The sequence below is a fragment of the Solanum dulcamara genome, chromosome 9, assembly GCF_947179165.1.
Source record: "Solanum dulcamara chromosome 9, daSolDulc1.2, whole genome shotgun sequence".
Classification (NCBI taxonomy): Eukaryota; Viridiplantae; Streptophyta; class Magnoliopsida; order Solanales; family Solanaceae; genus Solanum; species Solanum dulcamara.
This window is the reverse complement of record NC_077245.1, coordinates 75,934,024-76,004,404: the sequence shown is the minus strand read 5'-3', so window position 1 is coordinate 76,004,404 and position 70,381 is coordinate 75,934,024. Positions and strand designations below refer to the sequence as shown.

The 70,381-nt window shown below is 35.1% G+C and overlaps 6 protein-coding genes across 15 annotated transcripts; 5 read left to right on the top strand and 1 right to left on the bottom strand.

Annotated features, from left to right (window-relative positions):
• Nucleotides 1-4,917: 4,917 nt before the first annotated feature.
• LOC129903199 (flagellar radial spoke protein 5-like) lies at nt 4,918-9,548 on the top strand. 2 transcript variants are annotated; one of them, XM_055978702.1, is made up of 9 exons: nt 4,918-5,309; nt 6,712-6,796; nt 6,902-7,018; nt 7,644-7,708; nt 7,789-7,877; nt 7,955-8,034; nt 8,333-8,444; nt 8,699-8,818; nt 9,068-9,548. In XM_055978702.1, the coding sequence occupies exons 1-9, from the start codon at nt 4,964-4,966 to the stop codon at nt 9,251-9,253; spliced, it is 1,200 nt and encodes a 399-aa protein (XP_055834677.1). In that variant the 5' UTR covers nt 4,918-4,963; the 3' UTR covers nt 9,254-9,548. The 2 variants fall into 2 exon arrangements, with proteins under 2 accessions (XP_055834677.1, XP_055834678.1); XM_055978703.1 differs by lacking the exon at nt 4,918-5,309 and adding an exon at nt 5,985-6,474.
• Nucleotides 9,549-10,293: 745 nt separating this feature from the next.
• On the top strand, nt 10,294-15,149 carry LOC129902956 (uncharacterized). 8 transcript variants are annotated; one of them, XM_055978412.1, is made up of 8 exons: nt 10,294-10,459; nt 10,540-10,670; nt 11,443-11,635; nt 12,692-12,841; nt 12,923-12,996; nt 13,283-13,401; nt 13,925-14,008; nt 14,754-15,149. In XM_055978412.1, the coding sequence occupies exons 3-8, from the start codon at nt 11,629-11,631 to the stop codon at nt 14,848-14,850; spliced, it is 531 nt and encodes a 176-aa protein (XP_055834387.1). In that variant the 5' UTR covers nt 10,294-10,459; nt 10,540-10,670; nt 11,443-11,628; the 3' UTR covers nt 14,851-15,149. The 8 variants fall into 8 exon arrangements, with proteins under 8 accessions (XP_055834387.1, XP_055834393.1, XP_055834392.1 ...); XM_055978418.1 differs by lacking the exon at nt 10,540-10,670 and having other exon boundaries at nt 11,453-11,635; XM_055978417.1 differs by lacking the exon at nt 10,540-10,670 and having other exon boundaries at nt 11,448-11,635.
• A 1,470-nt stretch (nt 15,150-16,619) lies between these two features.
• Nucleotides 16,620-20,208, top strand: LOC129902955 (flagellar radial spoke protein 5-like). The gene is made up of 10 exons (XM_055978409.1): nt 16,620-16,849; nt 17,138-17,306; nt 17,544-17,628; nt 17,734-17,850; nt 18,257-18,321; nt 18,403-18,491; nt 18,569-18,648; nt 18,935-19,046; nt 19,301-19,420; nt 19,671-20,208. Exons 1-10 carry the CDS (start codon nt 16,682-16,684, stop codon nt 19,854-19,856), a joined length of 1,191 nt encoding a protein of 396 aa, XP_055834384.1. The 5' UTR covers nt 16,620-16,681; the 3' UTR covers nt 19,857-20,208.
• A 3,618-nt stretch (nt 20,209-23,826) lies between these two features.
• Nucleotides 23,827-28,565, top strand: LOC129902953 (uncharacterized). Its single transcript, XM_055978406.1, has 6 exons — nt 23,827-24,783; nt 25,429-25,830; nt 25,920-26,059; nt 27,101-27,247; nt 27,383-27,442; nt 28,074-28,565. Exons 2-6 carry the CDS (start codon nt 25,653-25,655, stop codon nt 28,248-28,250), a joined length of 702 nt encoding a protein of 233 aa, XP_055834381.1. The 5' UTR covers nt 23,827-24,783; nt 25,429-25,652; the 3' UTR covers nt 28,251-28,565.
• A 2,043-nt stretch (nt 28,566-30,608) lies between these two features.
• LOC129902954 (uncharacterized) lies at nt 30,609-32,595 on the top strand. 2 transcript variants are annotated; one of them, XM_055978407.1, is made up of 3 exons: nt 30,609-30,953; nt 31,414-31,497; nt 32,249-32,595. In XM_055978407.1, the coding sequence occupies exons 1-3, from the start codon at nt 30,820-30,822 to the stop codon at nt 32,331-32,333; spliced, it is 303 nt and encodes a 100-aa protein (XP_055834382.1). In that variant the 5' UTR covers nt 30,609-30,819; the 3' UTR covers nt 32,334-32,595. The 2 variants fall into 2 exon arrangements, with proteins under 2 accessions (XP_055834382.1, XP_055834383.1); XM_055978408.1 differs by having other exon boundaries at nt 30,621-30,890.
• A 217-nt stretch (nt 32,596-32,812) lies between these two features.
• On the bottom strand, nt 32,813-69,688 carry LOC129904723 (DNA polymerase epsilon catalytic subunit A-like). The gene is made up of 49 exons (XM_055980303.1): nt 69,424-69,688; nt 69,261-69,326; nt 68,776-68,835; nt 68,572-68,667; nt 67,104-67,264; nt 66,817-66,905; nt 66,503-66,720; nt 66,055-66,141; nt 65,698-65,832; nt 65,113-65,235; nt 64,171-64,254; nt 60,980-61,144; nt 60,592-60,768; nt 57,360-57,473; nt 56,984-57,088; nt 53,935-54,053; nt 53,706-53,847; nt 53,526-53,620; nt 53,289-53,394; nt 53,101-53,180; nt 52,827-53,003; nt 52,541-52,628; nt 52,310-52,390; nt 52,032-52,175; nt 50,009-50,104; nt 49,662-49,862; nt 47,722-47,776; nt 47,497-47,639; nt 46,980-47,419; nt 43,560-43,704; nt 43,278-43,475; nt 43,108-43,182; nt 41,150-41,340; nt 39,501-39,684; nt 39,351-39,415; nt 37,839-37,965; nt 37,635-37,736; nt 37,465-37,548; nt 37,135-37,209; nt 36,943-37,002; nt 36,554-36,816; nt 36,429-36,477; nt 35,997-36,157; nt 35,851-35,917; nt 35,111-35,257; nt 34,739-34,909; nt 34,426-34,638; nt 33,944-34,050; nt 32,813-33,817 (listed from the first exon to the last, which is right to left on the bottom strand). Exons 1-49 carry the CDS (start codon nt 69,586-69,588, stop codon nt 33,457-33,459), a joined length of 6,657 nt encoding a protein of 2,218 aa, XP_055836278.1. The 5' UTR covers nt 69,589-69,688; the 3' UTR covers nt 32,813-33,456.
• Nucleotides 69,689-70,381: the final 693 nt, after the last annotated feature.

Here is a 70,381-nt window from a genome sequence, read left to right as displayed (position 1 = left end):
CTTGTGGACGTAGGTCAGTTGACCGAACCACGTTAAATGTTTGTGTCTCTTATGGTATATTTCTCGTTTGTCTTCTTACTCATGGTCATTCAAGGTTTGCTTTGCTAGCTTCCGCATGACACCTAATTATTTTTCGGTCCTAACAAGTGGTATCAGAGCGAGGTTAAAAATGGGTGTTCATCTTGGCGGGTTCAGTTCTAGCTGTAACTTTTTTGACAGTAATGAAGATTTTCGTTGGAGAAATTTTTCAGAGAAGTTCTCTGTGCCGAGACATAGATTTTGCAGAGGAGATTATGAAGATGGAGATGCAACTCGTTGAAGATTATGTGAAGAAGATGGAGCAAATTTATTTTGTCAGAAATTCAGGCCAAGGGGGAGAATTGTTGGGTTTGCCCTGACTTTCCTTGTATAATTAGGTTTTCCTTTTCGGAAAAGGAAAACACAATGTCTCCATATTTGGCTAGTCCTTTTTCTTATAGGAAAAGGTTTATGACTTTATAAATAGAGGCTTATTCCTTCTAACTTGGTAGCATTCACAATGTAGTCCTAGGGGCTTTGAGAGTTTTGTGTAGGGGGAGAAACGATGAGACACAAGTGTTACGTTAGCACTTGTGTGAACCTCTTTTTATTCTGAGTGAATTGTGTGAGGTTATTTCTCCCGATTATTTGTACTCTCATATTTATAGTGGATTGCTCATCTCCTCTTGTGGACGTAGGTCAGTTGACCGAACCACGTTAAATGTTTGTGTCTCTTATGGTATATTTCTCGTTTGTCTTCTTACTCATGGTCATTCAAGGTTTGCTTTGCTAGCTTCCGCATGACACCTAATTATTTTTCGGTCCTAACAAGGAATTGTTAGGTGTTTGCCCTGACTTTCCAAGTATAATTAGGTTTTCCTTTTCCTAAAAGGAAAACACAATGTCTCCATATTTGGCTAGTCCTTTTTCTTATAGGAAAAGGTTAATGACTCTATAAATAAAGGCTTATTCCTTCTAACTTGGTAGCATTCACAATGTAGTCCTAGGGGCTTTGAGAGTTTTGTGTAGGGGGAGAAACGGTGAGACACAAGTGTTACGTTAGCACTTGTGTGAACCTCTTTTTATTCTGAGTGAATTGTGTGAGGTTATTTCTCCCGATTATTTGTACTCTCATATTTATAGTGGATTGCTCATCTCCTCTTGTGGACGTAGGTCAGTTGACCGAACCACGTTAAATGTTTGTGTCTCTTATGGTATATTTCTCGTTTGTCTTCTTACTCATGGTCATTCAAGGTTTGCTTTGCTAGCTTCCGCATGACACCTAATTATTTTCGGTCCTAACACTTACTTGGAGCATAGAGGTGATCAGTTGAGTGAATGAATTTTCCAAGTCATGTCCATCTAATCTCGCCTTCTCCTCAGGCCCAAGCAAGCTCCCGAAGAGTTGAACTGCCATAGAGAAATCGCTCAGAAGATCCACCCCTGCAGGAATGTCTACCACCACCCAGCGTGGTGCAGGGTTTGAAGGACCCGCTTCAGAATTTGGAACACAAGTGGCTCCACTTGATGAGTCAATCGCGATCATACTTGCCAACTCTGTCATCTCCTGGCCACTGCATTGTGTAGAGTCCGAAGGCTTGAAAACTGTTGTTGAGTCTACTAAGGCTGCCTCCACCGTTTCATATATGTTACTTGTGCTGATCACTTCTGTGCCAAGTTTGCTAAGATCTGGAACTCTTCCCTTTTTTGTTGAGACGAGTGTTGAAGAATGGGAAAGCCCGCGCTTTCGACTTTGTAAGACCCTCGCCATGATACTTTGAATGTTAGTAGCGGCGTCCCCACATGAAGGAGGCAACCTGACAATGGGATTTTCATTGGAAAAACTTGCAAGAATATTCAAAGTAAAAGAATAGGCATCGAAAATATAAAACAAAACGATAGAGAAGTGTTATTGTAGACACTTACCATGGTCTTTTCCCCTAGATTGAATTGTTCGTATAGACTCTTCCTCCGTATGTTCGTTTATAGGGGCTTTTCCCTTTTGACGTTGTGGCTGTACAATTTCTTTTTCACCCCTCTCTTCATCGGAAGGAGGCAGTTGTGGGCTGTTCGTCAAGGATGTGGAAGAGGAATGTTAGGAAGAAGACATATTTAGTAAAATATTTCATTGCTAATGAAAGAAGTCAAGTATTCACCTTGGTACACACATGGTCCCCTGTGACATATTCCTCATGTCATTTTCTTGTAATATGTTGTTGTGTGAAAACCAATTTCTTTGAACCTAATAGAATAAATGTACAAGAAATAGCTTTTAATTAAATTTATTAATTTAGATAAAATAATAAAATATTTGAAAAGGTAACAATTTATATGCATATATCAATGGTAAAAAGGAATGAATAAATTACCATAAAAGTTTGAAATTTGTAAGTTGATAAGCAACCAACGCTAAATTGATTTTGGCATTGTTGTTGCACAGGATCAGTGGATACGGTAGCACTTGATGACTTTGCTTCAAAAGTCGAGCTAACATTTCTTTCATTAGTCATAGCACTATGAGACAAAATCATTTTACTTGACGACATTCTTTCGAATAATTTTTTGTATAATAAATGTGGAGTTATAAAATAGATGTGTTAAAGTCTATAGAATATTAGAAAAGATTAATCAAGCAAAAAAAAAAAATCACACAAACAGACAAGTTTTTTATAGTTTATATTCTACACAAGATATAATATGAAAGTTCAGTACTTTTAGTATATATTTATGTTACTACATGTTGTTAATGCCACTAAAGGTTTGTGTCATGAAAATTTATGTTGGATTGTTGCAATTAGTTGAAAAATTCAGAACAATTACTAGATTTCAAATTTTCATTGATTAATATATTCATATATTTAACTGTTATTAATGGAAAATCATTAATTCTACCTCAGACATTCTATTATTGTAATTAATAGTAAATCTAAAAATATTATTGTCATCCAACTCTTGCTTACTCATAGAACAATTGTCAAATCTTAACCCAAATTTTTTTGTTTAATTGGTCAAATACAAAAAAAAAAATTAAAAAAAGAAAGATGAATGGAGGAAATGATAAAATTGAAAATCTTTCAGGTCTTTATAAGAAAAATAATTAAAGGGGTTCCTTTGTTTTTCATAATAACTCACCCTTGGTTTAGGTAATTGAATTGTCTCATCACTAATGATTTCAAAAAAGTTGTATATTTAAGGACTTGCTACAATAAAATATATCCAAGTAGAATTAATCTAAAATTTTAACACTATTATATGGATAAAATAATTTTATTTACAATTAATAAATAAATAAAAATGTATGAAACAAAATAAAGAAAATAACACTAATTCCTTTTAACTTATCTTTGAAAGTGATTAATTTTAACAGTGTTAACAATCCAAAATTTTTAATTATATGATATCTCAAATACTGATCTATGTCACAGGATATAGATCAAAGCAAGTAATTTAAATTTATTAATTTATATCATGTATGAAATTAAATGTTAATATTTTTTCCTTTTTCAGTATTTTATATGTTGCAAAACAGATCTTGAATTATATAATCTAAAGAAAAAAAATGAACACGGTTCCATAGACTAGTTAAGACTCACGGTATAATCTATAAAAAAAAATATCAAGAGATAAATACAAGAGAAGAAAAGTGATGACAAATAATTTAAAAAAAATAAAAAGTGCATCTATATATATATATATATATATAACAAATTAAAGAGTAATAATTTACTTACACAGTTAAATCTCGCAAAATCAAACACCTTAGGTAACAATCAACACAAACCTATATACAAAAAAATATGTTAGAACATATATTATATGTAAAAGATTGAAAATCTTTCTCTACTTCATTAGAATTGTTACAAATATACCAATATGATTTTTCTATCAAATTGAATGGTGAATTATACAAGAAAAAACGTGAAGAATTAAAAGAGAAAACTTTTGCTAGAGTATAAATGAGAAATGAAAGAGATGGGAAAGCACCTTTGAGTCTTGAGATACAGTAAAAAATCATGTTGTAGTTTATTGTATAATGCATTTCTAAAGTAATTTACCATAGGTTGAAGATGCTTAATGCATTTCTAAAAGCAACCAATATCGATTTCCTTCAGTTTTAGATGTGCACAAATAAACACTTAAATTTGTATAAAATTAAACAAATAGACACACATCCTACATGGTATAATATAAGCCAATTTAAGTGTATCTCATGTAAATAATTACGTAGAACGTGTATGTCTACTTGTTGAATTTTATACAAATTTAAATATCGCACTCAACTTTGAAGAGCATAAATGTCAATTAAGGCGAAACTATTACGAGAAACTACGTAATTACACAAATATTTCTACGATATTTACTAACTCTTCCTTTAGTTTGAAATAACTACATTTTATCTCACTAATTAATAATTTCATTCCATAATTTCAAGTCAGATACACCTAGATATATATTTTTTGTTACCAGATATACTAAAATAGAGAAAAAGACAAGCGAGAACAAGAGGAAGGTGCGCAAAATGTAATTTCAAATACATGTGAATCACACCTAAATATTTGTATCTATTGTGATTCACAAGTATCTGGAATATCATATACACGAGCAAGATTTTATCTATGTATCCACATACGTACGAATTCACTTAGATATAGTGTATTTAAAATAAATTACACTTAATTTTGACTTTATATATCTCGAGATACGTATATCTGACTACATCAAAATCTGGTACAATTCGTAGTATTGCAAACTAACATATATCTGGGTAATTAGCTTCTAAACTAGCGAAATTTCTCAAATTAAAACAAGTTTATAATATATCATACTTTTTGACATATTGTAGGGTCATAATCGTCATTACACAAATACACACATCCAGAACCTTCACCTGATAAACGAAAGGTTCAATTCAAAGCTAACAGAAACAACAATCGGAAATCAAAAAATGGGGTCGACTGCCATTTCTACACAACAAGCATTCTGCAATCTCCAAAAATTCACTCCTTTAAGCTACGCTAGCAGCGGTAGAAGTATAAGAAGTAGGCGAAAATTGACGGTGCCGATAAGGTGTTGCTCGCCGACCGCGGCGGCGGAGGTAGCGGCGGCGGCGGTGAAAGAAAACCGGCGGGAAGTGCTGAAGAATGGCGATGATAAGCTGGAAATATGCAGAGTACTGAATGGGATGTGGCAAACTAGTGGTGGATGGGGAAGAATCGATCGAAACGACGCCGTTGAAGCAATGCTTAATTATGCAGACGCTGGACTTTCTACTTTCGACATGGCTGACCACTGTATGAATTCAATTTTTACGCCAAAAATTACATCTTTTATATGTTTAAAATTATATTTTATACTTTTCGTTTCAATTGAGAATGTCTTTTTTTCGTTTTGCCAATTATTTAGTTGTAATTTTTAACGCGACATGTTTATGTTTATGATTATGAGAATCTAAACATCTTTGGATACATTTAATATATTTTTGTTAATTTTGATTCCCTCATTGCCTTCATATGTGGCAAGTAGTGATTGGGTTGACGTTTTTCTACTTATACGTGGCATGTTTTGATTGGGTGGTCAGGGCTGTTATCGCCACAGTCTGTGTTAGATGTTCTTGTGTGTTATGTTTGGACACGTCTGCATATGTGTTAGTTTTTTGGATTTTTTTTTTACCTATTTAGCCCTTTTTCTTTTGAGAATTTTCAATTTCTTACCATAGATGTTGTTTTATATGCACTTATGATCCTCTCATTTTGATAAGGGTATGTTAGTCAATTGCATTAATCTTATTCTTTTTTAATTCTATGTTTCAAAAAGAAAAAAAAAGTTATTTTAATGTAACTGAAAGGGAAAATTCAAAAGAAATAGAATAAAAGAACTTTTTTTAAAGGGGAAGTTACACATTTGTCAGCTCGGCTAAAAATATTAACAAAATTGCCAATATACATATATAATACGTCTGTCGGCTATTTAAGTTGATTTTCCTTTTTTTTGAAAAAGAGGGAATTTGGAAAAAAAATTCCAAATATTTCTGGGCAGTTGATGGATAAGGAGCTAAAAGATCAAAACAGATAAGAGAAGTCTTGTTTCAAAGTGGTGGAGCTCTTAAGTAAAGTGGTATAGTTCTTCAACTACCCTTTAAACTATTTTATTGATCAAGAATGGCAGAGCTCTTGAACAACAGTTTTAGTCAGTTTTCATTGAACTCGATCAAGATTAAGTCTTTTAGAGCAACTGAAGCAAGAACATTAACGCCAAGGCCATTCCGATGTTTGTTAGCTGAAGATAAGCAACGGGCTATAGTTAAGTATGGGAAAGATTCACTGGATATATGTAGAGTTGTCAATGGGATGTGGCAGACTAGTGGTGGTTGGGGAAGAATCGAACGAGACAGTGCAGTTGATGCTATGCTTCAATATGCTGATGCTGGACTTAACACTTTCGACTTGGCTGATATATGTAGACATTAATCTTTTTTTGTTTATTGTTGCAGCTATGCTCACATTTGCTTATGTCATAATTTCATGCTGGCGGACTGTTTCTATGTGACACGTGACTTGCATTGTATTAATCGATCTAGTTTTGTTGATACATGCTAACTGAACATATTTTGTAGGATTAGAGAAGTTTTTGAGTTGGATCTCAAAGACTCGATACTTGTACGTAAATGTTTTCTTATCATGGTTGGCTTTGCAGATGGACCTGCTGAAGATCTTTATGGCATCTTCATTAACAGAGTACGCAGAGAGCGCCCACCAGAACTTCTAGAAACTGTGAGAGGGTGAGTAACAAAAGGCATGTTTCTTTATTAACATAGAATGCTCTGTGTTAAGCTTGAGGGAAGTATTCAACCCATAAACTTATTCTTACTGATTTTCCTATGCAGTCTTACCAAATGGGTGCCACCACCGGTCAAGATGACCCGCAGTTTTGTCAGTGAGAGCATTGATGTTTCAAGAAGAAGGATGGATGTTGCATCCTTGGACATGCTTCAATTTCATTGGTAATAACCACCCGTATTTGTTAATATACAACTCAATGTCATTGTTCAAGTGCTGCGAAATAGCAGTGATAAATTAATAATAGACGGTTAATCTGATGTTGAGATATGAAATAACACCATGGAGTTATAGCTCTTCTTATTATCTCCAGATTTAATTTGGTTAAGTACAAAAAGATCATACTGTAAGTTGCACTAGCCAATAGGTCAAGGGGCAACTTATCTTGTTCAACGTTCACTGGAGTACAATATATAATTATTTTGTATGAAATTTCATTTCCTTGAGGTTTTCGATCTTCTGAGATAAAGTATCAGAGCAATATCTTGAGAAATGAGTTTTCATGTTTCCTTCTCAAATGCTATCCTTTATGTGGATACAATTGCTTCACCATGTAAAGTTCCACTTCTTAAACATGTAGTATATGGTGACCTTTACCTTTATGAACTTCAAGTTGAAGTGTCTCATAATTCATATCAGGCAAATTTTGGCACTTGGGACCCAAGAAGAAATCTTTTTCTTATTGCACTAGTCCAAGCTAAATAATAGTCTTTACGGTTTATCAACTGAATAATAAGGAAAGGAAGCTGTTAATTTCTCTTACTCTTTGCTACTCTGCTTGAACACCAGGTGGGACTACTCTAATCCTGGTTTCTTAGACGCACTAAAGCACCTCACAGATCTCAAAGGCGAAGGTTAGTTGTATATTTCTGTCTTGGGAGTTTTTATTCCGGAGTTGTCGATTAGGCTATATAGTGACACAGCTGACTTGCAGGCAAGATTAAGACCATTGCTTTGACTAATTTTGACACCGAGAGATTAAGGATAATTCTGGAAAATGGGATTCCGGTTGTTAGCAATCAGGTATCGAGTTCTAGGCAGTTCTCATTGTTCTGCTCTTCGTATTTTCAGCTCTGAAATAAAAGGATTTGTTTCTGTAGGTACAACATTCAATTGTTGATATGCGTCCTCAACAGAAAATGGCAGAGCTTTGTCAGCTTACAGGAGTCAAACTTATAACGTCTCTCTCTCTCTCTCTCTCTCTCTCTCTCTCTCAACTTGTTAGGGTGCAGCAAAATTGCTGCAACGATATATCATTTATTTAATTTGTTAATGTGATTGTCTAATAGGCATCCAGCTAGGCCTGCCGCATGCTTACATAACTGCCTGATATTAGATTGAGTCTATTTTTCTCTAATTCTGGGATTCCAAGAATGAGCATCTCCTTTATTACTTCTCAGTAATTCTGCAACCGGAAAAGTACCTTCATTTCTATGACCTAAATGACTGATGTATTACTAAATTTTCTTTGAATGCAGGTATGGAACAGTAATGGGAGGGTTATTATCTGAAAAGTTCCTCGATACCAACTTAACGATACCTTTTGCTGGTCCTGCATTGAACACTCCTTCACTACAGAAGTACAAAAGGGTAATTTCCCTGGAAAAACTACTATTTGCAGTAATGTTTGAATGTGTTATTCCAACATCGAAACTTAAGAACTCATAACCTTCAAATCCTGGATTCACCTATATTTGGGGAACCAGAGCACAACAAACTGTATTGTGTCCCTCCTGTTTCGTTAGCATTAGAAATGCTTCTTTTTTTAACAGCAAGATATAGTTTCTGGATTATATGAGGTATTTACATCAACAAATTTACCGTGTTTGAAAAACAAATTGCAGATGGTTGACGCTTGGGGAGGGTGGAGTCTCTTCCAAGAGTTGCTCAGGACACTGAAAACTGTGGCCAACAAACATGGAGTCTCTATTCCAACAGTTGCTGTGAGATTTATACTGGATCAGGTATTTTCCAGTTTTCATCATTTTGTTGCATACATAAAAAAAATATTGAGTTTACGTATATACACCATCAGGTCAACAAACAATGAGTCTCCTTAAAATGTGGAATTCTTAATCTCGAAGCAAGAGAAATTAGGATGACCTGATAGCGTAAAAGATACTTTACACTAACGGTGTATATAACTTAAACTCGAAAAAGATTCATGTCAACTCATCTGATTCATTTTGACAAAATCTGTTGCACAACTGCAGCCAGCCGTGGCAGGATCAATGATAGGTGTTAGGCTCGGTCTGTCACAACACATTAAAGATGCCAATGCTGTGTTTTCTCTTGTTCTTGATGAAGATGACATTAGCAACATCCTACAAGTTACAAACAAGGGTAGAGATCTTCAAAAAGTTATTGGCGACTGCGGGGATGAATACAGGCGTGCTTAGAGCAACAGGGTCGGATTCGTTGTGTTCAGAATTCACTTGATACGTATAAGCATTCTATCAAGAACCCGATAAGCAAAAAGGATTATGTTCTAGAATTCAAAAACTTCAAATCCTGAAAATGGCTCTGTAGAGCTATAAAAAGGGTCATTTTTTATCTTCTCTGCAAACTTGTATAGTAGTTGCATTTGAGTTGTAGATATTGCATTGCAACAACCCCTGTGTTACTTTTTCTACTGTATAAATAATGTACTGTAGAAGTTTAATTTATAGAAAGGTAAACATCTTTGTGTGATTATTCAACAGGAAACTAGAAATATGATCAATTTAGTTAAGTACGTTACATATTATACATATTTATTACGTCGATATATGCAATGTGGTTGGGTTTTATACATTGATTTTTCTTTTAAAATGTAACATACAATTATTCTTGTGAGAAATATATTGTTACATATACAACTCGATAATTAGAATTATTTATATCAATGCAAAATACAATATACAGTGAATGCGATTTTTGAAATGTTAGTGATCGTCAATTACTGATTAACTAACTTAACAAGAAACTCTTTTTTAATGCTATTGATCTTATTTATTAAGTAGTTTATATAGTATCATTTCCTTAATTTAAATCATAGTTTAATGTAATGGAAATTGCACATGCTTAATTGGACTTTCTATCTATAAATTATAAATCGAAAATTCTAAAATTAAAAACTGATGGTATCAAACAGTTTCGCTGAATAACTGTCTCTTCCTTCTCGATACCATCAGAGTATGTATATACTCTCATAGTATCAAATTTATTTTTACGCTAGTGCCCCTTCCCTTGTTCATTTTTGATATCATTATAGTATATTATATATACTCTCATGGTATTAAATGCGCGAGATAGTTAAAAATAAGGAATATGAAAGTAATGAATATCCAATAATAAATAATTTTCTTTTTTGGGTATAACAATAATTATCACTTTTAAAAATATTTTAATCCAAATTAGTTATCTCACCAACAAATATGTAATAAAAATAGGCAAAAAAAATAACATTACAATCCCACCGTAACTAATCAAGATAAGTCGTAAACTCATGATGAAATTAATCACGTATTAGTCCCTATTACTAAACGAGCCGGGGTTTAGTACATTCCCTATATTTTCATCAATTTGGTTCTGGGTTTTTTTGCATTTTCATTTTTCCGAAATTGGTAATTTATTTTTCTCTCTTCTCACCATTTTCAGTTTCTTGGTCAATGATAGAATAATATGAATCTTGAACTGAATGCAGAATTTGTATGGATTGAGAGAGCTTGTTAACACTAAATTCCATGAATGGTGTGGAAGTTTAACTTATTGAATGTTCATCTAAGGACGCCCACATAGTGTTTGACAATATGCTTCACTGAATAAAATGTAGGGGTAAGGTCTATATAACCCAGACCCAACTTGTGGGATTACGCTGGTATGTTGTTGTTGCTGACATCTCTGTGGGAGTTATCTAAAGTTTGAAAATGGTGTCAAATGTTTTTAATTTTATTTTTCTCTCTTCTCACCCTTTTGAGTTTCTTGGAATCTTGTACTGAATGCAGAATTATTATGGCTTAAAGTGTATTGAGAGAGCTTTTCAACATTAAATTCCATGAATTAGGGTAGTAGTTTAGCTCCTTGAATGATCATGCTTTGAATGACTTGGTTTCCACATATTGTTTGACAATGTGCTTCAGTGAACATTTTACTTGTTGATATCTCTATGGGAGTTATCTAATGTTTGACAATGGAATGAAAATCATGAGTGTTTTTTTCCACCCCTCCCCGAAAGTGCCCGTTTTGTGTTTGCTCCTTGGTGGCTCGAACCCATTGTTAATGGACATTTGTTTGGAGCTATCGCAAAGTGAATTCAAGTAGCTTTTTCATTTCAGTTACATATCTGTATGATAATGTTTTGATTGATTTGGATTTTGCTTCAGTGATTAATCTCTCTGTTGTTGGTTTCTTTACTCTGTAAATTTAGAATGCTAGTATAATTTTTGCTCAAATGAGAGTGAGTTCTGTGAACGAAAATTGGGTGGGAATTGAAGCTTGTTCGAATTTGCAGATAATGGTACCATATAGGAGATTTACACTTACACATTGGAAAAACAAAAGATCTTCCTTTTCTACTCTCATCACTTTCTTTTGGTTTGTTTTGTAGCGAAGTCCAGCATTCTGCAAAAACTTTTTTTTCCACCAAACACAAGAAATACAGTCGCCCCACCAAGTCCCCCGTACATCTGTATTGACTTGGGATCTTGAAGAAACTCATAGAGGGTCTGTGAAAAATCACTTCTTTGGTGCATAGAATCAAACATCTGTTGGGCTATAGCAAAAGGAAGACACCATGGATGGTAACTCAAAACTCTTTGCATATTATTTCTCTCTTCAACTTTTAATTTTCCCCTTTCCCATAGCTTTGATTTTAATTTTCTGGAGCCAAAAGAACGTATATTATCCAGTAAATTAGAAATATTACCATGGTTTTCTTATGTTAATTGTCACAGGTTGCAGATTATTCATTTCTTTAGAAATATTGGCTGAAATGGTATCATGGAAACTCGTTCTTGCATTCGGTGGTGTATATATTGTGTATTTTATTTGTACTAACATGAATTTATACAAAGTATCTGCTTGCTTAGAAGCAATGTTTTTAATAGCACATTAAGCCCTGAAGCTTGGTGCAACATGTTGAGATATAATATAATTAAGTAATTAAAAATTATATTCTCTCTTACATTGGCTCTAAGCTTTTAGATAGAGATGGTCACACACTTCTACATGGTATGAGTCTATGAGATGATCACACAATTCTACACAACATAAGTTGGTGCTTGATCTCAACTAAGCTTTGGTGCAAGAACCAAGGCATTAAGTGTGCGCCTCAATGCAAGGGACTATGTTTTAAAGAAGGAAGCACTAAAGATAACTATAATATAGTATGAATGAAGGTACTCGGGATTAGAATCAGAGCTATAGGAAATTAGAGATTTATAATTACAAAACTACACACTAATATTAATTAGAAGTGGGATTTTGTCTTTGTATTTGGGTTCATAATTTAAAATGGCGTTTAAATTTTAATTGAGACTATTTTTTTACCTTTTCACTTAGTTACAAATATGTCATTTTCTTTGTCCATATAGTTAAAAAAAAATTGCATTAAATATAGTTTTAAAATCTTTGCATTTTTTTCCTGCTTTTCACCTATGAGGCTATGAAAACACCATTTGAAGGGAAGAAAAGAACAGAGATAGAAAAGAATCTTCTTAAAGAATTGCAGCCTCAGCTTCTGAGACTCAACATTTCTTTCACTTTTGCATTTGGTTTATTATCTTGTGAAAGAGGCAGTGCAAAGGATTCAACAGTCTGACTTATACTTGATATTTGTTGTGTTTTTTGTCATTTAGTCGATTCACAGCAGACTATGGAGGAAACTATCCTGGTGGGTGATGATTTGATGATGGGCCCACCATCACCGGTCATTCCACCTGAGATAGCGTCTCATGTACTTGAAGGCGTTGATCTCTGTGACGGAATCTTGAGGAATCTGTTCCTCTGTATGTCTTCTTTTCCTCAATGATCCTTCTCTGATTCATGTTGTTTATAATACTCATCAAGTCAAGGTTTTCTTGATTTAGGTTTACAAATCAATGATATCGAGCCATTCTGTCAGGATGAGATTGCTTTGTATCGCCAATGTGCAGAGAGAAGGGTGAGAATGATATCAAAGGAGTTAATCTTTTAACATTTATGCTCATATAAAGTTGATTTTCATGTATTTTAATGAGGTTTGTGGTTGCTTGAAAAAATAATTTTATGTTGTTTAGTAATTCTTATGCCAGTAGGAAATATAGGGAATTTCTAGTTTATTTCCTTTGTATAATTTTCACTTGAGATGAATTTAAAAGGGGAACATGCTCTGTGAGTATTCATATAGCCAACTTCGATTTGTTTGGGATTGAAGCATAATTGTTTTAATTTGAAGTTCTCATCTGTAGGATAAGGAGCTCAGGCAACGCCTTCAAGCTAGTGAACAGAAATTAGGAATGTCAATGCCTCTAGATCAAGCAAAAGAAAGAGCCATTCAACTAGAATCAGAAATCACATCACTGGAGAGGTTTGTTAGAGTCAAAATTAGTAATGATGTTGCTGATTCTGTCTTTTCCTTGGCAATGACTCATTAAGTATTTAGTCAGCTGAAACTTACGCGCTATCTCTGAGCATCGATGCAGCTCCTTTGCATGAAAACAGTATAAGTAGTATGAATGTATTATTTTAGCTGAAAATAACCAATAATAGTAGTTGTTTTCTAGGAGTCCGACTTGAGAAATTATTATTATCAGTAAAACAAGAATAGCATACTTTTCTCATTCATTGTGTTATTTCAATGTTGGTTTGTCTTCATGTTCACTGATTAACAAATTAAAAAAGCTAGTTCTGTCATAAACAAATTGCTGACTGTGTATATTAGTGAAGCAGAGTTTTTGCCTCGTTTTCAGATAGCGCCACGATAATTGTAGTACCCACACGGTTTTAGTGAGTGCAAAGAGTGTTTTCCATCTTGTCTGCTTCCTTTCTCATTATCAGTCATGTTTATCTTTGCTTTTGATATGTACTCTTCTGATTGCAATTTGTTCTAGGCGCTTGATTTTGGCAAGTGGAGTTGAAGGTATGGAAGGTTTTCGGCAACGATGGAGTCTACATGGTCGCGTAACTGATACCAAGTATGATAACTGATTCTTCTGTTAGTTATATTTGTCTAGGCCCTACCTTTGCTATGGTACTCTTGGTTCTAGCATAATATTTATTGAGCAAGGGAAGAAATTGTGCTTAAGATTTTGTGGATCATTTAATGTAAATACAGTTCTATTTTCTTAAAGTAACTCCAAGCATGCCATTACTTGTGCTATATAACTATACTGTGGAGGAACCTTAAATTTGGCATTAGTATGCTTTCAATTTAGTGGATCATCTGTTTGTGTACTTTGCATGTGGTAAAATCAGTCATGTCAAATGGTTAGACATTCTATCTCAATTTTTCAATGGAGAATCCTATATGTGATGGATTATTTTGAGATCATAATATTTCCTTAAACCATGGTATAGTGTATCTTATTTTCCCTATTGAAGGTGCAGCTATAACTTTGATTAACAATGAAATATGCATAAACTGAACTTGTTTTGTAAGAGATGAATCTATCTTAAGCTTGAACTTAACAAAATCAAAGCTACTAGGTCCTGTCTAAGCAGAGTAAGCTGGAGTATTTGCAATCCAGTTCTTGAGATTTATGGTGTCCTTAAATCAATGCCATTTCTTTTTTATTATTATTCAACTAAAAGCGAAATCTTAGGAGAGAACTATCTGAAAGACCATTGTTGACAACGAAGCTATACGCAAATTGTGCTTCCATTGATGCATATCGTACTTCCTTGTGTCAAAGCTTTTGTTTGAATTTAATCCTCATGCAGGAGAAGGCTGGAGGCACTGAAGGGGGGAATGGAGAACAGAAAGAAGGATGAGACAGCAGAAAGTATCTCTACCAAGAAAAAATGGTCCTTCTGGTGAAAATAATGGTTACTACCTCACCATCCAACTAATTGTTACTTTTGTACTCTTTGGAGTTCCGTTTTACAGAGGCGAATTCAAGATTTGAAGTTTTAGGGGTCCCTACAGCGGCCTCAAGTTAAAATACAATGATATGTGAGTTCATAATCAAATATAAATACAATATTCAGTGAATATTGGATTCATGTGAACTCATGTTATATGATAGATCTACCTTTCTTGTTCATTGGCTTAAATATGTAAAACTCTAATCAGATAATGCAGGAGTGTAGTACTTGGTTCTAAAAGTTGTGTTCTTAGAGGAGTTGTATTTATCATACCACAAAACATTAGCGTCCTCTTTTCCTGATTTGATGACTCATTTTGTAAGTTAGAATTAAAGAATTGTCAAAAAGGAAAAATATATATTTTTTAAACAGACTAAAAAGAAAAGTATAAATATATTTCAAATCAACTAAAGCAATTATAGAAAACAACTCAATGTATTATCGTAAATTTAAATAGAATATACACTACACATTGAAATTACATTTGGATTGTTATAAGTTATCATTCTTGTGGGTTACAATATATATAACGTAGTTTTAATAATTAACGAAAATTAAAAGTGATGTCAACAATATATGCTCATGTAGTCTTGAGAAAATGATAATCTCTGATATCATTATTAATACAACTTCTTCACTTCAAGTTAGGCTTGGTCTTAAAATCAGCAATGATTCCTAGGCAAGCCAGTTTAAACTAGTATCATGTTGTAGTGTATTGTATAAATGCATTTATAAAGTAATTTACCATAGGTTGAAGATGCTTAATGCATTTCTAAAATCAACCGATATCTATGTTCAGTTTTAGATGTGAATAAATAGACATTTAAATTTATATAAAATTGAACAAGTAGACACACACATTCTACATGGCATAATACAAATCAATTTAAGTGTATCTCATGCAAATAGTTACGTAGAACGTGTATGTCTACTTGTTGAACTTTATACAAATTTAAGTGTCGCACTCAACTTTGAAGAGTATAAATGTCAATTAAGGCGAAACTAAAAGGAGAAACTACATAATTACACAAATATTTCTACCATATTTACTAACTCTCTCTTTAGTTTGAAATAAATATATTTTATCTCACTAAATAATAATTTTATACCATAATTTCAAATCAGATACACTTAGATATATATTTTTTGTTACCAGATACACTAAAATAGGAAAAAAGACGAGCGAGAACAGGAGGAAGGTGTTTGATATAACTACATTTTATCTCACTAATTAATAATTTTATACCATAATTTCAAGTCAGATACACCTAGATATATATTCTTTTGTTACCATATACATCAAATTAGGGAAAAAGACAAGCGAGAACAGGAGGAAGGTGCCGCGAAATGTAATTCCAAATACATGTGAATCACATTAGAGACACACTAAATATTTGTATATACTGTGATTCCCAAGTATCTGGAATACCATATACACGAGCAAGATTTTGTCTATGTATCTACATACGTACGAATTCACTTAGATATAGTGCATTTAAAACAAATTACACCTAATTTTAATCTTATATATCTCTAAATACGTGTATCTGGCTACATCAAAATCTAGTATAATTCGTAGTATTGCAAACTAACATATATCTAAGTAATTAACTTCTAAACTAGCGGAATTTCTCAAATTAAAACACCGCTTATAATATATCATACTTTTTGACATAATGTAGGGTCATAATCGTCATTACACAAATACACACATCCAGAACCTTCACCTGATAAACGAAAGGTTCAATTCAAAGCTAACAGAAACAACAATCGGAAATCAAAAAATGGGGTCGACTGCCATTTCTACACAACAAGCATTCTGCAATCTCCAAAAATTCACTCCTTTAAGCTACGCTAGCAGCGGTAGAAGTATAAGAAGTAGGAGAAAATTGACGGTGCCGATAAGGTGTTGCTCGCCGGCCGCGGCGGCGGCGAAAGAAAACCGGCGAGAAGTGCTGAAAGAATAGGGAATTTGGAAAAAAAAGTCCAAATATGGATAAGGAGCTAAAAGATCAAAACAGATAAGGTAAGTCTTATTTCAAAGCGGTGGAGCTCTTAAGTAAAGTGGTATAGTTCTTCAACTACCCCTTAAACTATTTTATTGATCAAGAATGGTAGAGCTCTTGAACAACAGTTTTAGTTAGTTTTCATTGAACTCGATCAAGATTAAGTCTTTTAGAGCAACTGAAGCAAGAACATTAACGCCAAGGCCATTCCGATGTTTGTTAGCTGAAGATAAGCAACGGGCAATAGTTAAGTATGGGAAAGATTCACTGGATATATGTAGAGTTGTCAATGGGATGTGGCAGGCTAGTGGTGGTTGGGGAAGAATCGAACGAGACGGTGCAGTTGATGCTATGCTTCAATATGCTGATGCTGGACTTAACACTTTCGACTTGGCTGATATATGTAGACATTAATCTTTTCTTGTCTATTGTTGCAGCTATGCTCACATTTGCTTATGTCATAATTTCATGCTGGTGGACTGTTTCTATGTGACACGTGACTTGCATTGTATTAATCGATCTAGTTTTGTTGATACGTGCTAACGGAACATATTTTGTAGGATTAGAGAAGTTTTTGAGTTGGATCTCAAAGACTCGATACTTGAACGTAAATGTTTTCGTATCATGGTTGGCTTTGCAGATGGACCTGCTGAAGATCTTTATGGCATCTTCATTAACAGAGTACGCAGAGAGCGCCCACCAGAACTTCTAGAAACTGTGAGAGGGTGAGTAACAAAAGGCATGTTTCTTTATTAACATAGAATGCTCTGTGTTAAGCTTGAGGGAAGTATTCAACCCATAAACTTATTCTTACTGATTTTCCTATGCAGTCTTACCAAATGGGTTCCACCACCGGTCAAGATGACCCGCAGTTTTGTCAGTGAGAGCATTGATGTTTCAAGAAGAAGGATGGATGTTGCATCCTTGGACATGCTTCAATTTCATTGGTAATAACCACCCGTATTTGTTAATATACAACTCAATGTCATTGTTCAAGTGCTGCGAAATAGCAGTGATAAATTAATAATAGACGGTTAATCTGATGTTGAGATATGAAATAACACCATGGAGTTATAGCTCTTCTTATTATCTCCAGATTTAATTTGGTTAAGTACAAAAAGATCATACTGTAAGTTGCACTAGCCAATAGGTCAAGGGGCAACTTATCTTGTTCAAGTTGAAGTGTCTCATAATTCATATCAGACAAATTTTGGCCCTTGGGACCCAAGAAGAAATCTTTTTCATATTGCACTAGTCCAATCTAAATAATAGTCTTTACGGTTTATCAACTGAATAATAAGGAAAGGAAGCTGTTAATTTCTCTTACTCTTTGCTACTCTGCTTGAACACCAGGTGGGATTACTCTAATCCTGGTTACTTAGACGCACTAAAGCACCTCACAGATCTCAAAGGCGAAGGTTAGTTGTATATTTCTGTCTTTGGAGTTTTTCATTCCGGAGTTGTCGATTAGGCTATATAGTGACACAGCTGACTTGCAGGCAAGATTAAGACCATTGCTTTGACTAATTTTGACACCGAGAGATTAAGGATAATTCTGGAAAATGGGATTCCGGTTGTTAGCAATCAGGTATCGAGTTCTAGGCAGTTCTCATTGTTCTGCTCTTCGTATTTTCAGCTCTGAAATAAAAGGATTTGTTTCTGTAGGTACAACATTCAATTGTTGATATGCGTCCTCAACAGAAAATGGCAGAGCTTTGTCAGCTTACGGGAGTCAAACTTATAACGTCTCTCTCTCTCTCTCTCTCTCAACTTGTTAGGGTGCAGCAAATTTGCTGCAACGATACATCATTTATTTAATTTGTTAATGTGATTGTCTAATAGGCATCCAGCTAGGCCTGCCGCATGCTTACATAACTGCCTGATATTAGATTGAGTCTAGTTTTCTCTAATTCTGGGATTCCAAGAATGAGCATCTCCTTTATTACTTCTCAGTAATTCTGCAACCGGAAAAGTACCTTCATTTCTATGACCTAAATGACTGATGTATTACTAAATTTTCTTTGAATGCAGGTATGGAACAGTAATGGGAGGGTTATTATCTGAAAAGTTCCTCGATACCAACTTAACGATACCTTTTGCTGGTCCTGCATTGAACACTCCTTCACTACAGAAGTACAAAAGGGTAATTTCCCTGAAAAAACTACTATTTGCAGTAATGTTTGAATGGGTTGTTCCAATATCGAAACTTCAGAACTCATAACCTTCAAATCCTGGATTCACCTATATTTGGGGAACCAGAGCACAACGAACTGTATTGTGTCCCTCCTGTTTCGTTAGCATTAGAAATGCTTCTTTTTTTAACAGCAAGATATAGTTTCTGAATTATATGAGGTATTTACATCAACAAATTTACCGTGTTTGAAAAACAAATTGCAGATGGTTGACGCTTGGGGAGGGTGGAGTCTCTTCCAAGAGTTGCTGAGGATACTGAAAACTGTGGCCAACAAACATGGAGTCTCTATTCCAACAGTTGCTGTGAGATTTATACTGGATCAGGTATTTTCCAGTTTTCATCATTTTGTTGCATACAGAAAAAAAAAATTGAGTTTACGTATATACACCATCAGGTCAACAAACAATGAGTCTCCTTAAAATGTGGAATTCTTAATCTCGAAGCAAGAGAAATTAGGATGACCTGATAGCGTAAAAGATACTTTACACTAACGGTGTATATAACTTAAACTCGAAAAAGATTCATGTCTAACTCATCTGATTCATTGTGACAAAATCTGTTGCACAACTGCAGCCAGCCGTGGCAGGATCAATGATAGGTGTTAGGCTCGGTCTGTCACAACACATTAAAGATGCCAATGCTGTGTTTTCTCTTGTTCTTGATGAAGAAGACATTAGCAACATCCTTCAAGTTACAAACAAGGATAGAGATCTTCAAAAAGTTATTGGCGACTGCGGGGATGAATTATGGCGTGCTTAGAGCAACAGGGTCGGATTCGTTGTGTTAAGAATTCACTTGATACATATAAGCATTCTATCAAGAACCCCGATAAGCAAAAAGGATTATGTTCTAGAATTCAAAAACTTCAAATCCTGAAAATGGCTCGGTAGAGTTATAAAAAGGGTCATTTTTTATCTTCTCTACAAACTTGTATAGTAGTTGCATTTGAGTTGTAGATATTGCATTGCAACAACCCCTGTGTTACTTTTTCTACTGTATAAATAATGAACTGTAGAAGTTCAATTTATACAAAGGTAAACATCTTTGTGTGATTATTCAACAGGAAACTAGAAATATGATCAATTTAGTTAAGTACGTTACATATTATACATATTTATTGCGTCGATATATGCAATGTGGTTGGGTTTTATACATTGATTTTTCTTTTAAAATGTAAAATACAGTTATTCTTGTGAGAAACATATTGTTACATATATAACTCGATAATTAGAATTATTTATATCAGTGCAAAATACAATATACAATGAATGTGATTTTTGAAATGTTATTGATCGTCAATTATTGATTAACTAACTTAACAAGAAACTCTTTTTTAATGCTACTGATCTTATTTATTAAGTAGTTTATATAGTATCATTTCCTTAATTTAAATCATAGTTTAATGTACTGGAAATTGCACATGCTTAATTGGACTTTCTATCTATAAATTATAAATCGTAAATTCTAAAATTATAAACTATTTAAATATCCTCCTTTTTAATTAACTTATATATACCTTATTTAATTTAACAAAACAAAAAATTCATACGCCCAATAAAAGTCCGTTAATTTGTTTATAACAAAAGGTTGTTTTTAAAGAGTTAAACTACCAATGCCTAATGGTGTCAAATGGGTGAGAATTTGGACAACATAAAACAAGAAGTGTTAATAAATGGTATGTTAAACTACACAACAAATAAATGAGATAAAATGAAATAAAAATGGATCATAATTTAACTCGTTTAATTATCATTAAGTTTTAATTTTCTTTGTTTATCTCTTAAAAATTAGTTTTAAGTACCTAATAAATTATTGTTATTGTGATCTATATGACATAATTTTTGTTTTATTTTTTTAAAATGCCTTGTTAAAAAGGGAAAATTACACCTAATCAATCAATTGTGAAACTATTTATCCAAATTGGACCCAACCCAAACTATTTATCTTTAATAAATTCATTGCCCAAACTATTTACCCTCTTACCCCACTTTTTTCCTCTTTTTTCGAATAGAAAAAATAATTTGGGTATTTAATAGAGAATCTGTTACCTAGAATAAAAAATAAAAACAAAAAATCATGATTTTAAAATAGTAAACAGAAAAAAAACAAAGGTTGATAATACATATGGTAAAATAGGCATTTTAAAAAATTAATTAGGATAAAAAGGGAAAAATAATTATTATTGAAAGTTTTGGGGGAGGAAAGTTTGATTTTTAAACCAGAGATCCACACCTTCATTTACATGAGATGCTATCTCAGGTGGAATGACCGGTGATGGTGGGCCCATCATCAAATCATCACCCACCAGGATAGTTTCTTCCATAGTCTGCTGTGAATCGACTAAATGACAAAAAACACAACAAATATCAAGCATAAGTCAAACTGATGAATCCTTTGCACTGCCTCTTACACGATAATAAACCAAATGCAAAAGTGAAAGAAATGTTAAGTCTCAGAAGCTGAGGCTGCCATTCTTTAAGAACATTCTTTTCTACCTCTGTTCTTTTCTTCCCTTCAAATTGTGTTTTCATAGCCTCATAGGTGAAAAGCAAGAAACATTATCATACAGATATGCAACTGAAATGAAAATGCTACTTGAATTTGATTCTCCTCGTTAAAGAACTTATGTATCAAATTGCGATGTATCAACGTTATTTGTATGTATCAAAAATCTAAAAAAAAAAAGATTTCGGATAATTACAAAAAAAAAATCAAAATAAATTGTAATTAAACTTTTAAACTATGGGTTTCAGGTAAAATACCCAACTATATTCGTAACAATAAAACATCTAAATGATCAACCCTTAGAGCCAAGTCCCAAAACAAAAAAAGAACAAAAGAAAATTAAGAACAAGCAAAAACAAAAACAAGTGCGAAGGGGCAAGAGAACTCATGCTTCCTGCAGATAGCTACATCAAAGATGTTGAGCTTCTGTACCAAATAAACGTAAGGCTATGAGTCCACAGCTGAATAATTTCATCGATTAAAACTTGTTCATCCTGTAAATTTAGCAGGTGAGTTATAGGAAACCTTTATACATCCAGATCTGTAAAAATCAACAGCTATTTGTGGTATTATACATGTGAGATCTACTAACTGGGTTTGTAAAATTTTGGTTTTGTTCCCACTCTATAAACAAAAGTTTCAAATTTTCTGAATTGGATTTGTAAAATTTTGATTTCGTTCCCACTGTATAAAGAAAAGTTTCAATATTTCTGAATTGGGTTTGTAAAATTTTGATTTTGCTCCCACTGTATAAGGAGAAGTTTCAATATTTCTGAATTAGGTTTGTAAAATTTTGATTTTGTTCCCATTTTATAGAAAAGTTTCAATTTTTCTGAATTGGGTTTGTAAACCCACTGTATAGAAAAGTTCCAATTTTCCTGAATTGGGTTTGTAAAAGTGTGGTTTTGTTCCCACTGTATAAAGAGAAGTTTCAAATTTCATTTTTTTCCTGAATTGGGTTTGCAATTTTTTTATTTTGTTCCTACTGTATAAAGAGAACTTTCAATTTTTGTAGTTTTGACAAGTTGTGTTGCGATTTTTCATTTACTTGCATTGTGTAAAGTTGATAAGGGCTTCATGCTATGATGGTTGATCTTCCTTTTAGTATTCTGAATATTTTTCTCGAAAAAAAAAAGAAGCAGCAATAAGATGTGAAATGAAGTTTAGAATACTGGATGTGGAAGGAGAGAGAAAATGTATCTTGGTAGCTAAATTGTGCAAGGAAAATGACAAGTTATAGTAGGAAATAGGAGTGAAGTTCTTCAGCTTCCTAGATATCCGACCTTGAGCACAAGAATAGTCGTGATGGAATAAACAGGTGGCATAAGCTAAAATAAAATAAAAAATAGAGTGGTGTGTAGAGTTACTAATAGTAGATGATGAAGAAACCTTAAAAGAGTATAGGAAGGCAAAGAGAGAAGCTAAGAAGGAGATAGAGTAAATCACTAGATGACTTATATTGAACTTAAGGATCAGGAAGAGGAGAATGAAATGTATAAGCTAGCATGACTGAGAGAAGAGGGATTTGGGTCCGATGTTTCTGGGATGTCTGTTTATTTTGATCAACGTAGGACAAGTGAAAATGCAACATGTAGAGGAGAACCATGAGGTCTCAGACTCTCAAAATCCAGGTGAACTCTTCCTATCTGCCCAAACCTTGGTGGACAGAGTTACCTGGTGCTTGTGTCGATGGGAGATAGCAGGTCCCTTTGGAATTAATAGAGGTGCACATAAGCTTGCCGGATACCACCATCATAGAAAAAACAATTTTTTAGAACAATTTCCTTTTTTGTTTTTTGGTAACTAACCAAATTGTATTAATCACTAAGTGAAGAATGTACAAGAACAATAACAAGGCTATAGCTCAGCCTGTTATCTCATCAGGAAATATAGCCAACACAGAATTATTTTTCATTTTTGAGAGTTAATTCGTCTGATATAGCATAACGGATAACTAAGATTCAAATTGCTGATCCCTAGTGTCCTTTTTGGTTTTTACTTTGAGGAATAGCTGGTAGATTGATATGAAATGTTCACGACAAGAATTTGGATTTGGGATGAAAAGTTTAAAGTCATTACCAAATCCTTATATCAATAATGTGGATTTTAAATTTAGACCTTTCAAATAAATATTCACATCTCTACTCAAACAAACATTTGAGTTAATGTTTGTATAAAGGGATTTTGATAGTTATTATCTCATGTAACTAATAGTTGTTTTATCTATCAAGATAATTAACCATTAGAGAATGTTCTGCATTGTGCATAACAAACTATTCAAGCTTTAGATTTTCACTTAGGCTTTGTAAACAAAACATAAATAATCAATACTTATCTTGTATAATTGGTATTTGAGTTTCCATTAGAAGCATGCTCAGGTTTAATAAAATGAATATCGTGTCCTTTTTATAAGCTTGTATTTTGAAACTTATGCTGATTGATTGAACTGTAATTTACGATATCTGTCTTCAGTTGAGGGGCATAGCTTCTTGTAATGGAGAAGGGGAACTTATGCATCTCCACCATGACATCATCAAATATTGCAGTTCTATTAACTATTGGTGTCATCACTGTACTTGTGATACGAATTATTTATGTTATTAATAGGAGCAACAAACCGCTTCACTCAAAAACACCACGATCCCTCAGTACTCTTATTGTTCTGGGCATAAAATACCGAAAACCGAATTATCGAACCGAACCGGCTATTTCGGTATTTCGATATTCGGTATTCGGTAATTCGGTTCGGTATTCGGTACTAAAATATAACATTTCGATATTTCGGTTTCAGTATTCGGTATTTATAATTATTACCGAATACCGAAATTAAATGACCAAAATTAAAGGGCTATAGGCCCATTGTAAAGAAAATTTAAGTCATGCCCAATAACCAATTGCCCAAATTCGGAAATTCCTAAGGCCCTAACCAGTAAGGCAATAACCCTAACTCCCTAAGAGGCTAAGAAGACTTGTAATGTTCATTGTTCAGCAGTCATCTTTTTTGTTTTTACTCTCTTGTATTTCTGTTTCAGTCGATCTTTTACTCTCTTGTGTGGGATTTTTGGCTCCTCCAGAGTCATCTTTTTACTCACTGATTAAATCTCACAAAGATCTTGTGCACTTCGAATCTGCTTATGTTTTCAAGTTCCACCGTGTAGCAAGGCTTACTTCTCCTCAACCAGTAAGTTCATTTAAGTCAGAAGCATCTTGATTTAAGTTCTATAATTTTCCAGAATTGAGATCAGAAAATAAGTTTATACACTGTTGAAAAGACTAAACATTGCAAAGTGTTCAAAACACTCATAAGAGTTGCTTGTACTGCTGACCCAAGGGAATAGAGATTCATAAAGTTGTCTTTGTTAATTCTCTCCCTTCAAAATGTTGCAACTGTTATTGGGAAAAGACAAAAAGAGCTTAGTACATAAACATTGTGAAATTTGTATAATTAATTGAATCTACTCTGTGTTCCTGGAACTAAAGTCAGTAACATGAATCAAACATAACACCCATGTTTTTCACAAGAGTAGGGAAGAAAAGAACAATAAATTAATGATGAATGAAGAAGGAAAATGTTTTGACTTTATAAGTAACAGTGACTTTGGAATTTGGTGCATCTCATTCCCACCTCACTGTAGTGAACCACATCATATGTGCTACAGAATGTAAAGAGAACCTGGTGTTAAAAGAATAGAATTATAAAGGAAAGAAGGCATAGGTTGCACTGGTGCTAACTCAAATGTATTCCTTGATGCAATGTATTCACGTATGTCATTGGGAGGAGCTATCCCTTCTGTAACTTACATTTGGTTATTCTATGTTTTGTTAGGTCTTTACATTCAATCATCCAGAGGACTCAACATGGTATTACCGAATACCGTACCGAACCGAAGTTTGATTTACCGATTACCGAATTACCGAACCGAAGTTTGAAAGTTCGGTATTTGGTATATACTTTGAATTACCGATTATCGAATTATCGAACTCGAACTTTGAAAGTACCGAACCGAATACCGAACGCCCAGCCCTAGTTGAGGGGCATAGCTTCTTGTAATGGAGAAGAGGAACTTATGCATCTCCATCATGGCATCATCAAATATTGCAGTTCTATTAACTATTGGTGTCATCACTGTACTTGTGATACGAATTATTTGTGTTATTAATAGGAGCAACAAACCGCTTCATTCCAAATCACCACGATCCCTCAGTACTCTTATTGTTCTGGGTTCAGGTCTCGTTTTATGTCTGATAGTTCTTCTTCTGTTTTACTGCCTTTTGCTTATACTCGTTCTAAATCTTTTAAGTTTAACTACAATGTAGGTGGTCACACAGCAGAAATGTTAAGCTTATTATATGTCCTTCAAATAGAGAAGTTTAAGCCAAGGTATTATATTGCTGCTGCTACTGATAATATGAGTTTCCAAAAAGCACATGTATTTGAGGATTCCTTGCTCGATAAGGTACTACATCAGTTTAATTTATTTGGCGGTTTTTCTTCCCCCTTTTATATGAAGATACCCGTATGTCAAAAACCGATGACTAAGATGGGGTATGTCGTAGCTTGTGTCTATGAACTGAGAGACGATAACATTTTTGCATTAGGCTGCAATTAATTCATGATTCTCGTGACTTTTTAAACAATTTTATCAGTCTTAAAATAGGATTCTAATTTTCCTGTGTCTTTTAAACACCTTGTTCTCTCTTTGCTGTGTGTCCAAACATATGATTGCCTGAATTGCTTAATGACTAATATAACCATCAGTCTCCCAGCTCCATCCTTATTCCAAGTTGCTTGTCCATGCAGTTCATTGTGAAATGTTAGACTTCATTTTTTCTACCAGTAGAGGTGTTAAAGAGCCAAACCATGTATGTTCAACCTCAGGCATCAATTTTAAGGAAGTTCGGCTTGAATATCATCATAACGTAAAGATCTCTCCGAATTAAAATGTGTTGCTTCTTGTAGAGCCTAATCTTAGAATTTGGTTGGACGGGCAGTCCTTATCATTTACAAATATATCAAAAACAAAGACTCATAGAAGGCCCAGACACCGGTTTGTGCATCCAGTATGGTAGATCACATGATTTCTCATAAGATTAAATGAATTTTAAAAAATCAAATTATGTATCAAACAATCGGTGTTACCAGCTCCACATAGATACATAGATCCAGTATACCAAGTCCTTTTACTTATTATTTGCAGTAAGAGATAAAAAATGTTTGTGTGAATGTGTTCCATGTATATATGTTGGGAATAGTTAGCTATAAGTTGTCTGCATACAACCATGTACATACCTTGCTTTACGCCTCTGAGGTAAAACCTTATTCTGTATGTTCTTCGGCATTGTCTATCTTAGGTCCGGGCGGAGTGTTCGTGCTCTTCTAGTTGTTTAGAGTATTTGAAATACATATGCAACACCACTGAAGCCTCCTTTCTCCCTTAACTGATCATGATATTCTATTCCTTAATTGTCTATATTAATAGGACTACCTCTTATTCTAGGAAACGCTCGAGGAAGTAGGGGGAGCTAAATTCATGCAGATATATCGAAGTCGAGAGGTTGGTCAATCGTATATAACCTCTGTCGGAACCACATTGGTTGCACTTGTACATGCGTTGTGGTTAATGATCAAGATCAGACCCCAAATGGTATCAGACAAACCTCTCATATTACCTTTTACTACCCCCCCCCCCCCTTTAAAACCGAAATTATCAATCTTCAGATACTTTTTACTTTTTATATCATTGTCTTCTAACTTATCCATATATGGTACTTTGTCTCAGATTCTGTGCAATGGTCCAGGAACGTGTATTCCACTGTGCGTAATTGCCTTCCTTTTTAAGGTCTGTTTATTAAAGGGTAATTTTTATTTCTTTTAACTTATTTGTGTAGTTAAGTTGGATGCTAGAATACTGATTACATGCATAATATCTGTTAATGTCCTGATTTAGAAAAAAATGGATCATACTACCTTGATCTAAAAATAACGTCCATTTCTGTATTTTCAACTGTTACTTGGACTCTTAAAAATGCTGATGGAAGCATGTCGGATCCTTCAAAAGTAGTTCATTTTGGAGCATTTCACCTGGATGATACTACAATTTTAGTGTCTGAGCAGCATAGATTTTCAATTGTATAGGATGACAACAACTTGGACCATTTTGTCTTTTCCTTGTCGGTCCATAATTATTTTCCTTGACTTATCAAGGCATGATGTTGTTGAGAACTCTTATCCTCTAAAATTCCTTGAGCGTATTTGGTTTTGTGGCCTCTCCAAGCTTGTTGGCACCATCCCTACAGAAAAAAAAATGATCATATATAACAAAAGGTGGAAGAAAAGAGTCGGTGAATCAAAAAAGAGAGCACTCGACTACTCACAGAGTCACATTGATATCGAACTTGCAAACTTTTTTACTTTCTTATGATCTTTTAAGGTGACATTCGAGGTGCTAATTGGAAGTTCAATTGCTTCAGGTTTTGGGAATTAGGTGGTCATCGATTTTCTATGTCGAGAGCATTGCAAGAGTCAGGAAGCTGTCTTTTAGTGGTTTGCTTCTTTACAAGCTACACATGGCAGATCAGTTATTTGTGCAATGGCCACAGCTAAAAGAGAAGTATCCCCAAGCTCATTACGTTGGTCGTCTTATGTAATCAATCAGTATCTGATCTATAATAGCGAGGTCCGTAGTACTCGAGCTCTGTTGATGCTGTCTGAAGAGTTCTACAAATGGATGTAAAGGATCTTCGTTTGAAAGAGAATATCATTGCTATCTTCTTGAGGCAAGGAAAAAAATTAATGGTCATTTCGAAGTGATTGGCATCATTGGTGTTGTTTTTAGATCATATAGTTTACTTGTTAATGCTATTTAAAAATTTCAGAGAAAATTAACAAATACCAGTGTATTTACATTACACTTTTCCAAAGTTTTATGCATGAGTAAGCCTTTTGACATATTTTAATATGAATTTAGACTCGAAGCTCATAACTAGTTGTTGTTAGATCAAACATTCTGGACAATCAACTCGTCTCCATATGACTTATAGATCAGGGGTTTGAGACATGGAATCCGTTGCTGATACCTGCGTCAGGTAAGCTGCCTATGTCATACACACACCTCAGTCGTCTCCATATGACTTATAGATCAGGTAAACATTTTGTGGACAATTGGTTCAAAATGAATGAAAATAAGGCATTGAATCCCAATTGGCTAGTACATATAAGTGTATAAGTTGTAATAGGAAGATAAAATTGGCCTATGGAATAAAGCATACAATTTCCTCCTAAAAATAGGCTTAGTGAGATATAAAGAAGAATAAGAACCAAGAAAGATGATTTTTTTATATCAAAATTATCTTCTATATTACTATTATTGGTTGATGATAATAAGAGAAAAGGGATGAGAATTGGGAATCCAATATTTTGTACTAATGAAGCTAACCACATGTTGTTTCCTCCATTATTAAAATATAGTTTACCTAAAAGTGTACCAATTGCTTGGCCACATAGAACAAAAGTTGAATAAATAACCATTTGGATTCACCATTTGTGTTGTACAAAGTTGGATAATTCTTTTTTGACTTATTTTGATTTTCAGAGATCTCTTCCTTTTGAGATTTATCACCTGTTGCAGTAGACATTCTAATTAAAAACATGATAATATGAGATATTTGGTCATATTAAATATGAAGAAATTAATAAAATCATTTGAGCTACAAAATAGAATGGAGCAACCTTGTTTTGGTGGCATCCCGCATTAGGGGGAAAGGGTCACATTTCAAGGGGTGTGACCTATAGGTCACATGAAAACAATTTCACTGTTTTTCTAAGGCTCCTTTCATGGAATGATAATATGTATTTATGATATTAATAGCACTCTAATTTTTGAAAATACGAATATGATTAGCAAAAACTTCGCATGTGTGAGCTAACTTGCCCATATTGATAGGATGGTTACATCCCAAGGGTTTCGAGTTTATGCCCCGAGTTTGGGGATGAAAATACTGTTGGTAGTCTCGAACATGATTGTCTCCTCTAATGGGCATTAAATAGTGCGAATCCAAATAAGTTGGGACCCACATTGGCTACCAGACGACAAACGTAGGATGTAAAACAAAATTAAGAAAAGAATGACTAAGATAGGTTGACAACCAACATAAAATTAGTTCATAACGATGAATCCTTACAATATATAAATTTATATGCCAGTTTTTTTATTTTATATAATAATAAACTGAGATTACAATAGACCCTTGTGGTCGGGCCCTTCCCCGGACCCTGCGCATAGAGGGAGCTTAAGTGCACCGGGCTGCCCTTTTTTTTTATAATAATAAACTGAGATGAGTTTAGATGAAGACATAAACAATAATTAATAAATACAAAATTTAATTTGGACCTAAGAACAAAGGGTGACATTTAATTAACAGAGTCTTGCAAATTTGAATTATAATCTGTCAGCCTATTCTAGACAAATAAAAAGAGCAGTTTGGTGTAAAAGTATTTCGTGTTTATGCAGGTCCGTAGAAAACCACCACCTTAAGAAAGTGTAATGTAGGCAATTTATCTTGACTAAAGCTTTAATGTCTGGTTTCACAGTGTGAAATTCTGACTTATAGATCACACAAATAATTCTATCGTTATTCCAAAATATTTCTTCTTATTATTGACCAATGATCGAAATAAATAAGAGAAAACAAACGAAATACCCAAGAATCAAATAAAAATATCACTCCCTCTGTTTCATTCTATCGGCGGTGTTTGATTGAGCATGAAGCATAGGAAAGACAAAAAAAGATATTTGAAACATAGAAAAAGTACCCTTAAAATTTGCAATCATAAACATGTCATGACGTTTTCATGGCTATAGGAGCATGTTATTAAGGTTAAAATAAAAAATTTAAAGTTAAAATTTTTCCATTTTTTTTGAAATATAGTTTTAAACATATTCAAAAGGAAAAAAAAATCATATAAGTTTCTTGAAAAAATAATTTTATGTTGTTTAGTAATTCTTATTACAGTAGGAAATGTAGAGAATTTCTAGTTTATTTCCTTTGTATAAGTTTCACTTGAGATAAATTTAAAAGGGGAACATGCTCTGTGAGTATTTATAGAGCCAACTTCGATTTGTTTGGGATTGAAGCATAATTGTTTTTAATTTGAAGTTCTCATCTGTAGGATAAGGATCTCAGGCAACGCTTTCAAGCTAGTGAACAGAAATTAGGAATGTCAATGCCTCTAGATCAAGCAAAAGAAAGAGCCATTCAACTAGAATCAGAAATCACATCACTGGAGAGGTTTATTAGAGTCAAAATTAGTAATGATGTTGCTGATTCTGTCTTTTCCTTGGCAATGACTCAGTAGGTATTTAGTCAGCTGAAACTTACGCGCTATCTCTGAGCATTGATGCAGCTCCTTTGCATGAAAACAGTATAAGTAGTATGAATGTATTATTTTAGCTGAAAACAACCAATAATAGTAGTTGTTTTCTAGGATCCGACTTGAGAAATTATTATTATCAGTAAAACAAGAATAACATACTTTTCTCATTCATTGTGTTATTTTAATGTTGGTTTGTCTTCATGTTCACTGATTAACGAATTAAAAAGGCTAGTTCTGTTCATAAACAAATTGCTGACTGTGTATATTAGTGAAGTAGAGCTTTTGCCTCGTTTTCATATAGCGCCACGATAATTGTGGTACCAACACGGTTTTAGTGAGTGCAAAGAGTGTTTTCCATCTTGTCTGCTTCCTTTCTCATTATCAGTCATGTTTATCTTTGCTTTTGATATGTACTCTTCTGATTGCAATTTGTTCTAGGCGCTTGATTTTGGCAAGTGGAGTTGAAGGTATGGAAGGTTTTCGGCAACGATGGAGTCTACATGGTCGCGTAACTGATACCAAGTATGATAACTGATTCTTCTGTTAGTTATATTTGTCTAGGCCCTACCTTTACTATGGTACTCTTGGTTCTAGCATAATATTTATTGAGCAAGGGAACTTGGAAGAAATTGTGCTTAAGATTTTGTGGATCATTTAATGTAAATACAGTTCTATTTTCTTAAAGTAACTCTAAGCATGCCATTACTTGTGCTATATAACTATACTGTGGAGGAACCTTAAATTTGGCATTAGTATGCTTTCAATTTAGTGGATCATCTGTTTGTGTACTTTGCATGTGGTAAAATCAGTCATGTCAAATGGTTAGACATTCTATCTCAATTTTTCATTGGAGAATCCTATATGTGATGGATTATTTTCAGATCATAATATTCCTTAAACCATGGTATAGTGTATCTTATTTTCCCTATTGAAGGTGCAGCTATAACTTTGATGAACAATGAAATATGCATAAACTGAACTTGGTTTGTAAGAGATGAATCTATCTTAAGCTTGAACCTAACAAAATCAAAGCTACTAGGTCCTGTCGAAGCAGAGTAAGCTGGAGTATTTGCAATCCAGTTCTTGAGATTTATGGTGTCCTTAAATCAATGACATTTCTTTTTTATTATTATTCAACTAAAAGCGAAATCTTAGGAGAGAACTATCTGAAAGACCATTGTTGACAACGAAGCTATACGCAAATTGTGCTTCCATTGATGCATATCGTACTTCCTTGTGTCAAAGCTTTTGTTTGAATTTAATCCTCATGCAGGAGAAGGCTGGAGGCACTGAAGGGGGGAATGGAGAACAGAAAGAAGGATGAGACAGCAGAAAGTATCTCTACCAATAAAAAATAGTCCTGGTGAAAATAATGGTTACTCCCTCACCATCCAACAAATTGTTACTTTTGTACTCTTTGGAGTTCTGTTTTACGGAGGCGAATTCAAGATTTGAAGTTTTAGGGGTCCCTACAGCGGCCTCAAGTTAAAATACAATGATATGTGAGTTCATAATCAAAATATAAATACAATATTCAGTGAATTTCTTAATACATATATGTGTTTTGTGTAAAACTATTGGATTCATGTGAACTCATGTTATATGATAGATCTGCCTCTACCTTTCTTGTTCATTGGCTTAAATACGTAAAACTCTAATCAGATAATGCAGGAGTGTAGTACTTGGTTCTAAAAGTTGGTGTTCCTAGAGGAGTTGTATTTATCATACCACAAAACATCAGTGTCCTGACACATTTTGAAAGTTAGAATTAAAGAATTGCCAAAAAGAAAAAACATTTCATTTTAAGCAGATTAAAAAGAAAAGTAAGAAAAATAAATTGAAACGAAAGGAGTTTATAATAGGGACCATGACCATGAGTATTGTAAGCTCGCCAACTGTTTGGTTTGATTTAGAAACTACACAACTTACACCCAATTTTAACAACATACACTAATCAAAGTACAAAAGTTGGATGACTATTTACATTTCAGTGATCTTGCAATATGAACATCTTGTAGCACAAACAAAAAAACAGACAACTTACATTTCTAGCGCATGATACAGAAAATCTTGTTAAGACGTTGAATTGATGCCCCCATATTAGTAAATATTCTATACGTTCTCTGTTTATAACAATCAGTTCTCCACCAAACCAGCAATTCTGAAACTATACTGGATGCGATACGAATCCTTCTTTCCCTCTCCGAAGAAAGGGTGCAGCTGTAGAGATAACCGGCACTTCTCCACTAGTACCACTCCTCGAGGGCTACGAAAGCTCATGCAGACAGCTGATTTTATAAAACAGATCAGCTCTCATTTCATGGACTCCTCGAATACTCGGACATAATTCTGAATCAATAAAAATTAAATCTTTCTTTGGACACCATGAGGCAGCCTCGCACCATGCAGAGCAGCCAGGAAATGTTGAGTGCTCAAACGATTCGGCACTGATAAAGAGGTGCACTAATCTGATACTTGTAGTTATCTGGCTTCCAAAATCCAAGAAGTGCATTCTTGGAGCAATTGAAACTTTTGATTTACGGCTATGTTCAAGAAGACTTGCATTTTATTGCGGAAATCTGAGATGTCTTCCTTGCAGCTAAATGATCCGGCACAAGCACAGTGATCTGCTAAATGTGCAGCTTTAATCTGGTGGCATTTTTGGCATACCAAATCCTGAAGATGGTATAGCCTCTCTCTCTGCCGAACAATTTGAACAAGAGCATTTTCCATTGCTTCACGATCATAAGGTTGCCCACATTGGGGCACAGCACAACGCCACTCCTGAGAAATCAACGCTCTGTCTCGACACAAGTCAAGGTCTCTGCAGTCATTGCAGTAACTGAAAGCAACAGATCATGGAAATTAGAAAGCAACTAATATCCTGGATATTCTAGAGAAGACAAAGCCCAGCAGCGTCAGATACTCCCACCTGCTCGTGTTTCAGATGGAAGTAACACCTATTTACCTGCAATTGACATTTGGAAGGGTATATGATACAGAGAGACTACGAAATTCTGCCTCCGGAGCAAATTCCCTCACACGGACAAGTTTTAATAGATTTTTCCTCATGATCTGCATAATAAGAAGCAATAAAACTAATTAATGGCGAGCTGCAATGAAATGTTATTGTTGCAGAAGAATCATGCTAGTGAAAATCCAACTTATCTTTAACCATTATAGATTGTCACACGCTACTTTACAACACCACATTTCAATAGGTATCATTAAATAAATTAGCATAATGTGTTGAGTGACGCCTGCATGAAACTTATTGGAAGGGAGACATAAGACTAAGCAATCAATGTACGTGTGGTTACTATCCACCAACCTGGGTCCCTCGGTACGCTAGACTAGACTTTCAGTGCCGTATGGGAAAACCGATGTCAATAGGTATTACTTATGCATATTTCGTTCATTAGTAAGGGAAGCTAGAAAAACATTTAATACCAGAACTTCATGCTGCACATTCTGGTCCAGGGCCAAAACTGCACAGACATGCTTAATGAACTCTAAAGCTGGATCCCCCTTCTGGACATGGCTATAAGATTGTGAGTTTGCATCTGGTGTCTCCTGGATCTTCTGAGAGTTGTGCATCACTTTCATTTGAAGATTAGGGTCACAAACAATTTTCAGAAGTTTGTCAGTGAAGTAAGTTCCAATCTGCAGGCAAAATTTTCTAAGGTTAAGTTCTCATGCATTAAAGAACTCAGTATAAAATAGACGATGACAGGGAATGCCTATGAATGAGCCTAGCAGATACCTTCTTCTTTAGATCTTCCGCCATTTGCAAATCAAATGTTTCAGTAAGTGCAGCTGTGATTGACGGTGTACATAAATCACCATCGCTAGTAGATGCTCGATGTGTAGCTTGTTCTTGTGCATATTTCCATGGAACATACATAAACTCCGAAACAATCAAAATGAAGTGATCCTGCATGAAAGACCAGCATATATAGATTAATAAGGCAGAATATTTTATTAAGGAGACTGAAGATCAACTGTGTTCTGTTGCAATATGGTGCGACCAAGTTAACTGGTATTTTAAGATCGGTGAGTCCACTTGTATCTTGTTGCACCTTCATTCAAATAATAAAAGCAATGTTCCTGTTTAGTTTCTAGCAGGGGGGAATACCTGAGTTGCCTTCGGTAAATTTTCTGCAATGTTCCAGCTTGACACGATATCGACTTGAGATTCATTACACGCACTTTCTTCACCTGGTTCTGAGTTAACTTCTAGAGGTCCATCACTATGTCTAGCTTGAATTCCGCCATAATTGTACTATAAAATTGTAAGAGGGAACTTTAATAAATGAGGATAGAAAGAATGTATCTATTGTCAGAACCATCAAACGAAAGTTAGCATCTGAATTCTTTACCCAGAATAATGGAATACCCCATAAGGCAAGGAGCATTCAGTTTTTTTCTATCCTATTTACAAATGGATTCTACCTACTGATTTGATGCATTGCAATTTCATTTAAATTATCATATCTAACAAACATTTGGGTTGAAAATATAATACAGTCATTTCCTAGCACAAAGAAGGCTGGCTAGGACATTGATAGCATGAAAAATGCTGCCAAGAAATTTCTAGTGGACAACAAATTCATCACCGTAAACGCAAAACAGGGATTCAGGTAAATTAATGATTCAAAGAAAAAAGTGAACCATTAGGATACCGCTAGACTCAAATTGATCAGCTCCTAGCTAAAATTTTCAATGCATGTATCAGCATTGACTTGAACACAACAAAAGGATCTTTTTGTGATTTTAAATGCATAAATCTGTTTCTTGGAGAAATGAAGGAAAAAATAGAACAGAAAGCTAAAATGTTAATAACAAGAACAAATAAAGTCAACTGCCACAGCTAACCTGATCCATGAAAAGCAATGAGTGCCAAAACTGCAACGGCTCAAGTTCAATCCACTCAAACAATTCTCTGCAGATACATAAGAGTAACAGAAGAAACCAAAAATAACAATCTGTTGAGGAAAAAACTTCAGATTCAAGACACCGACCTTGATTGTACATTTTTAATAACATTATCACAGTAGGCTTTGGCAGCAAAAATATCTGACTTCCCAGTGTCGATTATAATTTTTGAGAAGCTGGCAAATACAATAGCAGCACCCAATTTTCGGAGTTCAGCGACAAGCAATGCAAACATCTTTTGCATAACCTGCCAATTTTGAAAAATTAGAGCATCAGTTTTGATGAATGCAAGAAGAAATGGAGAAACCATGTGTGAATGAATTAGCATGCTGGGACACATTCCGGAGAAAATAAATGCCATCAATGTCTTATGTTTCAATAATGTAATTGTATTAGGAGTTGGAGAAAGGACTGTCCCAGTACTAATAGCAAGAAGGCACCTCACGCATCTTGACTTCCAAATAGAACTCTTTATGTTCTTTTTAGACAACCCAGAAGTTTGTTATTCAAGAAATTACCTTGTGAAGCATACTGTGAAGAGCTGGGTCATGCAGTCTAGATCGGGGGCTGCAATAGTTAGAAGGACAATGTAGCATTAGCAATCAAATATAATTGTGAACAGAAGTGAAAGAAACAAGCTAACCTGCAGAGCCATCGGTACAAATGTTGCAGCATTGCATCAGCAAATATGTTTCCTGATGTTACTGCATCTGTAAGGCACCTTTGAATCAACTGCTTGAGTACACGAAATGCAGGTGCACAGGATGTTGTTGCGTCAAATAAGTACTGTTCATTAGTAAAATTTGCCGTAGGGTTCAAGTCATGGTCCAATCCAAACAGAGTGCCTCCTTCCATTTCGTTTACTTGGTTGCTTTTCAGTAGAGCATCAACAGCCAGATGATGAATCTGATCACAATATCAGAAATAAGAAGAATCTTTTAGTAACAGTGTGATAGTATTATCTGTGTATGGAAACTTTTTGCCAGACATAAAGGAAAGAAAGAACTAAAGAAAATTGATGGAAATTTAGACCTTCAGCTCAACAGTAACTTTTCTATATGCACCTGGATAAGTAAGAACTGGTTGATTGACCTGCTTAAGCACAAGATAGCATAAAAATGTGGTCAAGAAAAACATCAGAAGGCTAAAAATTCTCTTGAATAATCAGTAAGAGAAATAAAGAAAGCAGATATTATTGTAAGAAGTTGATATGCTAAAGTTGACCTCATCCATAAAAGATGATACTTCATCATTTATGCCTCCTAAGTCAGGGATACCATTATCAGATATCCACAAGACCTGTAAGAATCAAAAAGACGTATACAATCACGCAAGGATATCTAAAAAAACTGCATTTATGATGCACAAAAAAACTCAAGTTGCTGAGAGTTCAACACAAATTCTTGCTTGGAGAAGAGCAAGATGAGAGGAACAAAGGACACAAACAATTTAAAAGAGCTACATATAAAGGTGGATATATTAGCACTCTATATCATCAGAAAGATTAAACCCGCCATCAAGTAAGGAAGAACGGTGCAATATGAATGAGATAACCTGTTGCTGATCACGAAGTGCTCTGGAAAAGAAGATATCTGCTGTATGCATGAGCCAATCAACATCAAAATTCCCTATGGGAACCTACAAATGAGGCAGTTGGAAATTTTAACATTCAGAACTTTCTTGATTAGGCAATACTAGAGAGGAGAGAGTAAGAAAGAATTTACATGGGCATATCTTGAGAGAGTGATCCTTTCATTTAGCCACTGGGAGGATGTCGCACATCGCTGCATTCCGATCTTTGCTGCTACATTTTGCCAACCTAGTGCCTGAAAAGGAGAATTTTTCATTGTTTCATTTAGTATAGATAACGATAAGATGCACAAAGCAATTGCTCCTTCTTAATCAGGTACTATTAGCATTTGTTGGACCTGATATTGACTATCCCGAGCATTACAAGGGATACTGATGCAAGGAAAATCCTCCAAAGCTCGTATGCCAGACTTCATTAAATGAGTATTAGGGCATTCAATCATGGCAACTGCAGGTCCATGATGCCTGAATGTCAACCAACGGATTTACATGAGACACTTACCAAATGATATGGATCTAAATATAAAAGAAAATGTTTTAGAAAAAGCTGAATCTCTCGTGATAGCTCAAGTTCAATATTTCAAGATAGGAAAACACAAACAGAAACATAAATTTGATGATCCAAAAAAATAAGTCATCAGTCGATTCCCCCAACATCCAAAAATGTAGTCATCACACATTCAATCATGGTAGTCTATTGTTATTGGTTCTGCTGAAGTTTATAAAAATCTATCTTGCAGGGACTGTTCAATTTAGCCGCCATACCTGTGTCGACATGACACTGGTACTGGTAAGTGGGTGGGATTTGTACGGGGTGGTCAATCAAGATTGGGTACTTTGACTACAATCCATGAAAAAATTTGAAGGAAAAATGAAAAATGGGATTGAATTTTAGCTGCTGCCTGCCATTGTCTACTGTCTAGTGCCTACAATTTGATAATTCTCAAAATGAAAGATTGAATTACTGGCTGCACCCCACAGCCTTTTAGGATATTTTTATAGATCTTTTTTAGAATTTTGTATTATTTGAGCCAAATCCCACACCCATATATGTACCTGGATCCGTACCCCCGAATCTTACCTCTAGATCCACAGTCAGATTGGATTCCCGCACCCAATCCGAGCAACATAGATAAACATGTCTACCAATGAAGAATTGGGATCTGGGTGATACTATAATGCCTGTATTAGCAAATAACAGGTTCATCAGATTCATTAAGTTCAAAATTCAAGAAGAAATAATTCATTCCTCCCAGTTAAGTAGCTTAGAACTGTTAAGAGTATCACATATAGGTTGAGGAAATGGATCGTTATCTTCTTATATAGTTTAAGGCAATCCTCACCTTTAAACTAGCTTTTGTTGTTGAGTTAGGGCCAAACGTCCAATTTCTTAAGATGTCATCAGAGCCACACGCATCCCTATTCAAGGTTGACCCAATGTCCCCCCACCCACTCATATTATGTTATTCACACTTTAGATGACCAGCCTTGAGTGTTCGGGAGGTGTTAGAGTATCCCACATTAGTTGAGAGAATGGTGGTTGTTTTGGCAATCCTAATCCATGAGCTAACTCTTGGAGTTAAGTTAAGCCCAAGGTCCATTTTCTTAACAAAGATAATATTGTGCATCAACGTTTCCTGACATATGAATAGTAAGATATAATGTTCAACATATGTACCAGAAGGCCACTCAGGATTCGAGGTGAACCTAAATGTTGTTTAGGCTAAAGAAATTGTATACTATCAGCCACCAGACTGAAAAGGTAAGAAATAAATTTCAAACTATATGATTGACAAGAGGGCATATTAAGAACAAATAGAATGACAAAGATTAAGATAATGGAAAATAACCTATGCTCGTTAATTGCTCTCTGTAGAATCCTCTCAGCATCCTTGATATACCTGACATAATCCAACTAAACAAGAGCCAAAATACAAAGAGGATAAGAATGAGATCACAGCCAAACTGTTAATGCTATTTTGAGGAAACAATGACCTTACCTTGAAACTAATACCTTCCTTTTCTGTGATAGGCTGCCCAGACAATGTTTGGCAAGCTTCATAAAAATGTCTTTCAAGAACGTTTGGTGATAATTCCTTGTTTTGAAATGGATTAACAACCACAGCATGTATCATCTTGGACACAGGAAAATGTCCCACATAAATGGCTCGTACATCCGACACACTGAAATATAATTCAAATATCACACATTAAGTCTTAATAACTCGCAAAATCTGTAATGTGAACTTACCAGTTGTGTGACTAAATCCAGAAGAAACAAGATTGGTTGCGAAAATCAATGCCAGATTTCAGAAGTAACATGCCTCCAATTGAAGTTAAACAATTAATATTGTTCTAACAAACTGCTTGATCAATGCTAGTGGAGATCGATATGTTTGCTTACACATGGAAAAATTCGAAAATTGATTAGTCAAAGTAAGATATTAAGGCTCTGACTTGGTGCATTTGGATTAACAAACTACTGGTTTTTGGTTTAGTTTTTGGGAGAATTCAGGGTTCTTTTTTGGACCACAAATGTAAAAACGCGTCTGTTTGGATTTATTTATTTTTTGATAACTGGTAAGATTGTATTCTTCAGCATTAAGGGCATTCTGCTCCCTCTGCACCAAAGACGGACCAATTCAACTCTATTTTCAAGATTGAAGTTGAATTCCTCATCCCCTAAAATCCAATATGATCTCACTAAGAAATGGGAATAATCAATCTAAGAAACAACCCAAAGAGCTAAGCCGTAAGCAATATCCAAGTCATTTACATAGAAAGAAGCGAGTACAGTTTCACTTCCTTGGTAACCTCTTTCCGGGTCAAATATAGGAAAGAATCCAAAGCTTGCAAGGATGTTAGGTTTCGAATGTTGTTAGGACGAATAAATTGGAAAGCTACGATGAAATAACCTACCTTGAATGCAATATCAATTACTAGACGGATTGGTAGGCCCACTTGTACGTAATAGAATAGAGATCAAGGCAAATTCCCCTCATGGAAGTAAACATAGAAATTCCCTGACGAATGAATGCAACACATGGAAAGCTTATGGATGTAGTACTGGACGGCAGAGTAAGGCAAGAACTTTGGATACCAAGTAGATTAATGGATGTAGTACAAGACAGCAGAGAAAGGCAAGAACATTGGATTGCAAGTAGATTTAACATAAGACAAATTAGATCATCAATGGTTTTGGAACTTCCGAGCTATTTTTAGAATATTAGCAAGCACTTCAAAATTTGTTTGCCTTAACTCTTAGAAGGAACCAGATTTGGCAAGTGAATGGGTTTTACATGGTAATTGACGGGTGTCATGTTTATATAGTACCCAACAGTCGAGCATAGGTTATTCAAACAGGATCTTTTAATACATGGAAAGAACCTTTTATAGTCAAGTAAGATTGTAAGAATATATTCAAATATTTGATTTGATGAAACAAACTGTTATATCTATCCTCATAATAATTAATACAGTGCCACCCACCAACATGTTTCCTCTTTAGGACAAGTATTTGCCATGCACATTGAACTAAACATAATATATCATGAATCATCATAGAACATAAAATATCAAACTTGAAATGGAAATCTTTCTGTAACTTTTAGCAGGTATATACTACAATCAAAGGGGGGTCCTAACATACCTATGATATAAGTAGAAGAAAGCTATTGACTGATCCAAATACGGGCACTCAGTTGTTGTCTTCATATGCAGCTCACTCAAACTCCAACCATCTTGCGGATTCCTTTTCTTAGTTGCTTTATCCACTTTACAAACACAACCCATCTGAAGAATAGCACTGAACTCTAATGGAACCTTTGTTTCATATATTCCCTGATCAAATAAGCTTGTAAGCGATGTTGCAGCACATACAGACATTTAACATTCAACCAGAAGAGTAATAGCCAGTTTGGATTGACTTATTTTTAAGCAGCTTATAAGTTGAAAACTGATTATAAGTTTTAAAAAAAAAAGTAGGTGCAGACCAACTTTTTTTTTTTGACTTATAAGTTGCAACTTATAAACTACTTAAAATAAGTTCATCCAAATAAACTCAACTATTTATTGAGGCTTATTTTAAGCACAAAATGACTTTAAGTTGGCCAGTCAAACACTCAAAAAAAGCTGAAAACAGCTTATAAGCAGCTTATAAGCCAATCCAAACGGCCTCTAAGAGTTAAAGAGATAAGTTCTTTATCAGTAAATATATGAGATCACAATCATGCAGTCCAGAAATATGAAACACAAGAAACTAACATTATATATATATATATATATATATATCTTGCTGAATGACTGGAGTGCACAGGGAAAATATTAATTTTAGCGAACACCAGCGGGTGCTCTATGATGAAACTGGAAGTGAATCCTCCACAGCTTTGAATTACTTCTCAGGTATTATGATTGCTATAAACAAGGGGAAGATCCACCATTTTATGTTGAGAGCATCTTTTGTTCATGAAAAACTGTCCCTTATCAGATTCATAAAGTATTGTGCCACTGTTATTCATGGTCCTCATCTATTAACAACTTAAAAATATATTAATAGTATGAATATCTTCTAAACTATAACTTTGTTGGATCTTTTTTGTTACAATTTCGTTGGCATACACAATTCACAAACTAAGCACAGAGTAATGGAGGACTTCAATTTTTTTCAGTGTACGTGTGCGTGGGGGGAGGGGGAGTTGATGACTGTGGAAGATTTTTCATATCATAAATTGATGCATTATGATTTATGTTCTTGAGATCTATGATTTTCAGGTTTAAAACTAATTTTATAGAAATAAATGGTACCACGAAATAAATGTAGGCCATATTGTACCAATTAAAACCATTTTTGAGACAGATCTTTGTTGATTGATAATGCAAGTATTTTTTGATCTAAACCAGCAAAAAGATTGCTGGTGAAAGCACATCCAAAACCGGTAAGTACTTAACAGTGAGTGTAAAGAGCTAAGGAAGAAATGTTGTCTTAGCTTTCATACCTGGCACAGTATTTACCACGACAATACAGTACAATTGTACTTGGATTTAGCCTTTTAGGAATGTTCTCTTAGCTTACACATTAATATATTGCCCCTTACGTTTCTTAATCCATTCTACAGGCCATGTAATCTGGCTGCCTTGCACTTAAACATTTTTAAGGAGATTCAAGAAAAATTATGAAGTTTCAAATTTATCAATCTAAAATTTGTCTAAATAATTTGAGCTGGATCTATACCCACACTCTTGCTATTGTCATTTCATTATATTCCATTTTTCAGCACATCCTCTTACATCTGTCAACGTGTTTGCCTTCTGTTCTCTTTTTAAAGAGTTGAATCAATTGTATGATAGTGTACTGTTAGTAATGGTTTTAATTGACCAATTGCACATACATATTTTCTCAGTTAGGTTGTTCTTGAATTTACATTCATGATGTTTCTTTCGCCATTTTATATTCAAAAACTTAAATCTGTAGCTTGAGATTTTGATGACATAGTTTTACTTCATAATTGTTGTTTACATTTGCAATTGTCATTTATGAGTGAAGCGCATGCACCCAAGCATGTTCAGATTTATGAACAATACAGAACTTTAGGCGAAAGGAATTCGGACCTCCACTTCTGGGTCAGCAAGGTGAGCTGCTAGCTTTTTGCTTTCTGACTTGAATTGATCCTCATCAATAGTTACCTAGTAAAAAAATAGAAATTGTGCAATGATGGAACCTAAAACCTTTGCAGCCGAACGCATTAAAGTATGATCAGAACTGATAATGATCAATATACCTCAATTAAATTGTAGCTATGGCGTCCATGAGGAAGAATCTTGTTGACACGTCTTCCAGGAAATTCCTCTGTTATGGGAGCTTTGGAGTTGAGGTAAAACACTCTGGGGATAGTTACTGAAATTTTGTGCATGAGTCCTTCCACAACTACCCATGCAAAAAATCGTCCATGTTGTGAAGCCGGTTCAAGCTGAACTATCTGAAGGAAAGATAGATTACATAAGAACCAATGGAAGAAATGGATTCAGCAGAATACACATCAAAACCATATGAGCAATATCACCTGCCAGTGACTTCGTGTGAGGGCTAATTCGTGTCGCTCAAAGTAGGAATTAACCCCACTTTTACCCTCGCGTTTGCGGTTTACCATGCTATGAAACATGTCAGTACTGCCATTAACATGGTTTACTGTCCTTGAAGTATCCAACCTAACAAATACAAGCACATCAGAAGAAGAACAAGCAAAGACGCACCACAGAGAATTTGGTTGAAAAACAAATGTCAAGATATTTGGATGTGAGTATCTGTTGTGCCTGATTTGATTTAGAAATACTGAGCTATTTGGATTTGAGTATCTGTTGTGCCAGATTAGATTTATTCGTGCATTAGTATTAAAGTAGGAGATATTTATTAAAGTACAAGACAACAATAATGAAAGCTATACAGCAATGTGATATTCCTTATTATTTGGATAATGAGGTCGCTGCAGTAGGTGTGACCAGGAAAAACTGTGATGACATAAATGATATAGGGAATAGGTTTCCTCCACCCATAAATAGAGGTCATTCTTCCTTCATATTTCCAGAGGTTTCCTCCACCCATAAATAGATGTAGTTATTTTGTAATATTAGTATGCTATTATTATGGTATGTTCTCATGGTACCAAGCACTATGAAGAAATAACCTCAATTTTCACTGCAATTTCTAGGGAGTTCGTCAAAATTCTGTCATCTGCTCTATCTCTACCCGTCAAATTTTTTACTACTTCCTTTGTTTTTTGTCTGGCTATTGGATTCTTGTCACCACATCCTTTCTAGTAACTATTGTTCTTATAACTATGGTGTCAAGGCCAGATTGCGCGCACATCGATTGATTCCACGAGGTACCTGCTATCTCCTATCAGCACAAGTATCGAGTAACTTTGTCTACTAGGCTTGGACAGATGGGACGAAATCTCCCAGTGTTTTTGTCTCCGATTAGATTTGAACCTGAGATCTCATAGTTCAACCCACTTCCTTAACCACCTTGAGTACCTTTTCTAGTGACTATTTATTATCTCACTACTCATCACCGTTCTCTTTAGTAGTAATAATGTTATTTTAGTATTATCTTACTTTTCAATTTTTTATCCTACTATTTTTGCTTTAGATACTTCCCTTTTCCTCGATATTTTCATCATTGCTTCTTCACTTTTGTATTATTCAAAACAATTTTCTTGAACCGAGGTTCTATTGGAAAAATCCTCTTTACCTAACACAAGGTGGGGGTAAGGTATACACTCTAGCCTCCTCATACCCCATTTGCAGTGGCAGACCCAGGAATTTTATAAAGGGGGATAAAAAAAAATTAAACACGCTAATCAGAAAAAAAATGTGCTTATTTGGATTCAAACCCGCGAGCTGAGACAAGCTAAGGCAAAATATTGAACCCCATTTGCCACTGAGCTAGTCCTTTGGCTTATGCTCAGGGGATTCAATGTTAAATATATACACATAAATTAAAAAATTTATCTTATATATACGGTATAATTTTTTAACGAAGGGGGTTCGGATGAACTCCCTGAACTTGCCTTGGGTCCACCCCTGCCCATTTGTGTGATTACACTAGGTATGTTGGTGGCAGTGTATTGTTCACTGATCTGGTTTACTATTCTGAGCACCATGCCGAGCACTATTCTGGCGAACATTATTCCTCTAACAATGTATTTTTGCTAGGGCGATGGCAGCTAATTTCTAGTTTTTTCATCTGCATCTGTGCATCATATCATTTGACAGCAAAGGAAGCCTCTAAGGATGGTCTTTTTAAATAAAAAAAAATCATAATCTACCATTATTATGTCAACTTGACATTCACTTTGGAACAAGTAGAGCATGTGTATAGACTTCTTCGGTCAATTCAAATTAGTCCTGATACTTCTCGCTCTACATGTTACCTGATCATACATTTCTAATGGTAGATTCAGGTGTTGGTAATCACAACCTGCCTTTCAGATCTTAATTCCACTTACACTTCTCACTCTGATCATTCTTACATTTAGAAAGCAAATGGATCTATAGCTCCTATTGCAGGAAAAGGTTTAATTGTCTTTTCTGACACCTTAAATCCATTTTCAAATTTTCACTTTCATTCCAATGCCACTGATTATGGTCTGTAGAACAATGATTAACATCGTTTGTTTTTACTTTAGGAGTTCCTGAAATGACACTATTGACCAGGGGAAGTGTTGGATGCCTCCAGGGGTTTGGTTCAACGGTAAATGCAGCACATTCGAAATATGTAGCAGGCACACACATGGGGTTCTAATCCTGACTGGTGCCCCAACTTATGTATTTAAGTGGTGAAGGTTAGAGGGATGGGATTATTATCCACCGAATTTTAAGTTGTACCTCACACCAGCCCTGCAGTCTGTCCCATCAGACCAGAATCAATGGGAACCAGTTACTGTAAGCATGAGCTTTTTCAAGAGTCTTTATGGTGAACTGTAATGAGTTGGAAGTCCTTCATAAAGGCCTTCTGCAGCTGACATTCAAGAAAAAGTTTTGACAAATTCCCAAAACACCGCAAAAGCCCCTCCATTTTGAAGGAGGAAAAGCCTCCCTCAAAAGCCAACTACTTTCCCTTGAATTTCCCTACACGTGCCATTAGTAGCCCTTGCATTCTAACGGATATACTTCATTCACCAAAACCTAAAATCAATATAGCCAAAGCAACAAAGTACGTGTGGCAATGATCTGCTTTGACCTGCGATGAATGCTTCCAATGGCAGGTCTAGAAAGGGCACCAGACAATGCACACAGGGAACGTAATGCAACAAAAATGAGCAAGAAGCAGCACAATAATGAAGACGGGTAAACTGGAGACAGTGGTGGTGGGTGGGCCATGGAAAAGAAAATCTGGCTTTGATTCTGTATGCTGATGTAACAGAAAAGAAAACTCTTAGGTTAATTGTTGAAGTAAATGACCATCTCATCTAAAAGCATAAGTTGTTAGAGAGAACTCACTTTTATTTACAAAATTATGTCCTTAACATCCCCCCTCATGTGCAAGCCTGATTTTTTTCATGAGTCAAACTCGTAAAATTTCTTTATTGATAATGGGTAGTGGTGAGACTCGAACCTAGGACTTATGTCTATTCTAATACCATGTCAAATTGTGATGGTCACACAATTCAACATTAACTAATAATCATAGTGAATTACCTCCTGACTACTTTGGTTTAATTATCATTCTGAGATAGCAGTCCTATCCCATGAAAGTCAAATGCAAATGCCCAATGAGATCTCTTGTTCTGGATAGTCTAGTAACTATAATTATTGGGCTGCAACCTTAGTTTTATTCCACGCATGGTTTGACAATTGACACATCATGAGAGTGATAATATATAGAAGTTGTCTTACTTTCTATGTTTGATCTTTATATATTTGTGTTTGTAATAGATATGCTGCATATTGTAAATTATTTCTTCTTATAGAGATAAGCATACCTTTGGCGTTTCCTTTCTTCACGAATCTCTTTCCATTTTCTCTTTTTTTGCTGTAGCCATCCATGATAATCTACATCCCTGTCAATATCTTCCACATCAACAATTTCTTGTGAAGGTAACATCTTGGATGGACTGCTAGCATGACCATTTTGCTGTTGACTGTCCAATTGATCACTAGTGTTCACTGGATGTTCTTTGTTGACTCCATGACGATGAACAACAGGCCTTGGACCAAATATAGACGATTTACCACTGTTTCTAAAGTCTTCCAGGTCTTCAATATTTTGCTGATTTTTAGAATGTTTACTGGCCACTGTGTCATCTTTGTTCACTGAACTGAAGATATCATTCAATTTTCGTTGGCGAAATTTGTCTTCTTTTTCACGAACCTTCTTATACAGCCAATCAGGATGAACCACCCTTGGGACAGGGTTTGAAACCTGAAAGCACCAGAATCATGTACTGGGATTTGCAAATTACTGCATCTTCATCCATAAAATTAGACAGCTAGCTGTACCTTCTGCATTGCAGCAGGAATTGTGATAATCTTTTGGATTGCTGAACTAAGTCGTTGCTTGTAATAAGACCAATCAATAATGGAGCGTATTCCGACATCTGATGATATTTTGCACCACTTTTTGACATAGAACCTCATGATCTCTGAAGAGCCAAGTGTATAAGCAACTAATGCTCTTTATGTAAGGTTAAGGACAAATTATAGCAAGTTAATGCAAAAACTTACCAGCATTAGTTTCAAATATTGCAACAGGAATAGCACGTTCACTTACTGGGGTTCCCTGCACAGATAAGACAATTGTAAAATTAACTACAGAAAAAGAGTAGCCAAAATTATGGGAAGAAAGAAACATCAGAGTAGAAAAATTAAATTCCACCGGTTAGGTACTCTTAATCTGAGAGGCAACTGCGTGAGTCTTGGAACTACCTTTTTAAGCAGAAATGATAGGAATGCCTTCAAAAGAAAACAACTGGCCTTCATAATTTCTTCAGATTTTTATTTTTATTTTGATAAACAGAACTTAGGTAGTACTGACACCATATTTACAAATGAGACTCTAGAATGCTTCTTCTCTATCCAAAATGAATCAAAAACATCAATAATAGGCATAGACTATTAGAGTATATCTGGTTACACCAAAAACCGAGCAGTAAGATAAAGATAAGCTTGATCTTCTGCACTTCATTTTCTACACCTTCATAGCATCTGGAATTCCTCTCCTTCCACAATGTCCACCAGATGCATGCCAGGATAAGTTTCCACCTACACCTATTTTTAGCTATTACTCCTACTTCTTCCCAACTTCTCAGAACTTCAGAAACCTTGCCTAGCATAACCCATGTTAGGCTTTTAAGGTTCAAAAGTATACTCCATAACCTGCCTGTGAACTTGCACTGCAGAAATAAGTGGTTGACTTTCTTTAGATTTTAGGATAACCAATTATATTAATTTTAACCTTCACTGGTCCTAGCTTAAATTTTCTTCCTTTTTCCCCCAATATTCACATTGGACAAACTTATATCAAGTGTGGAAACATGCACCACCTGAGGGGCTACCCATATGAATTATTCTATGAAAAGAAAATGGGCAAGAATAGTGTGCTTTACAACATCTAGTTTGTGAATGATGCACAATAGAGGAGCTCACAAGAAAGCTGAGGAAGGTCTGTAAGCAAGTGAGGCCTTATACAGAAGAAGGTGGATGTCGCATATTAGGGTAGAAGGTTAGTAGGTATTGGAGTGTTGCCTTGCTTTCGAGGGTTCAGGCATGTTGGTGTATGTCGTTGTACTAGCCTATTCTTGTTAGTTCTAGATTTTGATATCTATCTTCATCTGTTTATCATATTACGGCTACTGCACTATTTTGTTGTTGTTCATATTTTTTTCATGTAGGCTTTGCACTGCTTCTCCGATTAGCTGTTATGTTTTTGTCACTGTTTCTTCTTCTTTATACCTGAAATTGCTGCACTTGAGCTGAGGGTCTCTCGAAAACAGTCTCTCTACCTCCACGAGATAGTGGAAAGGCCCCTACTTGTGGAATTCCACTGGGTATGTTGTTATTGTTGTTGTAAATGGGCCAGGTAATTGGCCATTAGTAAGGCTTTCAAAGTTATGATAAACCAGTACAGCTTCAGATAACAACAGTTGCAGTAAATGAAGTCAATCGGTACATGATGTCAAAGGAAGAAACATGAAAAAATTATAGATCAATACTGAAAGAAGCAAAAACCAGATATTTGTGTCTTAGTGGAACACTGAGGGCAAGAACTTTTAGGGGTTTTGGGAGGGGCACAGCATAGCATGTTTCCTGGCCAAGATGAGAATTATAATTATCAGAATTGACCAAAACTTGTCCAAAAAGAACTATTTTGGAAGTAAGAGATATCTTAACAGGGGTTCATGCAAATGAGATAAGAATTATGAGCTAAGAACAAATTATTCCATCTCTGTCAAAGAGCATTAGAAGCAGCCCTTTCTGGTGGCTCTCGTCTTTCAGACCAATTTCTTGGATATGTCCATTTCCCTTCACAATATTATGCCTAAAGTACAAGACAACACATAAAAAATAGCCATGGAAATATCTTTATTGAGTTGATCAAAAAAAAGTTCTCGATCTAAACTCTGAATATAGAGGGGAACTACCTAATCAAGTTGAAACAGGTATACCTTTGGCTCACATGCAACAATATATTGACAAAGCAATCCTTTATCTTTGACCATTGCATCCCCTAGAAAATCAGCAAGCCGTTTAGCTGTGGTTACTGCACATGACTTCTGCTCACCATAATCGGCTAGGGACTTGCTCATTGTGCTTGATTCAGATATATATCCAAGCAACTCACTGTCTGCAATATCTTGGCCTTGATTCTGGAGAAACAATAGACTTTTAACTGCAACTATAATAGATTTGGACAAATGCCACTTTTGATCGCATTTGCATAAATTGTAATTACATATTGCATGCTTAAAATTAAGAACTTCACAGCAGTTTGCTAAGATAAATCTTCACTTACATCAAGCAGGTCAAGCCACCGATCTGCCACAGAAGCAACTGCTGAATAACATTCCTCTAAGGTTGATCCATGGAGGAACTTATCAAAAAGCTCAGCCTACAAATATGTTCTCACTCAAGAAACAATTTGTATGACAACATAAAATAGATAAAACAAGTAACCACTAAAACTTCAGTTGATCAGATGTTGGATCCTCATTGACCATATTATTCAAGATTGAGTTGAATGGGCAATAGTAGCTTTGATAATCAAATTATGCTAAGTGATGGAATACCAAAGAAAAATCTCACAGGATTAAAGCTGCGTAACTCTTCATGATTGAATTATAGATGTTTAGAGGCAAGAATGTGGCTACAACTCTCACACAGTACAGTAAAGTATAATCGAATAGAAAGGGATAAACTGTTAACCAGCTCATAAAATGCCAGCTGGATATAATGGCAAGAGTAGCAGCTTCTTTTGTCCAGAACAAAATATGAGCAACAGTAATGATGAAATGGTCTTAACTTCCTCACTCATTACTATATAGTATTCATACCTAACTTTGTGATAAATGGAGAAATCAAAAACTGTGCATTATAAGACATTCATATGTGCATCCAAAATAACCAGATGTTCCTTTCTCAGTCATTAGCTAGGACCAACTTAAAGGTTGCAAGTGTAGCAAGATTCAACAACTCAAGTCATGACCAAAACCACTGAAGAAGCAAACATCTATTTATAGATGATATAAATTCTCGATTTCTAAGATGCACACCATGTCAATCTTCCATGATAAATCAAAAACATAAGGAGGCAAAACAGAGGTATCTTCCACATCAGGCTCCGTCAAAACCCTCCTAAATAATTCTCACTAGTGTCTTTCAGATCGGCCAGTAAATCCATCTAATACTAAGCAATGGGAAGGCCAATGCCTAAGGATATTAACCTACAAGACAATGTGAAACAATCACCTGACTTTAGATGTAAACAGCCAGCAGACATGAATTTATAGTACAGTAGAAAGAATGCATCTTATATTCCCAGATAATCTAACTTGCATCCTAATTAAGTCAAACGAGTTCTCTTTCATGTACTTTTCTCAACATCTAAAGTCACTGATTAACCAACTATGTATAAGGACTTCCATGTAAATTATCGGAATTAGAATCCCTTTTGTGCCTAGAATAGAAAATTCCCACAAAAGATGTAAGAAGATTTGTCATAACAACATATAAAGTCAACTATGGAAGGAAATACATCGAGTGTACACATTATATCTACTGGTAGCTGATATAAACCAGGGTCAAGAAATTCAATATGAACTACAAATCAAGAAAACCATATATTCCCCTACAGATGTGTAAAGTAAACGTTTTTTTAAGAAAACAGTACACTAGCATGGGATTCCACAAGTTGAATTACCCAGATATTTGTCTCATAAACTGTTGGAAAACATCTTGCATAAGAGAAGTGAGCCATGAAATGCACAGCCTAATAATCTGCATATTACTACTCCATTTGCCAAACACTGAACAATGATTGTTGACCCTTTTTATATCTTAAAGTTGCTTTAAATTCAGAGAGAAAAAAAAAACTACACTTTGGATAAGGTTTCTTCAAATGTACTGGTGGACTGGCGGTATCATTTAAAGAGGCCTAATACAAGTGTTCGGCATCTTAAAAACGGGAGCAAATTGTTGTCCTTTATTTCCCGACACTGAAATAATTAGCGTTGCTCTAGATCACAGATCTAGTAGGTTTTATATATTGTAAGAGGTCTTAGAATTTGACAGATGTGACATAACAATAAAAGAAGATCGAATCTAAGCTGAATCACAAATTGGCTGGAATCAACAACTTAAACAACATGAAGGGGAGGAAATGATTACAGAAATACAACAACTACGCCTCAGTCCCAAACAAGTTGGGATCAGCTTTAAGAACCTCATGGACCATGTCTCTCAGAAAGTACATAGGAGAAAAAACATCTTTTACTTGAAGGAAAAGAATAAATTGGGTATTCAACAAATGAAGTGAGTACCTGGAAAACTTTGATGAGCTTAAGCTCACCTCTACGTTTAATCTCAAAACCTTTAAGTTCGGCAAGCGTACCATCATCATTGAAAACTGCATAGCGCTTCTTTATTAGAATACCTTCTTCCTTGGAAGCGGGAAGAATCATTGCCTACTTGCAGAAAAAATAAAAGAATAATCAACATAGTTATCATGCCTTATTAAAGAGCACAAAGTTCCAAAAAGGGACGACACAACAAACACGAAAGTTTGCTTAAAGATGTGTGATAGGTGTTTATGTTTCACCTTATATGGTCCATCCACTTCAAACTCAATTGAGCATTCACTGTGTATTGTATATGTCTTATTGATGGGGTCCTTGAGCGTCTGAAAAATGGAAGAGGAAACAGTTTCTTTTATGCAGTAGAAAACAGTGTTTCTAGTTTACTAAAGGTTACAAAAATGATAGACTAATAGTCCAGCAAAAACCATCTGAAAGTGAAACAAGCAGAGTATAGGACTAGCGTCCCCTCCAACCTGGTACTGATCATTGGTATTGTTTCTTGCCACATCAACATTCAGCATTACGCAAGGATAAGAGATTGTCAGCTTCTTCTTTGGATCTCTGAAATACACATCCATAATCATCATGATATCCAGTATAACAGTAGAAGAAAATATCATTCTTAATATAAAGGACAAACCTCTACAAACAGAAATCATCTCAGAAAATAAATATCACACAGACAGATTACAAGAACAGAAGAAAGGGCAACTACTATAACACTTAAAGAAACAATGTATCTTAAGAACTAAATCATACTTTGTCTTGAAGGTATAATTCTCAGGGAAAGAGCCAGGTAATGCACACCAAATACCATCTGTGTCTAATTCGAGGGGTTTTCCAATTTTTTCAACCAACAATCGAGCATTCTGAATGATTTTTGCACCGGTATATGTAACAACTCCAGCCATCTCCATTGAGTACCATCTTGCACCCCTGAAGGAGGGAAAAAGAGACTGTGTAGTTACACTGGTTGAAGACATAGAACAGTACAAGACAGTGTGCCAGAAACAGTGAAAGCAAATAAACATACTTGCGCATGACATAACCATAAAAGGAGTTTAAAATGCATTTATGAGCCAGTTGCAATGAATCATACACAACTACCATGTCCTGTGAAAATAAATAAAAATGTAGAACGATTAGTGACATATAGCATTCTCTCTACTTATCAAAGACAGAGTGAGTTTAAACAATAGAAAGACACATTAAAAAAGGCACCTGCGCTTCTTGAATCTTTATGGAATTTCCACTAGCCTTTGCTTCAGACAGCTTACCTTTCCAAACTTTATTAAGCCCTTTATATTCATACCTCCTATCTCGGAAACTTTTAACAGAAAGCAAAAATTCATATGGGCAAACTTGGGGAACAGCTGAAAAGCTCCAAACGGATACTGTTGACATAGTACAGCAATTAAAATACTAGAGATAAACAAACGATCCATAAGCCTGTCTTACCTCCGTACGGTATCAACATAAAAAGGATTTTCTCGCATGCAGATCCCTGCTTCTCGAACTTCTGTGACCGGCTTTTCAAGAACTCTTTTATATGCCTAAGAAAATAGATAAAAAGGGACTATTCAATTGTCCTACAAAAAGAAGGTAAAGGAAGATGGCATAGCAAAGTTAACAACTTACCTTTTGACAGTATTTCTTTAAACGGTCTTTGAGCTTTACTTGCTGATCTGCTTTTGGCAAATCAAGAAAAGACTTTGATCGTTGACCATCTCCTACTTCAAAAAGTTCGGACTCGAGTTGTCTCTTTATGTGGTAATAATCACTGATGTTTGGTATAAACGAAATATCAAGTTTCAGTAGCAATCTATCTGAAGTTGCCGATTTTGTACTATATGACTAGAAAATATACCTCCTTTTTGCCATGTACATTTCACCACGCCAAACCCATTCAAGCTTTCGGAGACACTTTTTGCCAGGACGATTAAAATCGCATGCAGTGCATATCTCATCTGATACTATTGATGGTGGCTGATGGAATCAAGTAACTACAGTTAAATTCGAAAGGCTACCAAATATAAAATGCACACTACATACACAATTAAGAGATAATGCCCCCAACATCAAGCACCTCATCAATAAGACAATGGAAGTAAAAATCAGTATGTGTCAGCTGTTCAGCACATCATGTTTTAAAGCCAATTGGGTGTCAGCCATAAAAAATCCACATAAAGCCCATTGCAAGCATCTAAAAATGACTGCCGAATTGTTTTCTTGTTATTCTTAGGCTGATTCTTGAATTGATTTCTTGAAATGACACAATACAAAATATATTGATGATACTCATAAATTAGCATTATTCTTTTAGGCTGGTAACTACACGTAAATCAGAATTATAATTTATTCATTAATGGCCACGTTCTAGAGGCTGTGCTTAAACTGCAGCAATGTCAACCAATATTCACAGCATGGGCTTCCAGGACAATGGATAAGTATAATTCGAGGGTATAGCAGTTGAAGAATTAGAAATATCATTCTAGTCCCCTTCAGATATGATTGGTTTAGTGTTAAGTAATCCCCTCGAATCTACTATGTAATTGATTTCCAATCTTCTAACTTGTCTCCGATTGAAACTTCTACAACTTGTACCTTCTTCAGCCTTAGGTAGTACTGAAAACCCTTTTACAAAAAAGTATGAAAATGTAAGAACAAAAAAAAGCAAGCCTAGCATGATTCTAATACTTCTAGGATTGCTTCTGCATCTATAGGAGAACTCTTTGTACACCCAAAACATAATAACAGAATACAATCTGTTTTGATCATTTGTAGGGATCTACTTCTATCCTCAAAGCTTCTAGCATTCCTTTTCTCTCCAAATGATCCACCAGATGCATGCTGGAATGGTCCTCCAATAACTATAGTTCTTTGCCCCAATTCCTGCTTCCTCCCAACTTGAGAGAGTGTCAACAATCTTGCTAGGCATTGTCCATTGAATGCCTCTGAGATTGATGAAAATCTTCCACAGTTGATAAGTGATTTTGCAATGTAAGAACAAATGTCTAACTGTCTCAACTGCTACCCCACATAAACAACAGTGTGTCACCAGAATGTTGTCTCTTTTCCTTACATTCTCATGTGTTAGTACTGCCTCCTTTGCTGGCAGCCAAGTGAAACATGCCACCTTGAGTGGAACTTTGGCTTTCCAGATTTGTCTCCAAGGCCAATCCAGATTTGTCTCCCCCAGAAACTCTTACGGACGGATAATACCATTGTGAAGACTGAAGAGTCCCACATTGGTCCTATAAAGGGATGGGTGGTCTCATTAATATGACTTGGGCAATTCTCACTTTTTGAGCTAACTTTTGGGATTTAGTTATTCTCAAGATCCATTTCTTTGCATGGTATCAGAGCAGGACCCACCCCAATTCTCATTTCCGATGTTGGTCCCACATATTAAATTGCTAACGCATCACATATCCAGCCCTGTGCGTGAGGGGTGAAGAATCCCATATCAGCCATTTAAGGGTTGGGTCCTCTTGAGCTTACTTTGGGAGTTGAGTAAGGCCCAAGATCCAAATCTTTACAAATATATTCTTAAGATTAACTCTATCATTCAAAGTCTGGTGTTCCCAGCACGCCCATAGAATTTCATCTTCTAATGATTACCATGTAAGATTATCATTATCCCGAGATTCACAAAACAACAAGTTTTATGCAGGTCCTTTAGACAAGGTAGTGTGCAATGACTATCCCCAGTTACAAGAAGTTAATCGCCAAGGATAAACCTGCAGATTTAAAGCAGAATGCAACAAGAAAAAGAAACAGGTTTAAAAATCACACAAGACAGGCAGAGAATAAAACCCCACAAGTCTTCAACATCTAGTATTGTGTATCACTAGTCTTTAATTGTTATTTCCTCACTCCCCGATTTTCACCTGTCTATTCCAGCTGCTGGAATCTAGATTGAAAATTACAAGTTTACTTTGTTTCGCATCAGCACAGTTAACTGCGCGCACATAATACTGCTTTAATAGTAAAAATATTGTGCTGCCCTTCTCTTTGCATCCAGACATATGAAGATGTTAAAGATATATTGTCCTGTTGTTTTCAGAGGCGGATCTAGAATTTTGAATCTCTGGGTACCATGCTACTTTGAACAGTAAGCTATGGCAAAAACTCACGGGTAGAGCAAAATAATACTTAATATCTATTAGCAAATTTGCATACAAAATTTAGACTTGTTCTGTTGGTTTAGTTAAGATTTTTACTTACAAGATGTCTAGAGTTCTAATCTACTTATTCACAATTCTTTTTCAATAAAATTCCTACCATGTCTTGCATGATTAAAAAAGTTTTAAGAAAATACACCCCACAGCAGGGCTCGAACTTGCATTCCTACGGTAGTAAACCTAAGCTTTAACCACTGGCACCACAAAACTCATTATTCCTAAGGGTGTCACGTTTAATATTTATACATTCCTTATAAATATATAATACGAATATACATGTATCTATAGATTTTCAATCAAGACCGCGGGTGGCATGGCACCCCCTCGGAACAACATAGATCCGCCCCTAGGTTGTTTTGTAGGTAGTGAACAAGTTGTAAAAAAACTACTCCTCTGATCTGAATTGACCGCCATCTTTCCTCTGGGGCATTTTTAAGATATGTCCACTTCGCTAAAGCAAAATTCTATAATACACTTGCAGAGGAAAAAATTGGCAGACTACTTTATCCTAGTCTATTAATGATTTACCTTGTCAATTTTGTAATGTACAAAAAAACAACTTGTCTGCCCATGGTTTCTTCCGTCAAACAGAAAACTGGATTTTCAATTCCTTTAAACTATTCAGAACAGGGAAAAGAACACATTTGATCTGGGAAGAAAGAGTAACAAAAAGCCAGACATACTAACAAAGAAGAACATTCTTCAAGAAATGGACTGCGAAAGCTGACATACCTGAAGCCTATTTGTAAGTATAATGTTTGGATACATGGCGGCTACATCAAGATGATATATGAGGGGGCATTCTTCCCTTGAAGGATTATCTCGTAATCTCATTAGCTGCAAATAGATGGTTAAGATGGTAAGAGAGGAGACAAAGTTCTGCAAACATTAACGAATTTTCTCAAACTGTTAAGTTACGCAATAAGAAAGAAAGTCTAAACAAGAGGAAAATGACAAGGAAATCAGAAACTTCCAAGACAATAAATCCGACTCCTGTCGGATTTGGCCATGGGTTCCGGCAGAATACTTGTCAAATCTCTCTCATGTGACAGACAAATGCCTCAACTCAGCTGAAACTATTAACAATCGAAAATGAAGGATGCACTACCTTTTCCATGATGGCACTCTTCACTTCATCATAATTTATGACACATTCCAAGCCCATCTTCCCCTCAACTCCAATAGCATACTGCAGATCTCTATCAAGGTTGTTGATCAATAGCTGGAGTGTTGAGAATCTTCATGTTAGTAACTAATACAATGGATTAACTAATACAATGGAGAATAGAAGAGCCTAGAAAATATCAAAAGCTAACTATAATAGACACCTAAGATTTCAAAAGGCAAGTCTTTAAACAATTTAGGATGTAGTTATCATACACAAGAGCAATACAGCTAGCTAAAAATGGATACTTCACAGTGAAGTACTACATTCTTCTACAGCAGCAAGAAGAGAATTGGGAGTTCAATTGGCCTTTGGAAAATGCTTCGGAGAACAAGAGCACCCCCTAAAGCAGTCTATCTTGAATGGATAGCTGCAAAAGAGATTTGTCTAACAAAAGCTGCACTTTAAAAAAGACGCCTGTCTCTCTGCAATAGATGTTTCTCATACGAAGCCTCATTGGAAGCAAACAATCATCGGCTACTTCCAGCTTATCCACCACTCTCTTCAACCTTTCTGTCAGTACCTTGGAGATCAGCTTGTAAAAGCTACCAATCAAACTGAGGGCCTGAAATCTTTAAGCTCTTTTGCTCCTGTCTTCTTAGGAATCAGTGCAATGTAGGTTGCATTAATGCTTTTTTCAAACATCCCACTTGAGTGAAAATTATGAAAAACCTCCATTATGTCTTGCTTAATAACCTCCCAACACTTTAGGTAGAACCCCATTGTAATCCATCAGGGCCAGGGGTTTTGTCTGTAGCACACATCTTCACACTCAGAAACTTCTTGCTCTTCAAAGACTGCTTGCAGTGCCTCTTTCTCGTCCTCTGTGATGGTGGGATGGTTGCTAATATTTTCAAATGGCCTCCAGTTTTCAGTTTGTGTGTACAGCTTCTTGTAAAAGGAGATGACTTCTTCCTTGATTCTGTTTGACTCAGATAGAGTCTCTCCTTGTAGCTCCAACTGATCAATGTGATTGTATCTCTTGTGGGCATTAGCAGTCTGGCGGAAAAACTTAGTATTCATGTCCCCCTCCTTGAGCCATAAGGCCCTTGAACTCTGTCTCCACGCCACTTCTTCACTCTTCAAATGTCCTTTATATTCCATGAACAGGTTGCTTTCTTGGCAGTTTCCTTCTCTGCTAAAGCTCTGTTGTTCAGATGAGAATCTAGCTCAGCCATCTGATTGAGAAGATCGTTCTTCTGTAGTTTCAAATTCCACTGTTCATTGGGGAAATGTGCCTGGGAGCACTTCTGCTTTTTGTTTTTCATTGAATATTCAGTGTTTTAGATTTAGGGTCTGTTTGGAAAGTCACCAGGTAATTGAAATTGGTGTAATTACTGGGGTAGTAATTACTAGCCTATTAATTACACAATCTAGTAATTACAATGATCTATTTGTTTGCCACAATTTAATTACAAGTGCACTGTTTGGTTGCAAAAGTGTAATCATAAGGTTATATTAAATTTTAAAAATAAAAGTGCTAAAATTAAAAATTAACTTTAGACAAATAAGGGCCTTTATAAATAATATCATATTAAATATTTCAGATATATATTGTCTTTTGAAAATATATTAATTAATAAACATATGTCCTTAACTAATATTATAAAAAATAATTGACTGATATTTTTCAAATTAGTATATTCTAATAAAATTAATCATACAAACTAAAAGTACAAAATTTCTATGAACATCATGACACGCATGTTTGACAAAAAGATTAATATTATAAATATAATGTCATAAAATTATTAAAACATTTGATAAAGAGATAATCCATAAAGTCTAACTAAAACAAATAGCGTGAAATATGAAATATCGAGTCAATACTCCTAAAACAAATGTAACTGAAAATATAACATAAGTTCTAAATTCAAAACAAAAGATTTAACATAATACTATTACGTCAAATTTCAACATAACGGACATAAATATGATTTAAAAGTAAGGAAAACATAAGTCTATAACCTTATTCAACAATGAATTCTATTTTCATTTAAAAATTAGAATACTAACAAAATCATGCTAATAAAAAAATAAACATAAAAAATCAAAAAATAGATAATACGAAATATTGCATGGAATCACATGAAGTAAAGGTTGGGAATGAAAAGGAAATTAAATATAAATAATATAAAAGAAACAAATATATTATTAGAAAACATTAGAAATAAAAAAGAATTCAAAATAGTAGAAGTTGAAAAATAAATTAAAACGAAAAAAATAAAAATAGAAATAAAAAGAAGAAATTAAAAAGTATTCAGCTTGTAATTACATCATTTAATTACCAGCAATTCACAATCTCCCCCTGTGAATTGGAGAGTGTAATTAATCTCTGTCAATTACACCCAATTACCTGTTGACCAATTAATTACATGGCCAACCAAGGATGCCAGACAATGTAATTACACTCAATTACACTAAATCCAATTATTAGGGTGGCTTTCCAAACAGGCCCTTAGCAACAATGTTATCGGGTATTACTAAGATTCACAAATTTTAATCTTAAAGAAGCAAGAAACAGTACCTTAGACTACTCTACCCATTATCTTAAAGTTGTGTGCTTAGTTTCATTAAAAATAAAGCTCTACAAAGACATTTCTTTAGAGAAACAACCTATTCATCTGATAGACCGGATGGATCTATTTTCACCTTATTATGAAATTTTGTTACGTCATCGTTCGTTCAGCCGAGGGTCTATAGGAAACAGCCACTCTACCTTCTCAATGTAGGTGTAAGGTATGTACACTCTACCCACTTCGGACCCCACTTGTGGGATTACAAAGGGTTTGTTGTTGTATGAAATTTTGTTACGCTTGTAATAAGACAGTTGGAAACCAAATATTTCCCCTTCAAAGTCAATTATTCATAAAAATATAATCAATAGACATCCATGTATGGGGTCAAACTTTCATGCTAGTCCAAAAAGTTTATAGTACTATCAACTAGATGGTTTGAGGAGAAAGCCTTCTATTCCCCTTTTCCCAAAATAGATTACCTACTTCATTTCATGGATCAACAGAAATAATTTTAGATAGATTGTTATAAGAAGTGATTCTAGTAATAGTTTAAAATGGTGAAAAACTAGAGTAACTAGTAGAAACTAACTCATGAAGTAGTATTAGCATAAATTCGTCTAATCTGGAAGTAGAGAAAGCTTTATAAGATGGTTAACCTCATAGGCAGAAGGATCGAGTTTAAAACTGGTTGGGATGTCAGATCTGAATACACCACTTTCTAGGCATTCCACATGACCACCAATGTATGTCTCACTGTCAAGGAGTTGACTACCATAAAACTTCTCTGGATCAGACTGGTGCTTGTTTGGACAGATAACATTTGCCTTATAAGCCTGTACGCAAGGGAAATGCAGAAGAAAAAACAAATAAAGCAGTTACCATACAGAAGAAAAGTAGAATGCATCAGTGGAGATTTTCTTTGTCCTCTTTTCCAAGTCAAACAGAATCAAAATACTGGAGAGGCACCAACCCTAAAACTAAAAACCATAAACAAGGAACTTCCAGAGAACCAGAAATAAAAAAGGAGCTTCAAAAGACACCTGCCTGAACCATAAGAAGCATTTCACACAAAGTCCCACTTCCTTTGCGCAAGACTTCATCCGGCGGCATGGGTATTATGGTTGCAAGGGAGAAAATGAAGGGATGAACATAAGTCATATACAAGTAATAAGTTGAAACAGCATCTGAAACAGAATATGAAGCCATCATCTGCAAAATCATTTAAACACACAAGAGTTAGATTATCCAGACTGTTTTTCCTCCAGAGAATAAATGAAAAGATGACAAATGCATTCCACTTTTCTATAGGTTTCTCCTTTACCAAAGTAGCACTCATACACAGGTTAGAAACCAAAATAACATTTGTACTCACCATGAAGAACAATTCAGCTAATCACGGTTGTTTGAGGGGAAAATATAGTACTCCCTCTGTCACAAATTATGTGTCGTGGCACAGATTTCGAGAGTCAAGCTTCTTAATTTTGATCGTGAATTCAGACATAGAATCTTTAAGTTTTTTGAAATAAAATTTCCATTTTCAAAAACTACGTAAGAAAATAATATACGTCACAACAAATGAACAATTTAAAAATATTCAAAAGCCATATGAAAAAAATTGTGGTCAAAGAAAAAATTCTTCAGCAAATCACAGTTGTTTGAGGGGAAAACCTAGTACTCCCCTGTCCCAATTTATATGTCGCGGTACAGATTTTGAGAGTCAAACTTCTCAATTATGATCGTGAATTCGGTCATAGAATAAATAAGTATTTTGAAGAAAAAAAATTACATCTTTAAAAACTACGTAAAAATACGATAAGTCACAACACTTAACAATTTAAAATATTTAAAAGGCATATGAGAAAAATCATGGTCAAATAAAAACTTGTTTGACTCTCGAAATCCGAACACCACCAAAGAAATTGGGACAGCGGGAATACCAAACAGAATGGAAATAAGGGCAACACAAACACAATTGTTGAAAGAGCTTTGCTCTTGGCTGCTTAGCCGTAATTCCATGGATGAATACTCCAAAAGAAATTGGTAAAAATCAAACAAGAATCCTCGTAGTAGAGGCAGAAAAATTTTCACATAGTATTTTATTCTTCAATTTTTACTACCGCATGTTGCTTCTTTGCTTTGTTCATCTTGTTATTTTGTTGTCGTTATTTCTTCCAACTTCTTTTGAACTGAGGGTCTACCGAAAATAATCCATCTACCCTACAAAGGTAAGAGTAACGTTTGCGTACATCTTTTTTTTTAATGAAGTAAGGTTTGCGTACATCTTACTCTACTCAGACACAACTTGTGGGATTACACTTGTGGGATTACACTTGTGGGATTACAAATTACACTGAGTATGTTGTTTTAATCTTCATACTAGGAATCTACCAAGGTAATTCTTTCCATATTCTGGCTATGAATCTTAATAGTGGTAGTAGACTCATAGATGGTAGACTGTGACATCTCCTAAACAATGGGGAGGACTTGGGGTTGAAGACTTTTAAAGAAGCACTTATGGGTAAATGGTTGTGGAGATTTGGGGTGGAGGGAGAAGCTCTATGGAGAGAGGTGATAGCGGAAAAATATGGAGTAATGGAAGGGGATGAAAAACAAATGTGATCACCATACCTTTTGGGTGTGGTGTGTGGAGGAATATAACGAAGAGGGGGAATGCTTTCGATGATAACATTACTTTAGGGTTGGGGATGGGAGAAGAGCTAGTTTTGGGGGCAAAAGTGATGTGGAAGTTTGGTACTTAAGGATGAATTTCCAGTATTGTATAGGGTTTCTTACCAAAGGGAATAATATGTTCAGCAAGTTAAGGGGACACAAAGGGCCCAGGACTTTTTGGGATTTGATGTTCAGGAGGAATTTCCATGATCGGGAGGTGATCGAGCTTCAAAGAATGCTAGATTTACTCCAAAAGCAATGTAAGCCAGTCAACAGACCCGATGCTTTGAGTTGGGAGTTGGGGAATAAACAAAGTGTTCATTTGTCAAGTCTTTCTATGAGAAGCTTTAGGTGAGGTGGACGATAGTTTTCTATACAGTGCAGTATAGATACCAAGGGTGCCGACTGCCGAGGAAGATGTGCTTCATGTGGTTTGCTACTAGAGAGGTGATTTTGATGACAAAGAACCTTAGAAAGTGAAAGGTTGTCTACATGAGTTAGTGTTTCCTATGTAAGGAGGCTAGTGAGTGCACGGATCATATTCTGTTATATTGCAAATTAGCCACGAGGTTGTGCGAGCCATATGGATACATGGTTTGGTGTCACTTGGGTAATGCCAAGATTCGTTAAGACGTTGATGTTCAGCTGGAAGAGTGGAGCTAGGACAAGAAGGCACAAGGCGTGGAATGTTACTCCTCTTGCTCTTATGTGGTCATTAGGAAAGAGAGAAATAGGAGAGTTTTTGAAGAAATGGATAAGATCTTTGCTCAGCTAAGAAGTAGTCTCGATCCCTTGCTATCTATTGGTGTACCCATGTAGTTCCTGTTTGTATAGAGGATTGAGCGTCTTTTGGAGAGACCCATATTTTGTAGGTTTCTCCTTATTTGGTATATCGCTTTCTTTGTTTTTTATAAGCTAAATGATATCATTAACAATGGGAATGAAAGCTCCCGTATACAAGAGGTAAACCAAGTTGGCCTTGTTTTTATGAATGAAAACCTTACTTGATCAGAAAAAATAGGGGTACTAACAGAGTGATGAGAAAGCTAATAAGATTCCAAAATGCTTTTGAGAGGAGATAAATGGATCACAACCCTCAAATCAGAGAAGGGAATCTAGCTACCACATGCAGTAAGAGAAATTAATCCTCAAATTCTAGCATGTAATATGCAAAAGGAGGCAGAAATTACAATGTAACAGTGATGGCTCAGAAGAAAAACATCCCTTTTAATGGCGAGGACAGTCTTTCGACTAGAAAGAATTCCAAAGAGACATATGTTCATGCAGCAGGGAAAGTAAATGACTTGCAAGCTAAAGCTACACAAATCTTGGATTCCCTCAGGATACCCGTAGTCAAGATTGTGAAATTCTTAGATAATGGAAAGCTATAAACATAAATTTTTAATCATGAAATTGTAAAGCAGGAGTTTGGGTCTGTGCAATGCAACTTCCCTTTGGGTCAAAAGAACAAGTTATCAATCATGTCTAACAAATCTATAGAAAAATATCATCTTCGAAATTCATGGTGAACTTACAAAGATATACCAGTTTGAAATAACTCATACCTGTGGTTTTTCCTTTGCAAAGCGAACCATATCCTCAGGATTAACTTCTAGAGGATCATAACCCAACTTGGCCTTCGTTACAGCCTGAGAAGGAGCGGAATAAGGCAATAGTTACATCAGATGTCATAGTGAAGAGTCTGATATACTTGAAGACAGAAAGTTCTGTCTAAATAGATCGGAATTATTAATAGGCCAAGAAATTGAGAAGTGAAATAACAACTTCATTTACCACAAATGAAGAATCTTTTGAGCCAACTTATCTGGTCAGAATTACTAAACAAAAGGGGAACTCATTCACTTCTCATTTTTTTACTACCTTAAGAGAGCCATATTTCTTTACTTTCTTAGGTTGATTATGTGAGGTATACTAGTTTCTTTGGAACTCTTTATTTGCAAAAAAAAAAAAATCTCAAAAAAAAGTACAACAGGTACCTATGAAATTCTGAAGAACCTTAACGGAGTGGGAAGCTATTCTATGAGGAAAAAGAACTCTACAATTACCCATCCAAAAAATCATTAGGATCTGAAAATTTGGTTTTGAGCTACATACTGCACATGGGAGCTCTAAGAAGCAAAAGAAAAAGGTAATCTGATTGTAAAGGAAACTATCGCCATCCAGCTCAATAAATATCATTTACAAGCATATAAGTTTCAATCATAGCTAAGCTGCTAAGGGGGTACGGAAAGAAGAGAAGACACTTTCAATAGATATGAGCTCTTAGGCAAAAGACCTGTGGAGTCCACAGGAAACATAAAATATTAATATTACGTAATCAACTGGAACAATTAACAAAGGCAGACAACTAGAGTAAATTTCACACTGTGAAGACAAGAAAGATCCTACTGGAATACATGAAGGCCTCAGCAAAAGGTTAGAATCAGGCAAAAATGGAATAAGACAGTATAAGCAATAAGAAAAGAAAAAAAGGTTACGAGTTACACCTTCAGACCTTGGCTTCCTTGAGGAAGATAACTATCACGTTTGACCCAAGCAAAACAGTCCAGATGGCAAGCAAATTTAGCACGACATTCCCCTTGATTCTTGTCACAGGAAAAGCCAAGCTCCTGCAGTGAAAAATTAAAAAGAATAAGTGTGTAACATGGGTTTCAGGCAGAAATGAGAAACTACAAAAACATAAAACAATATGTTTGTAGGAATTACAGCAATGCTGAAAGAGTTTTCAGTGAAAAATTGAAAAACAAAATATTTGGGCAGTATGGGTATACTGAGCCAAAAGGACCTTATCAAACGACTTAGCGAGAGAAACAACTCGTATATTTTTGTCCCAAGACACCGAGAAATTACACTATTGTGAAGTTGGAAATGGACAGAGAGCGGAGCTAGATAATGAATTGGGTGCATCAGGAAAAATTTCTTAGACCTTATCAACAGTTGTATTATTTGGGCATTATCAGAAAAAAAATTGGCAAAGTAGCATTGCTCTGGAAAACCATCCACAAGATGCTGAATCGTAAACTACTTGAGATTACTAACATAAAACACTCTAACAGTAAGGAGCTACATACATCCTTCAGACTCAAGCCATAATGAGTAGCTCTTGTCTCAACAAATGGCCAATCAAAGAAGTCACCGTTATATGTTACATAGATACCGGGCTTCGCCACTTGCATGTGTGCAAACCAGTGTCTAAGGAGCCCTTCCTGCAACAAAATAATGTTGTAGAAGAGTGAATGTCTCAATCGCGAAGAAATACAGTGTACAAAATTTCAGATAATGTTATTGATTGGCTGTAATTAGGAGATCTTAGGAATGATGTAAGTAAAACTTTTTGGAGGGGGACTACACATTGATGTAGTATACCTGTGGATATATAGAAGTAAATGTTACCTTTCTCAACAAAAAAAAACAGATAAAAACATTACCTCATTTTTCACATTTGTCACTTTAAAATGCCCTTCATATTCTGGCTTTGGGGTATACTCAATATCCTCAATATCTTCCGCAACACACTGGAAATTCAGAACAAATAGTTTATGTTGATGTATCGGAACAATTGGTTATAATTGCATAGAAAAATAATTAATTTACTTTTCCAAAAATAAATAAATATGGATCTTTGATTGTAGATGTATTGCTAAAGAATTCGCTTCAAGGATGAGTCTCACTAACAACAACCAACTACATAATCTATGCTAAGATCCTAAATGGGCAAACACAGTTAAGAAGACCTGAAGAAATCATGTAGATCATGAAGTCTATCATTAATTTATCATACATATTTTTATAACAGATAGGAGAATGAATTCAACAAAACCTAGTTCAGATTAGAAAGTAAATGTTAAAAACACAAATGCAGTACAGAATAAGCACCTCTCTGTTAATAATGAGATAGCCTTGGCCATCAACCATGTATGAGATCATCATTATGGAATCATATTCGGCATCAGGAAATTTAAGAGGAAGCTTTGTGGTTTCAATATCAAAGGCGCAAACATGAACTTCAGCTCGCTGCAAGAGATCAGTCCTCTTCTCCAACGTAACACCGGAGCTAGATACATTGACATCATACCACTGACCACATCTAACATCTAATAAATGTAAATTTTAACGTTAGATCAGAGCACATAAACAGTTAATCCAAAAATTTAGAGACTTTAGAAAATTAACATTGGAAAGGACATTACCAATGTCAATGGCAAAGCGAACATGGTAGGGGACATCGTATTCACGTAGATCAGTGATATAATCTATAAAATCTTGACCTCGCTGCTTGCTGCATGTCAGCAAACAATCACCTCAAGATGGGTGTACTACATAATGAATCTTAAATGAAAGGATTGGTATCTATTGATAGGGAACTTAGGCAATGTCAAAATAACCAATGATCATCTAAAGATATGTGAACTTCATTAAATACTTAATGGATGGACATATATGGTTAATGATATTATTTCAAAATATCAGGGTCTACCTTTTCCCCGTCAGTATAGATTCATATGCTTCTATAGTATCAAACTTTGTTTGATTTCTCTCAACAATGTGTGTCAGATCACGCTTCACATCCATCAACTGTTGGACAGTGTCAAATGATATCTTTAAATATGATCTGTGTAGGCCAGACAGATGGTTTTTCTGAAAAAAGACGAAATAAATTCAGAAAGAGATCTTGATGGCATAAAAAATGGATAGTGTAGGTATGAGCCAAATTACTAAATCATATTCGCAACTAATTGGTATCGCCTATATAATTCTTGTTCTGTCATTGTACCCTATTTTCACCAAGTTTAAATAGGTTCTAAGAGATTGTAAGTCTTTCGGTGCGATTCCATTCCATTTGATGTTAGGTCTACCGCCCTTGTAACACCATCACTCAACATGGTCTCACCCTATGGACAGATGCATATGGGGCTTGACAAATGACATAGACAAATCATCTCAAGTGACATTCTCTCATTTATCATCAAATGTGGTCATTTTATCTAATCTTGTATGGCCGCACATCTATCTTTCATATGCATCTCCTTCAACCATCCCATTTTTATTCTATTTCACATCTTCATCTATTCCATTCTCTTGGAAAACAAGCCTAGGTATCAAATTTTTTTATATTTAGATACCACAATCTTGTCTAATCTCACCTTAAATTCACTCTTCTATGCTGACTTGCATATATTCAGTCTTCTACTTGCCCTAAAACATAGTTGGTTTCAATAAGTTCTTTTTGCAGAGTTGTTTCTATAAACAGCTAATAGTTACAAAGATAACTTGCAAACATTAATCTAGAAGTTGTTTTCTATGCACATTTCACCATAGACAACATAAATGGTTTCATTAAGTTCCTTTTGTAAAGATGTTTCCTTATACCTAGTAAATGGGAAAAGGAGCAAACAAAATGGCAGGCGTGAATTATTTTCTATCACATCTCTACGATGTTGCTTACACCTTAAGTATAGATACCAAAATACCCAATGAAACATCAAAAAGAAGTCTAATATAGCCTAGTTAACAAGACTATATCAGTGAAATTCATGTCTAAAAGTTTGAGCATGTTTCACGAGCTTAAAAGGTGAGTCAACAAAAAACATAATGTTTCTTCTTCCCCAGACATATAGACATCCTTAAATCCAGTTTTTCCTTCACACTCTGCCACCTCATGACTAGACATAGGACCTACTTTCTCTTGTGCATAGCATTCAAACAATGATGATCAACAGATAAATATTTAAGTAATAACATGAAATGGAAAATGATTGATGCAGAATCAAGACACGTGCTTGCTGCATTTCTAGGCACACTTTACAAATCCAATAGCCCTTTTAATGGGGTTTCATAGTGGGATCACACTCATACACACACTACACTTCCATTAATATGGAACTTTTGAATATGAAAGCATTCATGAAACAAGCAAATCCTAAATTTGATGTTAACAGGCTTACAAGATCAAGATCCTCTTTCTCTAAAACTTCAATATCTGCAATTTGAGATTCATATCGCCTTCTCAGATATGAGTCGACATCCATTTCCATTTTATCCTGTTTAACAAATGCAAAACAATCAGCAAATGTATGAAATTTGGAAGACGAAAAACTTTCTTTTCTTGGAGTACAGAAAGCTAGATAAAAGAAATTTAAGTGACTGACCTTTGTTGCCACGTAAAAATATGGCCTGAATTTGTACTTTGCTTTGAATGTTGAGCCATCCTTCAATCAGATATTCACACATAAGAGCTCACCGAAATCAACATTTCAATACTTCCTCTTATCGGATCAATAAACAACACTTCCACTAAGAATATCCAATCAATAACTCACTGAAATTAACATTTCCATATTTTCTCTTATAGGAGCAACAAACAACACTTCCACTAAGAATATCCAATCAATAACTCCCCTAAATTCACACTTCAATACTTTCTCTTATATGATCAATAAACAACGCTTCCACTAAGAATATCCAATCAATAACTCACCTAATTACCATTTCAATATTTTCTCTTATCGGATCAGTGAACAACACTTCCACTGAGAATATCCAATCAACAACTCATAAAAATTAACATGTAGTATCATTTCAAATGAATAAACAAACAAAATGACACCAATATTCCATTGGTATAAACTTTTACCTGACAAACAAAATAAAGATCAACACAACTGTACACTTTGCGAGTCTCCTGATCCTCCCACGACGACTACAACATTGAACCAAAACAAAAAAAAAATCAAAATTCACATTTTCACTAAAAATTCAAAAAAAATGAGGTAAAATTTGAGGTGTAGTAGTAGTACAGAGGCGAGAGTAAGAAGCCAGCCGAGCCGTTTATCTCCTTCAGTGAAAACATCAAACCCGAGCTTGGATTCGAGCTGTTCTTCAGAGTTAAGTATGAGTTTCTGTTTCTTTGAAAACCTAGTATCTCGCCGGTCCCAGCGCCGGCTATTTTCAGCGGCGTTCATACTTTTTCCGATGAGAACTCCGGCGAATGAGATCGGAAGTTTGGAGATAAAGTTTAGATTTATTTATTTATTTCAGAGTATTAAGGTCTGAAAGAGGGAAAATCTTTCCTCTTTTCAGAGGGAGCAAAGGGGGAGTAGGGTGTTTAAGAGGGGGTTGGGGTACTCTTTTTCCCGCGCTTTCTTTTTCTATTATTTTTATTTATTATTATCATTACTACTTTTTTTTTTTTTTTTTTTTTTTTTTTTTTTGGGAACAGACCCTACACGAGGCTCCCACCTCTCGTGCACAGTCAGGGGTTGAGCAACACCCCCAAGCCTTAACATAAATAACAAAAGTAAAAATACAAGGAGGGGGACATAAACCTTACCTCCGATCCTATGGTGGTTCATAAGTCAGCTAACCTATTAAGGTCGGCTAACTCATCCCCGAAACAAATAAAAAAAGGGCTAACTATAACTAGAAAGCAGTAAACCTATGAGAGGACTTCTCCCGGTACAATTCGGCTAATAAAGCATAAATGAGGGAGACTCTCCCCTTCCATGAGAAAACAAGAAAGTAATCTACACTAGTCCTATTCAACTATGCTACGTACCATACATAGCTAAATTGAAAAAAGAACAAGTATATGAACCTTCTGTCTCGCATGGGGTGGGAAAATTCTTTTCATCTTTGCCCTTTTTAGTCTTGTCATAACAGGTAAGTCCCAATGGAAGGTTGCATCCACTTCAGGATTGAGCATATATCAGCTAAGGAGGATGAAGGTAGCGTAAGTATATTGAGTTGTAGCAACCA

Excerpts from the sequence above, each read along its gene's own strand:
- LOC129902956 (XM_055978418.1), top strand. Across the intron at positions 12,842-12,922 it reads CTTGAGGAATCTGTTCCTCT|GTTTACAAATCAATGATATC; the intron begins GTATGTCTTCTT and ends TTCTTGATTTAG. Across the intron at positions 12,997-13,282 it reads GCCAATGTGCAGAGAGAAGG|GATAAGGAGCTCAGGCAACG; the intron begins GTGAGAATGATA and ends TCTCATCTGTAG.
- LOC129904723 (XM_055980303.1), bottom strand. The coding sequence starts at position 69,588 with ATGAACGCCGCTGAAAATAGCCGGCGCTGGGACCGGCGAGATACTAGG. Across the intron at positions 67,265-68,571 it reads AGAAAGAGGATCTTGATCTT|AAAAACCATCTGTCTGGCCT; the intron begins GTAAGCCTGTTA and ends GTCTTTTTTCAG. Across the intron at positions 66,721-66,816 it reads TCGCTTTGCCATTGACATTG|ATGTTAGATGTGGTCAGTGG; the intron begins GTAATGTCCTTT and ends TACATTTATTAG.
- LOC129902953 (XM_055978406.1), top strand. The coding sequence starts at position 25,653 with ATGGAGAAGAGGAACTTATGCATCTCCATCATGGCATCATCAAATATT. Across the intron at positions 26,060-27,100 it reads AGGATTCCTTGCTCGATAAG|GAAACGCTCGAGGAAGTAGG; the intron begins GTACTACATCAG and ends CTCTTATTCTAG. Across the intron at positions 27,443-28,073 it reads TAATTGCCTTCCTTTTTAAG|GTTTTGGGAATTAGGTGGTC; the intron begins GTCTGTTTATTA and ends CAATTGCTTCAG.
- LOC129902954 (XM_055978407.1), top strand. The coding sequence starts at position 30,820 with ATGTCAATGCCTCTAGATCAAGCAAAAGAAAGAGCCATTCAACTAGAA. Across the intron at positions 30,954-31,413 it reads TTTTCCTTGGCAATGACTCA|GCGCTTGATTTTGGCAAGTG; the intron begins GTAGGTATTTAG and ends AATTTGTTCTAG. Across the intron at positions 31,498-32,248 it reads GGTCGCGTAACTGATACCAA|GAGAAGGCTGGAGGCACTGA; the intron begins GTATGATAACTG and ends ATCCTCATGCAG.
- LOC129902955 (XM_055978409.1), top strand. The coding sequence starts at position 16,682 with ATGGGGTCGACTGCCATTTCTACACAACAAGCATTCTGCAATCTCCAA. Across the intron at positions 17,851-18,256 it reads GACATGCTTCAATTTCATTG|GTGGGATTACTCTAATCCTG; the intron begins GTAATAACCACC and ends CTTGAACACCAG. Across the intron at positions 19,421-19,670 it reads TGAGATTTATACTGGATCAG|CCAGCCGTGGCAGGATCAAT; the intron begins GTATTTTCCAGT and ends GCACAACTGCAG.
- LOC129903199 (XM_055978702.1), top strand. The coding sequence starts at position 4,964 with ATGGGGTCGACTGCCATTTCTACACAACAAGCATTCTGCAATCTCCAA. Across the intron at positions 7,709-7,788 it reads CACAGATCTCAAAGGCGAAG|GCAAGATTAAGACCATTGCT; the intron begins GTTAGTTGTATA and ends GCTGACTTGCAG. Across the intron at positions 7,878-7,954 it reads TTCCGGTTGTTAGCAATCAG|GTACAACATTCAATTGTTGA; the intron begins GTATCGAGTTCT and ends TTGTTTCTGTAG.